The sequence below is a fragment of the Coturnix japonica genome, chromosome Z (assembly GCF_001577835.2).
Source record: "Coturnix japonica isolate 7356 chromosome Z, Coturnix japonica 2.1, whole genome shotgun sequence".
Classification (NCBI taxonomy): Eukaryota; Metazoa; Chordata; class Aves; order Galliformes; family Phasianidae; genus Coturnix; species Coturnix japonica.
The window spans coordinates 45695003-45747491 of NC_029547.1; the positions used below are offsets into that span (position 1 = coordinate 45695003).

At 37.8% G+C, this 52489-nt stretch overlaps 2 protein-coding genes across 5 annotated transcripts; both read left to right on the forward strand.

The window, feature by feature from the left end:
* Positions 1-12173: 12173 nt before the first annotated feature.
* RIOK2 (RIO kinase 2) lies at positions 12174-22986 on the forward strand. The gene is made up of 10 exons (XM_015849499.2): positions 12174-12303; positions 12702-12840; positions 13713-13829; positions 14800-14975; positions 15330-15418; positions 16677-16868; positions 17271-17363; positions 18442-18969; positions 19444-19537; positions 22669-22986. Exons 1-10 carry the CDS (start codon positions 12238-12240, stop codon positions 22828-22830), a joined length of 1656 nt encoding a protein of 551 aa, XP_015704985.1. The 5' UTR covers positions 12174-12237; the 3' UTR covers positions 22831-22986.
* A 2251-nt stretch (positions 22987-25237) lies between these two features.
* On the forward strand, positions 25238-51911 carry LIX1 (limb and CNS expressed 1). Of its 4 annotated transcripts, XM_015849501.2 has the most exons (7): positions 25242-25557; positions 34369-34532; positions 41737-41877; positions 44505-44600; positions 49351-49428; positions 50042-50373; positions 50474-51911. In XM_015849501.2, exons 1-6 carry the CDS (start codon positions 25476-25478, stop codon positions 50324-50326), a joined length of 846 nt encoding a protein of 281 aa, XP_015704987.1. In that variant the 5' UTR covers positions 25242-25475; the 3' UTR covers positions 50327-50373; positions 50474-51911. The 4 variants fall into 4 exon arrangements, with proteins under 4 accessions (XP_015704989.1, XP_015704988.1, XP_015704987.1 ...); XM_015849503.2 differs by having other exon boundaries at positions 25238-25557; positions 50066-51911; XM_015849502.2 differs by having other exon boundaries at positions 25238-25557; positions 49372-49428; positions 50042-51911.
* Positions 51912-52489: the final 578 nt, after the last annotated feature.

The following is a 52489-nucleotide window of genomic DNA, read 5'->3' on the forward strand; positions in this document are numbered from 1 at the left end:
GGTTGTGCTTTGCGTTTGCTTTTTCAGATGTATCTTGCAAACTGCTTTCAATTTAATAATGGAATTTCATTCATCTAAAATTAGTCAAAATGATACTCATTGACATTTTTTGTTGTTCTAATGAAAAAGTTGAAAAACACAAGTGTTTTGAGCCTTGTATTAAAATACTGAATTAAAGATGAAATCATGCTTAGTAATAACATCTAAAGAACTTAGTCTTGTTAGAGAATGGAGAGGATATCATTTAGATTCTTGTAAGCGTATTCTGAGTTCATGTATATTTTTAAAGCTCTTTTTGTAACATACAAAAACATTATTATACTGTATGACAATCCACAGTAGAAGGAAATCAGGATCTTCATCCAGTACGGCATTGTTTACCATAAAACAGAAGGCCTAACACTCTGTGCTGTGTTTATGAAGGAAGGCTTTGGCTGTGGGAATTCCCAGAGGCATGAGAGGTCCAGGGCTGCCCCGTGCTGGATACAGCTGTTGCCACCGCTGGCCACAGCTGAGCCCATGGGTTAAAATGGAGGTGCCACTATGAAAATGTCATTTTAAAAGTGTAAAAACACTGTGCAAGGGAGAAGAGGGAGAGGAAGATACATGTGAGAAACAGTTCTGTCAGATCTGAGACCACAGTGAGGAAGGATTAGAAGGAGGAGCTCTGGGTACCATAGCAGAGGTTTCCTGCAGATCAGTGAAGTAATCCTAGTAACTCACAGAGGACTCTGAAGAAAGGGGATATGAACTAAAGAGAGCTACTGCTATGTACACTGGAGTAAGTTTTTTTGGCAAGAACTGTGGCCCGTGGGGGACCCACACTGTTCATGAAAGACTGCACCCCCATTGAAAGGGTGGGAAGGTACCACGCTGGAGCAGGTGGAAAGGGTGAAGAGAAAGGAGACAAACTGCTGTGGAGACTACTGCCTCCATTGCCTTCCTCTTACACTGCTCAAGTACAGATTGTGTGGGAGTGAAGCTGAGCAAGGAAGAAAGAATAGAGCAAGGGGAAGCTGGTTTTAGTTTTTGTTTTGCCACTAACCATCCTACTTTATTTTTAATAGGCAATAAGCTAAACTAATTTTCTTGTAGTTGAGTATGTTTTGCCCATGCCAGAGATTGGTAGGATCTCTATATCCTTATACTAGCCCAGCAGATTTTCCATTCTGTGTTCTGCCACTCCTGGACAGCTAAGGAGAGGGAGAAAGAGAGTAGCTGGGTGGGCACCTAGTAATTGCCATGGTACACCCACCAAATTCATTCAGCTTTAGAATGTCCCAGGTAAGTACATTCACACTATTGACTAAACAAATTAAAAGAGAGAGAGAGAGAGAGAGAATGGAAGGAAGAAAATGGTTGAAAAAGGAGCAATTTTTTAAATTGCTTTATTGGTAAAAATGTATTGATAGAACATTTGAGATTCCCTCCATTCTACATCATTTCCATGATGTAGAATCATTTTATGATTCTACAATTTGGGTAACCCCTGGAGTCACTTCAGTATACAGATCCAAGTCTAATTCCAGGAAAACCATATGACAAAACAAGCTGTTTTTAACAATCTTGCATCACATGTAGAAATGTACCTGTCTCTAAAGGGAAGGAGGAAAAAAAAAAAAAAAGAATTAAGTGACTAAACCAGTAGTCATTATTTATTAATGGAAGAACCTCACACATACCCTGAATTAATCATATTGATCACAGTTTGCGTTTATAGTAAGGTTACATTTTTATAGACACAAAAATAAAAACATATTCTAAATGCTGAAAAATTGCCAGCCCAGAAGTGTAACTATTCTAAATTTCTTTATGAGTGTTATGTGAGAATAAAACATGTCATGGGTTTGAACTCTTTCTAGGGAGAACAGGTCTGTTGTTGTTGTTTTGGTTTTTTTTGAGCAGAATAATCAGTGTGTATTCCTATAGCTTCCTTTGAAATACAATTATTTCAACATTTTGTGAAGACTCAAATCTACTTCTCAGCACAAGCTAAATAGGCAATTCTTTGCCAGGATCCCTGTCCATTGTGCATTCATGAAAGCAAACATGAATGCCATTGATCCCAGCAGGAAGGCTTGCAGGCCTGACACATTCTGTGCCAAAGCAAGAGCTCTAATTAGTGATCGTTCCGGTTGGGCAGTAAAGGCCTTAACCTTCCTTGGGGAATAATGAGCCAGGCAATGTCTAAAGCCCCAAAGTAAGCTTTGGAGAACAGGGAGGGTGCAAAGAACTGTGTTAAATGCACTAAACTGACAGACACAGGTGACCGAACAGTGAACTGTGCACTTGGCGATGAACAGCCAAATGTCTACTATACACAAGCATCATCCGGTCTTTGGTTCCTCCTCTGTGCCTGAATTACTAAAAGAATTATAAGGATTATATTGGACAGTGCAGTTATTTAAAAGAAAGCAAAACATTTTTTTACTTTTTTTTTCTTTTTTCAGTAGCATTTGTTTTGAGTATCTTCAAACTTTACTGATTGTTTTTATACAAAAGACAGTGCCTGGTGACAATATACAACACTGAATTCTATCCTGCAGAATAATGATTAAAAAAAAAAAAACTCACCAGTTGTAACAGACTGAAAAATAGGCACCACGTGTAATTTTGATATTTTGAAACAGTTATCAAGAAAGTCACTTAGGTTAATTTCTACAGGAAATCTATCCAAAAGATAAACCTAAATGAAAGGCCATTAATTTAAAACATGGAAAACAAAAGACAGCACTTTCAGGATGTCCCATCTTTTCTACTCCAGTCAAACATAACACTAACCTACAGTCTAGCACTATCTGAAAAATTTGACAAGAATAGACATCTTGGTAGTAAAAAACGTATGAAGTAAAAATCTAGAAGTAAAAATACGGAGGGCTGTAATCTCCTACAAAGGAACGTTTCATTGGTTTGTTTTCTTCCACCTGATTGCCACTTGCTTTCTTTTGTCCATAACTATTTTTTAAGTGTTAAATATCAGGAGAAAAAAAAGGAAGAAAAGCAGAGTTTTAAAGCACAACATGAAATATCAGTAATAATCTAGAACATGAATATTTCTGTTAACTTACAACTCCAGTATCCAAAGAATACAGCAGAATCATAAAAAATTACTTAGAAGTGTGTCGTACTCTAAATGAAACCTTCCAGTCAAATTACACCCGAGTTTGTTCATATCAAGGCATACAGATAAATGTGACTGAATAGAACCATACTTAGGGGAGAAAGCAACAGCAAAAATTCTGTGGAGGAGGCAAGCAGTCTGACCAATTCAGTCGAACTCAACAGACAGTACATGAAACACATTATGTCTCTTTAGAAATACTGTCATGTTTATTGGCCATGACAGCAGCTCCTATAACTAAATCATACAAGATCAAGTTCAATAAAAATAAAAACTAAGAGGGTATAAAATATATCCTGTTGCACCTCAAAATGGCCCAGTTAAGAAACACAACCAACAGAGTGGATTAGGTAAATGTTTGTGGAAAACTTGTGCTCCTGATTTAAAAAGCAGCAGAAAAGTGTCTTAATACCCCCAGCCACCAAGTGATCCCAAGTGTACAGATCTCTACATGAACCTGTCTCTTCAAGACCGAAAGACTGGAGCAAGAGGGAGTGATAAGATAAAGGCCATGACCAACACAGAGTTACAGTTTCTCCTTGGCCTATTTCAAGAGAAGTTTATATTGACTATTAGAAAGAATTTCTTCACAGAAAGTGTGGTCATTCACTGAAACAGGCTGTTCAATGAAATGGTAGAGTCCCTATCCTTGGAAGGTCTGTAGACGCGACACTGAGGAACATGGTTTAGTGGTGGAACTCAGTAGGTTAGGTTGATGGTTGGACTTGGTGGTCTTGAATTCTTTCCAATCTAGATGATTCTCTGATTATGTTTACTTACAATCGTGAGCAGCAGGTATCTAAATTCGTAAATTAGCCCAGGCAGATGTAGACTTAAAATAGTGTCTAATGACTACAGATGTTGGCTTGAGGAAGTTTGTAGGTATCTGGCTTCCAAAAAGCTCTCTCACGTAAGTGCAGATACCACAAAAGCATTACTGAAGAAACACAGCACTGGAAACAATTCTTTAACTCTGAAAAATCCTATTTTCCTATTTTGTATTTTCAAGAGGAAAGAGAAGCACTGCCCTCTACAGGAAATTTCTTATTTTCTGGAAGTGTGTTACAGCAAAATCTCAAATTTTAAGATTTTTCTCCATTTCTTCTTCAGTTAATTATCATAAGAAATATGCAAATCTCCATTCAAGACCTTCCCATTTCCACAATTCTCTTTGTCACACAAAAAGAAGAGGAACATACAAATGAAAGTTTATTCTATCAAAAATTGCTAACTTCTCAAGTACAACATGTACTGTTTTATTGTTTTGCTTTTGTTTTGACAGGCTTTAACATAATGTATCACCCATAACAAAGTCAAAAGGTTCCCGAGAACTGGATAGAGGTAACAATTTCTTTCTGCATAAAATCTGAGAAGTTATTTATTATATGGGTAAAGGGGAAGTATGCAACACTGCAGTGCTTCATCACAATAATACTGTTACAGAATGAATCCAGGTCATAAACTAGGATCAAAAAATCACCTGTCCAGCCAGCAGACAGTCAGAAGTGAAAGGAAACAACATGGTTTCTAAAAACAAAACAAAACAAAGAAAAACAACAACAACAACAAATTTAAAAGCCCTCAAACTTAGTCCAGATGAAGCATGTTAGACAGCTTGGATGATTAAAACCAGCAGCTGCAATTAGTGCTCTGATGCACTGCATCTTTCTGCTTCAGTGCCTCTGTGTTTCTAACAGGGCTTTTCTGAATAGAACATGAAACATATTTTTTCTTTATAATCTTTTTGACCCAAGGATCTCAGGGCCCTGTGATACTAAGGCACAAAGCTGTAAATGTTTTTGTAACACGCTGCACACAGACATAATGTACACAGACATAAAGTAGTCTTCAGGAATCTCTGTATCATACTCTCACTGATAAAAGCTATTCTGACATCCTGTATAAACACAAAGAACAAAAGTGCATATGTAACCAAGTATCAGTGCAACAGTACAGGTCAGAAAAAGATCAGGTCAACAAAGCCAATTATCCTACTCAAATATACATTAAAAACAAACAAATTAACAACCACACCTCTCCCATCTAAGGGAAGAAATACAAATCTGTTCAAACCCAGTTTTGTTTTCAGCTAAGAACAACATAAAAAGTAACATAAATCTAAACAATTGACTAACAGAAATTTCAACACAGGTTTTCTCAGCTTGATAGCAAGTATTACAGGACTGTTCTAGAAATGCTTCCCATTAGACTATTTCTGCCTCATATAAGACCTCTGACATACAGGTTTAACATATACAGGGAGGAAGAAAAGCACACTAACCCATGATTCCAATCATAGATGTGTCTGTAAAGTACATATGCATTTTCTACTCAAACTTAGCAGTTCAGTAGGTAAACAGTAAGAGATCTGCAGTTTGTTGAATGACTTTTTTATTTCTCTTCCAAGAAAATGAGAAGAGGGAAATTATTTAGGCACAAATTGTAACCTGATCTGCAGTTCAGTAGTGAAGTGTACCACATCTCTAAAGAAGACAGTCAGCTACTAACTCATACTATAAATCTTACCCAGGAGTCTACTTAGAAAGGGTCACAATAAATTTTAAAAAGGTGGCAAAATAATTAAAAATTATATTGATATAAAAATAATCTTGTTATCAGAAGTGAAAATTTTTCAACCTTGAAAATTCAGACAATTTTTTAAAATATGAAAATCCTCCTGCATATAAGATCACTAGTTCTGTCAGTTTAATCATCAGCATATGGCTGCACACTTCTGACATAACCATCAGTAATTGGTAAATCAAAGCATGACAATTATTTACCAAGCTGCTCCTGATGTGGTTAAAGGAAGCCCTATATGCAAGCCATCAAATTCAAATATGTTAAATGTGTCAAAGTACTCCCACATTAGTTTGCTCAAATAACTTGAAGTAGAGAGCAACTAGTAGTTTGAAAGAAAACGTTTGCTATTTTAAACAAAAGTCCTTGCTGATTGCATTGTAGTTTAAAACAAACAAACAAACAAACAAACAAACACAACAAAAACAGGGTTCAAATTTTGCAGTCATGACCTTTGTGGACAATAACAAAACTTGCTATTCTGGAAAATATACTGCCCTCTACTGATCCATGTAAAATACAGCTAGTATTAGTAAAACATTAACGATCAGAGGAAAATTGCACCTTCCTCTGTTGAACTAGTAATGCAATTCCTTTCTCTACATAAACTTATTTTTCTGAAGGTCATAGAAATTGTCAATGGCTATAAAACTTCCAAATAAGAGGAGTAACTGTAAATAAATCAGAAGACACTTAAAGGAACCATTTGCAGGCAAATTTCCCTGGCTTCCACCTGCAATTTATTCTACTTTTTTGGCCCTTTCATAACAAAAAGGATTATGGTCAGTCAACAGCGCTAATTAAAATTAGTTAGCCAGTAATGCAAACTAGGGCACAGTCTTAATTCTCTTTTTTCTTCAAATAAACTAAGCAAGGTCATTTTTATTAGTAAGAGAGGTCAGTCTCTGAAGAGTTCTTTGAACCAGTGGCCAAGATGGATGAATGCCATCTAGTTCCAACCCACCTGCCATGGGCATTGTTGTCACCCACTGGATCAGGCTGACCTGAATTTCCTTCTAATATATAACCTAAATCTCCCCTCTTTTAATTTAAAACCATTTTCCCCTTGTCTTATCAGTATGTTCATGTAAAAATTTGGTCTCCTTCTTGTTGATATGGTTGGACTAGGTGACCTTGGAGGTCGTTTTTGGTGGTCTGTACCTGTCTGCTGAAGACCAGTGGCAACACTGGAACATTGTTTCCTTGATATCTGGAGCTGTCATGAATGCACAAAGCTAAAAATAATTCACCCTTGTCTAATAGTTCATCCAAATTTCCCTGAGCTACTCCAATCCCAGTGTGCTAATCTGCCTGCTGATTATTTTGATGTTCTTTAGTGGCTTAACTCTGGTGTATATGGGCATCTTCAAGACATATTTGTACAACTGTATTTTTCTTCCCAGGCAGCATCATCTTTCCGTAATGCAACTGCCAAGATGGGTTTTTCCTCTGTGCTGACAGTTGTTCTGCTTCTTTGTGAAATCAACAGGGTCTCCAGATCATTGAAATCTTCCATGCCAGAATCTTCTCAAATTAATTTTTGTTTTTCAGCTATGTAACTCAGTTATTTTCATGAATGCGATTAGCAAAAAATACAGTCTTGCTAGTCTTTAAACGCTATTGACAGCAATTCAACAGCCCACAGCCACTTCCATGTTTTGAAGACAGCTTATAAATGGGAGAATGGGAAGGAAAAATGGATTGGATGGAAACTCCAAAACGTGTAAATTTAATGTCTGGATACATTCAAATCAATCATGGCAGAGTGGCACCCACTGGTTTTTAAAAATGTCTATTTCTACAGTTTTAGCATAAGTGCCTTACAAAGTAACAGTCTGTAAGTACTCTCCCTTATCTCCATTTTGAAAGACTTCTGAATGGCTAAGTTGCTCATCAGTCAGTATCAGAGGCAGACAACCTTATAGTATTTGGGATGAAGATAATAAAAGAAAGAACCAAGGTTTAAGTCTGGGTGAGAGAAGGATACAAACAGAACAGGATGAAATACATACAGGACTGGGGGAGACACTAATGGTAGGAGGGAGATATATACATAGATGGATTGTCCACAAAGGATGAATGTCAGCCCCTACCAGGCCTGGACCTATACTGCCCACTTCTGGCATACTTTCCTTGCTCACCAAAAGGAACTGACTGTAACCTATTTGTGCTTCTGCCACTCTACTTTGTAATTCTGTAAGAATCCCTGGAGCCCATTATGAATAAAATCCCCCCTTTTTATTATTATTAGTTAAATTGATATTTAAACATTTAAACTCACTGTTTCCAGGAAACTGTGGATTCTTCTTTATTTTCAAGGTCCACAAAACTTTTTATTCCCAACTAAGTAATGATAGATATTCACTACTATATCAAACTTCAGTAAGTTCTATTCTAAATATGACAAAGTGACAGGAACTCAGGAAAGGAAGAAGTAAAAAGACAGAGCTAAGCAAAATAACTCACATTTTGAAAACTGTGATTTCTGGTGTCTGAGGTTTTCACAATCTCACACAAAGTGTAATACCAAAGAGCAGAAATGAAAAACAACTGAAGGCCCACACTATTCACTTACTACAAGTCAAAGGAAGATGAGTATACAATAGAAATAATATGAAATGAAACATGTAATCGAAATGAATGAAAAACATCCAAATACATCCATACAAACCAGAAACTCCTAAAATTTTGTTAAGATAAAGATGTACAAACTATTCTAGCCGCTCGTGACTTTAGGGATGCAAGTAAGCAATGCCCTCCCTTATTCCTCTACAGGAGCCCTCAATGCAAGTGACCTCCAAAGGTTTTTGAGATGCATTAGAACAGAATTGTACTCCAAACTAGGGTTTAAATTCTTAACTGAGCAGCAGTGTATTTGAATACAATTAATAGTTATAGCTTGGGCCTTGTACTTTGATGCAGCATATAGTTCAGCTGTAAAAACATCATCGAAAATATTCGTAGAACAAAAACTTCCACAGACAGTATTTTGAGAGAAAATAGTAAAAAAAAATAAAAATAAAAAAATAATAATTAAAAAAAAATAATTAGTTGAGCTAACAACAACAATTATGGGGAAAACTAACTGTGTTTGAGCCATTAAATCAAGCTTGAAGTATTTGCCTTTCACTTCATCTTTTAATTCAAGGCCTCCTAGCATTCTGAACATTCTGTACATTGTGAAAAGGGATGAAAACGAGAATGGCAGGTTATTTTTAAATAACAAAGGTAAAATAACAACAACAACAAAAATATTGTCAGTAAAACACCAAGGTAAACAAGAAGAACATCAACAAGATTAAAGTTGGGATCACAGCTCCACAAAATAAATTATTCTGTAACCACAGTCAGAACCCTTTTTGCCTCAAAGCTGGAGAAACAGTAACACTCAAAAGCTTTGGTCTCTGAATGCAACACACTATTATTGCAAAGCAATGTCAAGATTGTCCTTGCACTCACTATAAAAAACAAGAGGTTTTTCTTACACAATGCATTCTACAATACTGGATTAGAATGGAAAAGTTCCCATATTATCAACTCTGAAAGTATTCACTACCCTGATTCAACAGCCTTTCAGGAGATTGTGTTCAGTCAAATTAGGGAATGGACCCTGGGTAGACCTCACACGTATTGGACAAGCTACAACTCTAATGGAAAGCGAGCTGTTCGACCACCAACCAAGGTTCATGAAGTGACCAAACATTTCCTTGAGAAGTGCCAAATGTTGGTTTGAAATTCCAGGTATAAACATGTAGGTAGCATACAACCACCACTGTGGGCTCCTTCTGCACACAGCAATCCTTTTTTTTTTTTTCCTACAAATTCAGACACCTTAGCAGTATCCTAAACTAGCAACTGTAACATTACCGCAGCCTACTCCCTAAGGAGCCCTTACTAATTTTTATTTGAAATAAGATATCTGCAGCAACAAAATCACTAAGCATTCATATTTATCTTGAGAACAGTAGTTTCCTAAAACTGCAATGAAAGAGCCCACTGTATGAACAGCACTGCTCAAACCTTACATTCAACTAAAGCTTTGGGGGATTTATAAGACTATCCTTAGAAGGGAAGGTGCAGCATTTGTACACTGGGCATATACTCTACTATTCATTAGAAAAGCTTTACAAACACCAAGCTCTTTCTGTTCCCACATTGGTCATTCACATACACACACACACACACACACACACATAAAATGGGTGAAAGCTGTAGTTCTTAAAAATATAAAAAATATAATGTCCCTGTATATATTCTTTTCAATATTAGCCAGGACCTTAGAAGTATGCTTTTCAGTGAAATGTAATCCTATTTTTTTTTTAATTTATTTTTTTTTTTAAAGCTCTTTTTAACAGTTATTTAAGTGTTGAAGTTTATTTTGAAACTCCTTCCAGAGAAATTTCATGGTCAATCTTCTGACTTTATGATCAGAAGGAGTTTTATGAACATTATGAAAGATTCATTTTTCAATTGTTCTGCTGAAAACTTAACATCCTATAAGCTCAATTTTCAAGGTGCATGCATGCAAGTTCCTAATACAGTTGTATGGTACACAAATTATATTTTATTAAGAGCATAACTGAAGATCTACTGCAGTTAGAATCCTATCCAAGGCTGCAGAAGCTCATACCAGAGACAGACTCATGCTCCTACTAAGAGTCAATAATTAATTTCATTTTCAGACCTACTACAAGAGTATATTCAAACAGCCACACTCCTCCTCATTAGCTATTTGTGCAGTAGGTTAAAGTCCTCTTTTTTTTTTTTTTTTTTTTCCCACTGAGATACACCTTACTTGGATACTCACATGGTCATGTGTTCCCAGTGTTTCAAGCAGATTTTACTGAACTACCTCATCTTTTGAGGCTGCTTGCTCAAGATACACCAGAGAGCAATTATGGGTGCACCAAACTAAAGATAAAATCTAGCTAAAACAAACATATCAAATTTATGCATTTAAGTCAAGAGCATTACTCACATACATCAACCGGCAAATAACATTGCACCTCTTTTGCATCCCTTTTAATACTTTTTTGAATATGTACTGCAAAAACTGAGGAAACAAATTCAGTTAAACGACTCCTGGTTACATTTTGTTTTTACAAATCAATAGCTCAGAGCACTGAGATTGATTAGAACAATTAGATGTTCCACATACATATAATACTCCTCTTTATTCCTCCAAAAAACATGTATAGCAAGAGAACCTATACAGATCACAGAATCACAGAATCACAGAATTATCAAGGTTGGAAAAGACCTAGAAGATCATCCAGTCCAACCATTACCAATACTTCCCAGCTAAATCATATTCCTCAACTCAACATCCAAACGTTTCTTGAACACTCCCATGGTCGGCAACTCCACCACTTCCCTGGGCAGTGCATTCCAGTGCCTCATCACCCTTTCCAAGAAGTAATATTTCCTAATGTCCAGCCTGAATCCCCCTGGACTTGAATATCTCCAGAGAAGGAGACTCCACCACCTCCCTGGGCAGCCTGTTCCAGTGCTCCATCACCCTCACCTTAAACAAGTTCTTGAATGTAAAGTCTGTGACAAAAGATGTTGAATGATTCAAGCAGAACCACCCTAAGTAAATTGTTCTGTACCAGTCAACACAGGACAGAACAAAAGCTGATCAACAACAATTATTTAATAGAATCATAGAACAGACTGAGTTGGAAGGGAACCTTCCAGTTCATCTAGTCCAACCCCTATGCTGTGGGTAAGGACATCTTTCACTACATCGCTTTGCTCAAAACCCTGCCCAACTTGACTTCCAAAGGCCACAACTTCCCTGGGCAACCTATTGCAGTGTTTCACCACCCTCACTGTGAAAAAGTTCTTACGTATATCTAGTCTAAATGTACACTATTTTAGCTTAAAACCATTGCTTCTTACTCAGACACATTCCAATTAATAGACTTTCTTATAAAGCATTGTTATAAATTGAAAGGCAGAAATAATTTAATCACACACTCACTGATGTCCTTCTACAAAAACAATGGCAGGACAACAAATCTGTCATTGATTTTACAGAATAAACTATGCTCTCATCATTGCAAGGTAGTATACAATACAGAACAGTGCTACGTATGCAGTAGCATCATTTCCCGTTTAGTAAGCACGAGTTTAGACTGCCTGCTCTCCTTTGGAGTGTTTGGAGGGGGGAAATAATATTCCAGCCTTCCCAGCAAACAGTTTTTCTGTCATTTTGCCTTTTAAAAATCTTGATAAAATAATCTAGGATCCCAGCACGGGGCAGGAATGGTGTCTTTATGCGCTTTCATCTCTTTTAGCCCGAGTCCTCCTTAGGGCAACAAAAGCAGCCCACGGGATAAGCTGCCCTTCCCCACCCCAACAGCCGAACCCGGGATTCGAACCCGCGGCATTCAGCGCACCCCTGACTCACAGCCTCAGGCGGCTCGTGCGCATGCGTGTAGTCGGGATTGCGTTTTCGCTGGGGAAATCTGATTGCGCATGCGCAGCGGTGTGTGGGTCGTGTTGTGCGCGGACGGGGCTGAGCAGGAGCCGCCATGGGGAAACTGAACGTGGTGATGCTGCGGTACCTGACCAGGGAGCACTTCCGAGTCCTCACCGCGGTGAGCGGGGCAGGGGGGGGGCGTCTGGTCACAGGCTGCTCGACTGGCGGCTGTGAAGGTAATAGTGTGTATTAGGGGGAAGTTCTTCACTAGGGGAGTGGTTAGGCCCTGGAACAGGCTGCCCAGGGAGGTTGTGGATGCCCCGTCCTTGGAGGTGTTCAAGACCAGGTTGGACGGGGCCCTGGGCAACTGATCTAGTAAAGGCGTGTGTTTTGGTGGCCCTGCCAGGCAGGGGGGTTGGAACTACATGATCCTTGGGTCCCTTCCAGATTCTGTATACACATGAGCAGTTAAATAAGTTATTCACCTGAGAGAAGTGGTTTGGGCTCGAGGAGGATCTGATGTTATTCAGCTGTTGAACACTGGCTAACAGACCTGTTTTTCATTTGCCCTTTTAGGTGGAAATGGGAATGAAGAACCATGAAATAGTTCCTGCCAGCTTGATTGCTTCTATTGCAAGCCTGAAACATGGTGGCTGTAACAAAATTTTGAGAGAGCTGGCGAAACACAGGCTCCTGGCTTATGAACGAACCAAAAGTGAGTTTGGTTTATGTGTTGGGCTCCTTCTCTCACCTTCCTCATGCTGTAGTACCATTGCTTGGCACACATAGACATCTGGACCACTTGCTAACCTCATTTTCTGTGGGGTATAGCCTGGGAGCTTGGATTTGTTCAGCAATAAATGATATTGCTGTCTGCTCAACTGCTGATTCCAGTAGAGCTCATAGGCAGGAAAGAGGAAAGGAGAGCAGTTAAATCTCCTTGGCTCTATTACAAAATTGATGAAAATATGAAATACCTGTTGGTTAAGGTATTATTCCGGTGCATGCAGAAATCAACCCAAACGTGTTACGATTTTATCATAGTGCACAAACTGGAAAAGACAGTCATATCACCTGCACCTCAGTAGAAACAGTTACTGAAGTAGTTTTAGTCCTTCCCACATGTCAAGTAGCAAGCCCCTGCCCATCTCCTTCAACCTTGTAGTTGCATCCCACTTTTGAGTTTGCATGAAATTTCTTCCCTTTTTTTTTCTCCATTCTTCAGCATTTTAAGTGTTGATTTAGAGCCTCACAACAATCCTGAATCCCTACTACATCTCCTAGGTAATTATCTTCAAAAGTAATGCCATTTCTATGCCATTTGGAGTATCATAACTGCTTGTGCCATTGAGGAGTTGATAATACGGCTTTTAATCTTTTATACAGTTAGCTTTTCTAAGAGTTGCAGGAATTTAAATGTTCCATCAAATTTGGCTGATACTTGCCAAGAGGAAATGTAGTACTTGAGTGTTTTATACCATAAGCTGGAACAAGAAACTAGACTTAAAACTGGATTTTGTTGTTGTTTTTTTAAGGTACTGTGTCCGTAACAAGGAATGAAATGTTTTATAATTTGTTTTTATTTAGCGGTCCAGGGCTATCGGTTAACTAATGCAGGATATGATTACCTTGCCTTGAAAACTCTGTCTTCCCGGCAAGTCATCAGTTCTGTTGGAAACCAGATGGGTGTTGGCAAAGAATCAGGTAATTAAAAAAAACTATGTAATTTTTATTTGTTTATTTATTGAAGGAAGCATGTCAGTATTTTTGCTTGTATTTTGATAGGAACTTGGAAAATGTATCTCTGGATAGTCATAGCATTAAACTGTCACACACCAAGATCTGTGGCTCCTTTCATGAGGCTTTTGACTGCATCTGATTTATTTATCTTTTAATTAGTAAGAGCATTGTTCCAGTTTGACTATTTTGTCCAAATTTTGATTCATCGCTTAAAAAGGTATTTGCTGACAGATGCTAAATGTCTCGTACTTTGTGAATAATTTTGAACTATTTTATTAAAAAGGTAACTTCAATTTTTATGTTCCACCCATAAAATAAAATAACGTAAAATACAATCAAAACTATTGGATTGCTGTCTTGGTTTCACTTTCACGTAGGCTGTAATTTGGCACAGCCTGTCTCGCTCATCATTGAAGAAAGAGAGTTGTTGTAGACAAATGGTAGAAATGAAATATGAACTAGTTGTTAAAATCAAGAGGTTGGTCCCTTGGGATTTGCTTCCAGTCAGTGGAGAGTAGGCAGCTTTTCCAGCATGTTATTAAGAACACAGGAGCTTGACATACAACTGTGTTTCCTTGTTAGGGAAGTTTATAGTCCCACACTGTGCAGGTGGCCTGGAGAAATACCAGTCTATCCTGATTGTTGGATCCTGTAGTCAGAGAACTTGAATTGTCTCAGTTTTTCATGCCAGTTACTTTTACCTCTTGGTCTGAAAGATGTTTCAGATAACATCAGTATTTTTACTAATGGAGAACCATTATCTCTTCAACAAAAATTTTTTCCATCTTATGTCACTAACAGACAATACATAAATGTAGCTCTCTTTACTGTTGGACTAAGTGTGGTAGACCTTGCTATGCCAGAAATACTTTTTCATTATGGACTTGTCAGATACCAATTATTTCATAGATCTGTGTTGCTATTCCTCTTCTAGATATTTATATTGTTGCAAATGAAGATGAGCAACAGTTTGCAATGAAACTGCATAGGCTTGGAAGAACTTCTTTTCGCAGTCTGAAAAATAAACGTGACTACCATAAGCACAGGCATAAAATGTCATGGCTGTATTTATCCCGGCTAGCAGCAATGAAGGAGTTTGCCTACATGAAGGTAGGTGGCCATTTGCACAGTGTCAACAATTGGTGTAATAGACTGGAAGATACTTCTCATACTATCTTTTCATCACTTTGTATTTGTGGTACTGATAGAATTTATGCTTGTTTTCCTATCAGACTTAAATTATGCATTTCAAAGAACATCAATGCTGTACTTACTATGTAGCATCCAGTGATAAAATGAAGCTTTGCAACAAAAGTTGCATGAAACTGAAACAAGTTTTCCTAAAGGATTTCAGTTGATTGCTGATATATTTGGACAGATAACAAAGCTGACCAGTTATGTGCTTATGTTGGAGTTCAACATACATGTAATGTTTTATTTTTCTAATGTGTTGACTCTTTGCAGGCTTTGTATGACAGAAAATTTCCTGTTCCAAAACCTGTAGACTACAACAGACATGCAGTTATTATGGAGCTCCTTGATGGCTATCCTTTGTAAGTACTGAAGCTTGAATTCTCTGTTTCATAGAAACCCTAACAATTATAAGTTCAGTAAGGCAGCAGGGATTGCATTTTTCCTTATCATGTGAGTGAATTCTGACCACAGTAAAGCTGCTTAGCTTGCAGTGGCTACTGTCCTGGTTAGTTACAGCCTTACTTCTCTGACCAGTTTATCTGAATAAAAATGTATTGTTTATTCAGAGAAACTAGTGGAGTAGACTTAAAGTATGCATTACACTGAAAGAGCAGTGTGATGCAGATATTAGTCGTACAGCTGATTTCTATGCAGAAATTGCATATTCTGTTGTGTTCAGTACCGAGTTGCATATCCTCCGCATTCTGAGATCAAGTTCATGACGCATGCTGTGGCAATCTAGGTAAGATTACAGCTTTCCAATCCAGAGCTTGTGTTTAACAATAAAAGAGAGGGGGTAAGTGAGGGGAGTTGCTCTCTTTACTTGTATACTCTTTACTGTATCATGTATACTCTTTTTTTTTTTTTAATAAGAAGAATACTTGAATTATTTGAATCTTTTCAGAAATTTAAAAAAAAAAAAAAAAATCTGTATGTGAATGAATGGTTTGGTTTGGTTGCATAGCTGAATGTATTTGATGCTCTACAAAATGTAAAGTAGCATTTGTGCTTATCCAGAGATCTAAAGTTTAACAGGCTAGAACAAAACAGTCTATGTTTTGATATGGTAATGAATATCTAAAATAAATAGTTTAATCAAAAAGTGATTGTCTCAAAGTACAACAGTTGAACAGAAACATGGAATAAGTGCCTTTTAAGTAAGTGCCTTCAGTGTATTCTGAATCCCCTTTGTTTGTTAAATAATTCCACATCCATCCTTTAGACAGAGTGGTTTCATGTGGGCATCAGCGGTAGAGTTTTACCAAGCTCGCCCTGTTCTGCAGTTTTATCTGAAGGAGGTGCTGGATGAAAATTATTTCAAGTGAGCAACAGTCTCAGAAGATACCAGTTAATGTGACTTCCAAATTCAAAGAACAAGGGGTATTATATTTTATGATATAAGACCTGTCCCTCTAAAAAATATCACCAGTTAATATTTCTACCTGCACAAAAAAGTTCAGCAGCAGCATGTTTGAGGAGAGCATCACAATAAAGACCTCTGGAGTTCCTTTCTAACTTGAATTGTTCTGTCCTTTTGTGAGATTTAAGTGGTATAGCTTATCTGTATCTGTTAAGCAAGTCCTTCAGGGTTCAGAATATTTTATTTGAACTTTACAGGTGCCAGGTGCACCAAGTGGAAGATCCTGCCTCTGTCTACAGTGAATTAATGGATCTAATTGTAAAACTTGCCAATCACGGTTTGATTCATGGAGATTTCAATGAATTCAATCTCATACTGGATAATGATGACCATGTCACTATGATTGATTTTCCACAGATGATATCAACATCGCATCCAAACGCTGAATGGTAGGTTAAAAAGTTAATGGTGTTTTCAGAACAGGCAGGTTAAGTTCTGATGAAAGCAGTCAACTGTGCCTCTTTATGTTCGTAACCTGCTTCTCCTTCTACCGTTTTTATCATGTGTCCCAAATAACATTACAAGTACAGTTTGATTTATGAATGAGTGGAAATATCTAGGATAAATTTATAATTAATTGCTCCTCAAAGAGAGTGATTTATTTTGGTTAAGGAATACCTAGTAATAAACTGTATGCTATTCAGCTAATTAGCTTTTTCTCTAGGTCCCTAATAAGCCATTAACTTGCAAATAAAATGGGTAAAAAGCAAGTACACGATAAGATTTTGTCATTCCAATAGATTTAACGACTTCGATTCTTTTTTTTGTGTGTGTTTCTGTCTTTTTTACAGGTATTTTGATAGAGATGTTACCTGCATTAGGGAGTTCTTTAAGAAGCGCTTCAACTATGAGAGTGAGCTCTTCCCAGAATTCAAAGACATCAGGTAGAAAATGCCAGCTAAATCTGGGTTCCCCAGTCTTTGGTGTTTGTGTTAGCTTTATGAAAAGAGCTGATGCCTATTTGAGATGTTTACAGGAGAACTGGGAAGGGGAGAAAAGCCAAATTAAGCTATTTGAAATATTTTTGTTATTTTCACAGTAAGAAGGTTTCCTGCCTTCTTTGCTTTCAGTTACTAAAATGGTAACCAAAAGGTAACATGCCTTAAAATGGTTTGCTTTCTCCTCTGCCTTCCTGCTTGCAGCTGAGGGAAAAAGATCAATGCCAAACCTTTATCCAAATGGTAAATACACAGGAAATGTTACAGTGATGCAAAATCAGCTTCTCCCACTCTTAAAAGCCTTAACTGTTCTGACATATTGAGTATTAAAGTAGGTTTCAATTTTAAATTTAATTTTCAGAATGGTAGCAAACATGGTGACTTCCTCCTCAAATATTGTCTTTAAAGTTTAAACATAATGAAAAAAATCTACAGTGAGGGTGGTGAGGAACTGGTACAGGTTGATGTGATGGATACCCCATCTCTGGAGGCTTTCAACAGGAAGATGGATAAGGCCCTGGGCAGCCTGATCCAGCTGTGGTGTCTTTGTTCACTGCAGGGGAGCTGAACTAGACAGCTCTCAGAGGTCCCTTCCAACTTGAAGCATTGTATGAGTCTATGAAGTTTTATTCATAATACTGTTTGTTATTTTGAAAAGTAAACTAATTTTTTGTGTACTTTGAGAGTGAAGCTGTTGCAGTGGGTATGTTTTCATGTCATTCTGAGGATTGTACTTACATAACTGTGTCAGTGCACCCTTTACTTTACACACTTGTCATTTAAAACCAAATAATATTTACATTAAAATGAAATTATTTAGGTAAATAAATATTGATGCTCTGTGGCAGTTTGCTCCTGTTATGCCACATTCTGCTAAGTATTCAAAGCCCCACGTTGTCTCGTATGTTTCGACAGAGTACACACTTCTTTAATGTTGTGGTAGTTAGAATTTATTTTATGGCACATCCATAGCAGGATGATTTAACGTATTGAAAGAAAACCTACTTTTACTGCTCACTTTCAGGAGAGAGAGTTCTCTTGACATAGAGATTGCTGCCAGTGGATATACAAAAGAAATGCAAGAAGATGATGAACTACTTCACCCATCGGTCTCTGATGAGGATGATAATACAGCAGAGGTATCAGAATTTGAAGAATTTGCTGAGAGTAACCTCAGATTCTTCAAAAGTAATCAGGAAGATAATGCAGAATTAATACGTGAAGAGGATTCTGATAGCAGAACCTCTGAAGATGCAATGTATCGTAATGAAGAGGCTGATGCCACTGAAACTAGTGAAAATCTACAAAAATTGAGTTTGTCAGAGTTGAGTTCTGCCTTAGATGAGGTTGAAGGGCAACCTGTCCACTGCAAATCCAGTGAAGATGCAGAGAGTTGTGTAACTGTGTTTTCTGAGCATGAAAGGGTGCTTGAAGGTACCTCGGAAGATAAGGCAACTCAAGGAGAGTGCTGCATTGATAAGGACAACGAAGGTGATGAATGCCCTGATCTGGTTGACTTGTCAGCTTTAAACAGGAAGTTTAAGCCTTTCAGGTAAATAATGTTCTTTACTGTCTAAGTCTGTGTTTCCGGCACTGCATTCCTGTAAATGAAAATTTTTCAAGTACTTAAAATGCAACTGCTCTTCAGCCACCATAGCTCAAAGTGCAAACTAAACATTTAATTTATTCTTAAGATGGTGCATTGATATATTTCCTGATAACTGGTACTGTATGTGTAAGGCTTCATATGTATGATGCAGCAGTTGTCCTGTCCTGTAGTAGTAACAGGCTGCTTTATGTGTGTCCACTATCAAGTGCCTGTTGTGCAGTGGTTCTTCCTTCCTGTCATAAATGCTTGTGTTGAACTGTTAATGTTTCAAATAGAAATGTTCTGTAGTACTTAGATGCTTTGCTAGCAGTTTTCAAACTGTATCTCAAAAATATTATGGCTAAAATGTGACGATCACATACGCAATAGGGTGTTAATTTTGCTAGGTGGAATAAAACATTACCTTGCATATTTTAGAAATGAAGATAGCATGCCTCATATTGCTGAGAACAAGGCAAGAACAAGGACCACATCAGTCAGCAGTCTTGGGAGCTGTTCAACCATTCCACCGGTAATTATTACTGTTATTATTATGTTACTGTTATCTAATTAACTCTTAAATTTCATGTTGATTTTAGTATGTATTTCTAAAAATACCATTTGGAATTATTTGGTTTTCAGTGATTACTACCATGTGCATGTCAGTTACATGGTCATAGACAAATGGCACTGATAATTTTCTAATTGCTGACATGTGAATTATATCCGACACTTTACTCCATTTGTTGCTCTTTATTGTTACAAAATCTCTACGCTTGTGTAAGCGACTTTAATTTGACAGTAGCAAGTATAAGTCATATGATCTGTTCTTTCATTTCTTTTACTAAAAATGAACTCTGCTCCACAATTAATGTTACTGTATTTTAGAAGTGAATATTTAAGTGAAGATTTAACCTGCTCTGTTGAGAGATTTCTTCCTGTTTTTCTGAAACATTTATATTGACTCATTTTAGTAATGGTTTCTTCAATGATTTGAATTTAACTTCCAGCATCATATAAATCAGGAGGCTTTACAGCAGAATCTAACATCTTTTCTCCAACCACAGTCTGTGCATTAGTCAGTATGGCTACCTCTATTACATTTTAAGAAGTACATTTCCCTTTTGAAGGGAAAAAGGGACAGTTATATGTTTAAATAAACGTATCAAGAAATGGCATGCTTGGAAGTTGTCTCAAGACATTTGTACAGGACTTCACATTTGTTAGTCATTCAAATTCTTAGTGTAGAGAATGGCTTTGTATCTTCTTAAGGAGACAAAGAATTGGATTTGATTTGTGGAACTGGGTAAAGAAAAGCCAGGATGACCTACTAGGAGTTCTTTAATCTCTGGGGTGTGCAGTCTGATGTGTTTTTTCAGTTGTTGGATTTTTATGTATGTTTGGTTTTGCTTGTTTTTTTCCCCCTTAGTTTGCTAACTGAAGTATGCAGAATTGCTTTACATTTCTATAGGGGTTACTTGAAATTATTCTTCCGTTCACCATTAGGTGGTAGCAGTGGTCATGATGTAATTCTAGAAACCTGTCAGTGTTTGGAGGGTGTATGTTTATTCTGCACATAAAACTTGTTAGAAAATGTTCAAATGACATGGAAGTACCTAATATTCTCTTCTAAAAGAAACATAAAAGCACTTTGTCAGGAGAGGGCTTTCAAGAGGTGCAGCCATATAAACATCCTGTTTATCCAGTTTGCCAGTCATCCCATTTGTATGTTCATACTCTGAGTTAAATGATGTTTCTGCCTGTTGATAAGTCTTATTTGAAAGTTTGAATGCTAGAAGTAATTAGTAGAACTAAAGAGAGGGTATGTATATGAGCTATTTGTAACATAAGGACATGATTACAAAACTAAAGTGAACAAAGGCACTGCAGTAGGGCCCACTGTGACTGCTGCTAGTGCTTCTCTGTTGTTTATACAGCTTTCTCCATGGAGAAACATATTAAAACAGATTTTCATATTGAACACAGAGAAGGACATGCATAAGTAATAGTGGTAATAGTAGTAGGTATGGTCATAACTTGGAGTATGCCAAAGCAAAAGCAGTATGAGTTAAAGAAAATAAAGTATTCCAGACAAAACAAAGTGTCTGGCTGTGCTTGTAGAAATCTTCTAGGGACTTCTCCCATTTTATTAAAGGAAGAAATGTGAACTATCAGAAAAGTAGCAAAATGTAAATTTTTTTACTCTGAATTTTTTCTGGTTTTGATTATAGTTAAGTCTAGGATGATGGAAAGACAAATGGGACTTGCATGTTGAGGTTAAGCAGTAGAATTCTGCACGTTTACATTATGGTTATATATCAGAAATACCTGGTATTTGGTTTTTTTGCAAGATTTTGTGCTTGAGCTATGAATAAAATCGTTGCTTGCTTCAGTGGGAGAAGGAGAGAAGCTGCCTTTAAGGGCACTATCTGTAAAAAGCAGAGGATGGCATCTCTTTTGCTGACAGAAGGAAAACATTAGTGGACCAGTTTTAGCTAATTCTGTTAAATTTTCTTCAGGAACTTTTAAGAAATATTTTTAAAGAGAATAAACAGATAATTTCTAAAGAGCTCACTGTTAAATTCTGATGTGAAACAGACACAGCGTAAACAAGATTAATGTAATGTATTGCTTGTTGATAACAGTAGAGAGCAGCAAATTACTGAAAGCAAACTAAAACCACCTTAACCCCACTCAGCCAGCATATGTGAAGGTGCAGTGGGTGCTGCAGTCAGCCCATGACACTTCACTTCCCCTGGTCCTCTCTGGTCCCTCTGTGCTCCTGCCTCATGTGGGACCCCCTGAGCTGTCTCACAGGCTGCAGCTCTCCCAGCATCAGTCTGACACAGCTCTGTGCCTTCATGTTCTAAATGACAAATTTACAGCTGTAACTATTACATGATGGATTGATTTTTACTATGGATACCTTTTGCCATCACAATGCATAGTAGAACTCAGAATGAAAACAGGGGTAAATAGTATGACGTTTCTTAAAACTACTGTCGTTGTTCTTTTGTTGTTTGTCTTTTTTAATTGGTCTGTTGTAATTCAGGCACTTAACGCTGAGCTAGATAAAATGCTACTTATTAGCACTATCACTAAAAGAAAACAATAGCGCAGGTAATCTTATACCCCTTTAGATGCTGGAGCCGTGAACAGCGTAGCATCAAACTGGAGTCCAGGCCACACGCCCACCGTGTGGACCTTTTCTGTAGCAGAAGTTGTCCCCTTTCAGTCAATCAAACCATAGTCAGACTGTCTTATATGGAAACACCTCCGTTCATCATTTCTGCTGTCACAGAGAATAATGTTTTCATGAGAACTTCTTGCCACTTTATTAGGTAAAGGTGAAGTTACACAGCAGTCATAACTGCTGATACCAGCCAGGGGCTGCCTGCAGGCTGCTCTGTTACGAGGAGCTCGCTGAGATTGCCCTGAAGCACAGTGATCTATGCAGAACAGCATAAGGCTGAGGGCTGAAGGGGTCAGGCTTGAATACACTGAGTTTAACCCTGGCATGGATCACCGGCTTGTCACATAGTGGCCTCCATTCAGGATCCCTGCTGCATGTCCATGTTAGTAGTGAAAATACAGGATCGCTGTGCTGTGTCTTAGTATCAAATGCTTTTCAGACAGTTCTGTTAATGAATTCTTTCTTTGTAGGAACTGGTGAAAAAGAAGATAAAACGTCAGCTGACAAAACAACAAAAGTCTGCTCTGAGACAACGACTGCAGAAAGGAGAGGCAAATATTTATACCAAACAGCGTCGGGAAAATATGCATAACATTAAGTCAAGCTTGGATGCAGCCAGTTTTTGGGAATGATTTATTGAAACTACTGTAAACATCAAGAAACAAATAGTACATACAGTTGAAAGAATGTTATTAATAAGAAATATTCCTTTTATACAATGGAGCAACAGCTCTTCTGTACAACACTGTTTTTCTGGAAGCTAATAAATATCATTCTCATTCCTCTGGCTTTGAAGAATTTTCTTTTGTGCTTCAAGTTAAAACCACTGACTGTAATTTAGGTGTGATCTTTTAACTATAGAAATTTCCAACAGTATCTTGTTTGATTTTTCTGTGCTTATATAGGTTAAAAATCTTCCACTTGGGTTTTGGATGTACCTGTGCAGTTACCAATAAATTTAATTCCTTTAGTAACTCACATATAGCAGTGAGAACTGTGAACTTCTCTTTTCAAAACTACTACCATGTCCTCTATTATGTTACATCCCAGGGTTCTGAAGACCTAGAAGATCAAATGCTTTGATATATATCTGCACTCGAGATGTGAGGTGGAGCCTTCCTGCAAAAGGATAATGTGCAAACTGCACATCTTCTATTTGCCTGGGAGGTATCAGGAACTGGAATGATGCTTTAGATGTTATGCGCACACATCTGATGCTATCTGTTCTACTTTGCCCCTTATACCTGATAACTCAGGCTGTAGTAAGTTGAAGAACTACATGAGTTGTTCTGTCTTGAAGCATGCTCTTGATTTGAGAGCTTCTAGCTTTGGCCTTGCTGTTACAATACAAAAGCTAATATTGCCAGCATCTGAACGTGAAACCATGGCAGGCCTGTGATGAGATGCAAGAGATAAATGCTACCTGTAGCATCACAGCTGTGGGAAAGCCTGGTGACAGAAGGAAGTCCAATTAAATCTTGGATGTAAGTGATTGCAATCAAGATACACAAGCCTATTTCCTGATGCAGAGCTCATTTTTTCTGGAGCAGAAAAGAGACCTAAGTTAATTTAATTACATTTCCGTTTCAAGCATCAAGGGGGAAAAAACATCCTTTCATGTTTCCAGGCTGTTGCCTATTAAGAGGTTGTTTCAGTGACAACAGTATTTCAGTTGCAGCTCTTTGCCTAAGATGTGCAAGCATTTTTTGGCTTCTCAGTTTGAACTTTTTGCAATGAATGAGTTCTTCCTAGTGCACAACCTTAAGTCTGTGTTGGTAATGGGTTCCAAAAGTACACACAGGCTGTCCTGTTGGATTCAGCTCCACAGAATAGAAGGGTTGATGGAAATCTTTGCTGTTTATTTTCAAAGCATTCCTTTAAAACATCCATTAACCGTTTTAAAGGTGCTCTAATGGATGGCTGTAAGTTATCATTTCCATTTACTGGGGTTAGTGAGGGAGGAACAGCCTTGTGGTTACAGCTTGATATATTAAGCTTTTTTTTTTTTCCTCTTCCTCTTTTTTTTTTTTTTTTTTTTTTTTAAAGCAGCAGAATTCCAGAAATATCTGAAGCCATCGAAGGTCACGGCAACGTTTACACTCAGAGTGAACTTCAGAGTGCTATTAGAGTAGGCTTGAGGGAATGCAGTGGTTAGGACAATAGCGTTATTGACTGTCTGCAAGTTCGCTGTTCAGCAGCAGGGAACGTGCATGTGGGTTATAACAAAATCTGTTCAGTGTATTTGGGCAGTCATAATGCTGCTTCCTTATCTCATAAGCAAAAATTAAAAGTGAGGAGTGGATCTACGCTGTATAGTGTACTTGCTACATGCAATATGATAATGGAGGTACAAGTTTGTGTTGCAGTTTTCCATCCTAAAATAGATAAAAGTAATTGTTAGGGAACGTGGAAGGAAGGACTATAGAAATTAAATACTTTCTTATGGCATTTTTTCCAAACCAGGAGAACTTCACAGGAGCTGAAATAAAAGTGTTCTGTACCATCAGTGCAGCCCTGATTGGTGCAGCTCATGGCTGATACATAGCTGTGTGTGGCAGCACTGTGCGTCCTTCAAGCTTTTGCCATTGCATCTGTGCCTCTCCTGTCTGGAGTGCTCGTTGAGGCCATTGCACTTTTCTTTTGCTCGTTAGTAGTGTAACTCGCCGTGTATGGAGTGAGGAAAACAGATTCAAATTCAGTTACCCTAATACACCACAAGTTTAATTTCACTATTTCAGTTTATTTTCTTCTGGCTATTAATATCAAAGTCCCATTCCTGCTACAGGACCAAAGGAAGAAGATCATAGTTACTATGCGCTGCTTTAATTCCTCAGCAGAATTCTGCACACTGCTTCCAAAACGCTGCATGTGGAGCAGCTTTACAACTCAATGAAGCATCACATTTTCGATCTTATCCTACAATTTGAGAGCCTCGGGGAGTGAGGGGGTTTCCTCGTTCGCTCGACATAAACCCGACACGGTCCTTATCCTGGTGAGACACAGGTCTCTCCCTTCCCAGCCCGCCGGTGGTTGTGCTTCTCAGCATGGAGCCGCACACTGAACGTGCCAGCCGGCTTTGCAGCTCCTCAGCGCAGGGCACGGGGAGGTGGGCCCTTGGAGTGCCTTGGAGTTTGAGGCAGCGCCTGATTGGGAGACGAGGTGGAGATTCCTCAGGAGCCCGGTGCATCAATGAGCTGCTGCAGGAAGGCAGTGCAGGGCTCGGCGCACTCGGGCATGAGGACAGCTGGTGACCGCTGTCCGATAAAGCAGGACGGAGATGGACAGAACCCTGGAGTCTTTGCAGCTGGTGATTGCCCGAGTTCTGCCGCACAGAGACCCTGCCCTGGTATTTAAGGACTGTAAGTACCTGAAAACTGTCCGTCTTCCCTCACAGCGCGGTCCTTATAGCTGAGATTCTGAAAGAGAGAAGTAATAATTAATCTGTTTGTATCTGTGTGTGAATTGCCAGCTATAGCTGTTTTAACTCTGCCCATCACAGGCGGCATTGCTGGTTGCGTTTGGAATTTGCATTTCACAGAATTGATTCGGATCCTTTACATGGGATACTTAATTGCATCCCAGAAGCTACTCCCGGTGAAAATGTTACCTAATGACAGTCCTGGGAAGCTTTCTGTCAGCTCCCTTCCTCCAGCAGTTGGTCTGTCCTATTAAACCGCATTTCTTTTTAAGTCCTGGTTCCATAAAACTAAAAACTATCAAACAAACAAACAAAAAACAAATATCACAACAAATATCACAGTCATTCCACACAGATGCAATGCAAAAAGATGTTCTGCAGGCATATGGAATGTGAACTTTTTTAGTAGTTTCCGATTTGCTGAACTTTTCCAAAGCATCCCACAACTGCTGGCCTCGCTGTGCCTCCTCCCCCTCTTGGTTTACAAACTGTGTGAATGGGTTCTGACCTGCTTAGCAGTGAGTGCTGCACAGGAAATGGCTCTCTTGGCATTCTTTGAAACAAATGGGGCTGAATGTGACTCACATCGTGAAAATGCGACTGTTTAAGTTGTGCATTATGATTAGCACAGGGCTGCACGTGGAATGAAGTGCTGTTTAATTGGCAATTTCAGACAAGTTGGGGAATCAACTTTTTACTTGGGTAGGTAGTAATTGGGCAAAGGGGAATGGTTTTAAGCTCAAAGAGGGAAGGTGTAGGTTGGATGTCAGGGGGAAGTTCTGTACTATGAGAGTGGTGAGGTGCTAGAACAGTCTGCCCAGTGAGGTTGTGGATGCCCTGCCCTTGCAGGTGTTCAAAGCCAGGTTGGATGGGGCCTGGGCAGCCTGGTCTAGTAAATATGGAGGTTGGTGGCCCTGCTTGTGGCATCAATGGTGGAACCTGATGATCCTTGGAGACACTTCCATTCTATGGTTCTGTGATTCTATGAATCACTATGCAAAATGAAGTTGTTCTGTAGGTCCCTGGGAAGAGTAACTATAAGTACACCTTTTCTCCTACAACTGCAGCATAAGGAACCATCCCCAAACCTTAACATTCACCATCAGCTTCTCAGGCCCCCTCACGGGAGGTTTATGTGCTGCTGGGTAGGTCTGCATTATGGCTGTGGCTTCAGGACCTCAGAGTACAGTCTGTGAGAGTACACATGTCGCAGGAACAAAGAATTCAGTGGGGGGGTTGGTGGACTGCAGGAAAAAGAGCATTCCCTTTCACAAGATACCGCGGGTAAGCAGTTCCAGCAGATCTACCCACACAGCTTTTATTGAAAGTGCGTGTAGGGGCTGCTCGGACAGTGCACTGTGACCACCCACAAATCGGAGCCAGAGGGAGATGATTAAAGCAAAACAAAAGTGCAGGCAGTTCACAGTACTATTTTTCTTTAGATTTTCTGAGGTATGGAAAGAATTCTGAGAGCGTTCAAATGTAGGCATGATCTAGGAGAGCTGCTCCAAAAGTAATGCCTCCTATTTTATTGCATTGGTCACCAAGACCGGAGGTGGATATTGGTGGTGCGGCAGAAGAGGTTGAATCTTACCACCATTATTTCATTACATGTTGTTGCTGTGTGACTGATAGCAGCAGAGGAGCATTCTGACACAGTGGTGTCTGGCTTGGAAGCGTGCATGGAGCAAAAGTGCATCACTGAATTCCTCCTCCAGGGGGACACCCACTGACATTCATCAACACTCGCTGAACATTTCTGAAGTCCAAACAGTGGGTGTGAGCACAGTGAGGCAATGGGTGATGAATTTCAGTAGTGACAACACCCTTGCTGGTGCAGATCATTACAAGCAAGTTCAGCATGCAGGCTCCTGTTCACTGCTGATGGAAATGCAGAGCTAATGGTGGTGTCTACGCTGAAAAATAATGTTTTGTAACTGATTATTTGCTCCATCAAACAGTGTCATGCTCTTTGTGCCTACTGTATTTTCTGTGGATGTAAATATGAGGTATTACTTTCAGGACACCCAACTTAGATAGGTTTGAAGTTGCTGTGAGTGCATGCTGCCAGTTCTAGGGGGTGACAGACACAGTGTTTTCCATGTAAGCTGGATGAGAATTTACGTGTGTTCTCTTTATCCTGTCAAGTCTAAAAAAATTAAGTATGTCCATCTCTGACTTTAAATGGGATTTAAAGCAAGATAATTTCTCATGCTTCCCCATGAAAGCATGCTGTTAGAAACATGTTGCTTTCAGCTTTTACTGGATCAGGTAAGAATGAACAATCCAGCATCAACTTTGCTACAGCAGCACCTGCCTTTTTCACAGTGTGGTCTGACTCAGTATGTAAAGAGGACTGAGATTTTCTGGGAGAGGAGCAATGTGCATCCCAGAGCAAGTCTGCTGCTGCCTGCTCAAACAGCCCAGGAACTTCACTTATGCTGGCTTAAGGGTAGAGTATGAGGGATGCCCTGCAGAAGGCTTGCCCCAGCAGAGGTGCAGTGTTTGTACTGCTAGGTGCTGTTAGCAGGAGCGAGCACAGTGCAACAGGGCTCCTTCTGGGGCAGCCTCTACCACCAGCAGCAGAGATGAGATTTAAGGGAGATGCATGACCGGAGCTGGGTGCACTACTCTGTACTGCTGGTATATAAACCAGGGAGGTGTGTGTGTATCTAAAAAGGTGCTGGCCCTGGCTGCTGGGGAAGAATGAGGAACTGTTAGTATGTAATAAATTACTGTGTAATTAAATTCACTCTCATGTTCATACTCCTTCTCCATACATATTATGGATGTATTAGAATACACTGGTGTAATCTAACTTCAGTTTTCATGTTCCTTTTCATGGTGTTCTTTGCAAACCAAAGCGTCTTGCAGTTCATTTTGTTGATCCCAGGCCCTCTGAATTAAGACTAAGAATGGAGTCAAGGTGTTGATTGAGCAAGGAAGTTTTTTGTTGTTTTTTTTTTTTGTTTGTTTGTTTGTTTAATTAAAAGACAGGNGCTTGAAACAGTTTCCTTCAACTAAAATGTGTATTTCCATTGCATCACCAGCACTTAAATAAGTTTTATAGACCAAAGAAATGGGAAAAGCCCTTTACCTGATGTGGAATTGTTGAGTACAGCCACTGAGGAATATATTACAGAAGAAGTTTCCCGAATTAGGGACAGTTTGTTATTGAAATAATTTGTGGAAGGTCCAAATATACTTTAGAATCCAATTCTGTAGAATACTGTGCAAACTAGATTCTTTGCCTAAGAATGCTCAGTATAAATAAAGTACTATGCTATTCTTTGTTCCAAATTTGCTGAGATAACTGCATGGGGTGTATCTAGATGGCCTAATGTGGCAAATGCCCTGCTGAATTGCTCATCATCTGATGGCTGGGGCACTGCGACAGCAGCAGACTTTCCCTGCAGCTCTATGGTGACATCAAGCAGCCACATCTAGCTTACTGCAGTACTTGCGGTGCTACATCTGGGTCCTATCAATAGTTCTAGCTTGTCTCCCCTCCAAACATAGGCAAGCAAGAACAGCTGAAAGCATTTCATGTGTTATACAGCTGGAAGACCTTCTTTTTGATCCTTCCAGGAAGCAAGCTAAAAGACACCAGCTTGTTCTTTGCCTGGTGTTAGACTTGCAGTGTGATTTCTTGGCTGTGGAGGGTGGGGGGAAAGAGTTGCTCTTCTGACTGCCACTTGTGCCTTTCACTCCCTGGCATGGTCTGTGTGGGAGCCATCAGCCTTACCAGGCTTTCTGGATGAGTCATGCGAAAGATGGGAGAAGAGTCAGAAAGAGCGATGCCTTTGCATCACAAGCTAAGCCTCAAAAGTAAGGCAGTATACCTATAAAGACTTCAAGCAGCCATGTATCAGTTCCTCCATTTCATAAAGCATTTCCAAGTTTATCACCTTGTTTCAAGCCTAAATTTGTTGAATGCCAGTTGTAACCACTGTACTTTTTATGTTTGTTTCCACAACGAAACAGTGTTCTGTTATCAGCTAGAGGCTGTGATATAGCTTGGAAAAGGCTAAGTAATTCCACTGAGATTTTCTAATCACCTGGCTTGAATTCATGGCTCTTGGCTGAATTGATGGATAGTTGGTTTGTGAAACAACCTGGTGATTTCAGATCGGTTGAACATCAGTGCGTCTCCATGTTTTTACTGGCAGTGACAAGCTATGTTTCATGGCACATTTTACCAGTGAAGTTCTCAGGTCAGCAATAGACTGTAGATGTTTTAAGAGAAAAAATATGTTGAGGGTTGTGATCAGATCCCTGTGGGATATATAGGATCTCAGTAGAATCAGCCCAGCTCGCTTATCTCTTCATTACACGCCGAACTAGATTGTCAGTGAGTACTAAACTACCTCACCATGAAGTAAGCTTTTGAATCCAAGTGCAGTGTAGCCAAGGTCAGTCAGCTGACTTGGGCAATATTACGAGATTAAATTTTATCAAACAAACCATCTTTTCCTTTCTAGGTTCTTGTTATATTATTCCTGTGGAAACCAGTTATACTTCTGATTATCATGACAGGTTAACAGTTTTAAAGTTGTTAATAGCTATTTTATACGGAAAGTCTACCAGAAATTCTTTTCATTTTTCCCATGTAATGCTAAATAAGAATGCAGACCTTATACAAAGTTGCTTGGCAATAACGAACAGTTGTCTTCACACTATCCCATTGAAAATGTCTAATTTATCAAATCTCCTTATTCTGCCCCAGATGATAACATTTTACTCAGCTCATAACACTTCAGGGACTGGCACTTTGCCTCATCACAAAAGAGGCATCAATAAAACCTTTCCAGTTGCCACCCTTCCTTTTCTCTGGCTATATCTCATATGTCTGTGCCAAGGGGCTAAGCTAGCCACTTCTGAAGCAGCTAGTAAACCTACACCTTTCTCTGACCATCTTACCTCCAACACTCTCTTCTCCTATTTGACAGAACCTTAAAAATGACTCTTTTGAGGAGCCTGTCCATATGATTTATTTAATTTTGTTCTTTTCCCAAATCCCTGAAGTCTTCTAGGAACTGCCTGTAAGTGGTGGATTTAAAGTATTCATTGCCAGCGGATGAAATAAGATCTTTTCCTGAAACAATTTCTTGCTGTTTTTCTGTTGAGCTGTCCACAGCTAGGTCAGTCCACTCATCTAGCACAGAAGTCCCCCATGGACAAGGGAGAAGTTCCCTGAAAGTTCCTTGGCATATTGTTAGTGGCCCAGTACTTGCCACAGGATGATATTTTTGTAACAATATGCCTGGTTTCATTCTGTTTTAGTACGGATTTGGGGCTTGCTCTTTTCATACTACATCAACGCAGGATGGAATAGAAATAGAGAATAGGAATTACGGCATGGGAATCAGTATATCCTAATGAAATCACTGCTAACTTGGTAATACATAACAGCTGATAAATGCACAGCAACATAATGGAAAATCTAATTGATGTTGCTTAATCACATTTGCAACATTTTTTTTCCCCAAGGCTATATAATTATTAGTATGAAAATGTGCAAAATGAATCAAAAGAGAACCAACAAAACCTTCCGTCAAAAAACAGCTGGCTCCCACTTCAGTTGCTGACCTTTTTTCTCTAGATTTAAACAGTACTCTTTGCTAGCCTGAGCTCAATTTAACAGCTTCCCTAAGATGTGTGCATTAAGTTACAAGCCATAATAGGCTGCAGCTGCAGAAGGGTGCACTTGTAACTTATGAACTTTGTTTAAATGATATGATTTCACTGATTATGTGCCATAGCTTGATTTAAGACATGTAAGACAACTTTACTAGCCTCTCACTGAAGAATCTTCTTTAATAGATTTCATATTATGTATTTCTCTTATTCAGAAAGCTTGTATTTTTCCTTTGCATTCACATATTAAATTAAATCCACAAAGGCAGTTAAAAGGACTCTCAGAAGCAGCTGTTTTAAGTTTTAAATGACAAAGTAGGTGGTTATCTTGTGTGCATTCTTTATGTTCCACTCTCTCAGCAGCAGAACGTTGTCAAGTCTGTGACTCCATTCTGCATTAGTGGCAAAGGTGCTTGGCTCCTGCTCTCCCAGTCATGGCAGTGTGCTGTTTATTGTATGTTTGTTTGCCTTGGATGAAGGAAGTGCCTCATTAGTATTTTTAGCAGCAATTCATAGTAGATTGGGATCAATCCTTTTTTTTTTTTTTTTTCCCCATTCTGGCATTGGTTTGATGTAAACTGATGTAATTCAAGTCCAAAAGTTCTGTTTCCTACTTAATCAGGAATTTGACCCAAAAACTTCCATGAACTGAAGTAAGACATTTCCTACTCAGTGAGAAACAGACTGCAAAATACTGCCATGTTTTAAGGTATGTGTTATTATTTAATCCTCTTCCAAATCTGGCTCACATAAAGCAGTGTTTCTGAAAAGTGAAAAAAGCTCAGAGTTCATTTAGGGTAAATGCAACAGAACAACCCATGTATTTCTGCAGAACCAGAGCTTCCAAGTAGCCCATTTCAAAAAAAAACAAAACAGAAAAATACCAAACCTACCCTTCTAGTCTATGAAAACTTGAAGCAGACTATAGGACGGTGTCACCTGCCACAATGGTCAGCCCCTGGATGAGTGGTTTTCTAGCTGTTTAGAAAGCACATAAGAGAAAAAGAATGATCTTCTCACTTTGTTACTGGTCATTACAGTCAGCATCAAATAGACTGCTGTGAAACTCAGTAAATTAACAGATAGGAGAGAACTAAAGGAGGATATGTGAAATTCTTGTCCTTGAACCCAGTGATACATGTACTACTGTAAACCTCTAATTAAAAAAGATCAGGCATGTAGGAATAAAATGGATAAAACGTCATCTGTTTATACAGGGTTTGCCTTCAATTTGATCTGAACTGCTAACTAATTACAGCAACTGATAATGTACAAAGTAAGAGCTTTTAAAGCATCAAGGATTTAATCGTGAAAAAAAAGTTGGTTGTTGGCGCATATAAATACTGTAATCATTACCTTAAAAACTCAGTCATTTCTTAATTGTCTTTCAAAATTCAAGAGCCAATTACAGGAATGAGAACAATCTTTGAGAGTGAATTTTAAATCACTGTGTAGAGTTTCATTAAGCTTCCCAAGTAAAAGCAAATCTTGCTGTTTCATTTCTGTACTGCTACTGCTTTTGAACATTCTCACTGTTTTCTACAATACTTTATTAGACTCAAAGCCCACTGGATGCAAAATACAATGATCAAACAACATTCTGCCTGGAATCTTTAAAAATGAAGCATAAAAAGACACACTATTCCAGGAAAAATGGGTCCTGGGAAATCTTAATACATTAGTAATCATGGAATTATCTCAGAAGAGCAAGAGTACAATTAGTTGCACACTTGAATGCATGCACAAGACTTCTCACCTTCAATTACAGCAGATCTACATGATATATAATGAAAATACACAAATTCATACTTGTTAGGCATAAATCATAGAATCAATAAATAAATAAACCAAACCAAACAAATAAATAAAAACAAATATATTTTTAGTAGAACGCTATTAGAAACTCATAACATTTATCATGTATGAACACTCTAGGACAGTATATTTAGGCTTATATATATTTTAAAAATCTGAAATTGTTTTAATTATATATTTGAAATGGATATGCTGGTTTAACCACATGACAGTAAATACACTGATTAAAGCTACACAGCTGATTTAAATAAGCTGAACTGAATCAAAAGCATAAAGAATTCTGGCAAAAAAAAACAAAAAACAAAAAAAACCCACAAACGTGTGTAATGAGATTTTGGTATTGTGGCCACATTCCATAGTTACCTGATACAGCATCAGTGTTTTGAGGAGCTGGCTTTGGGCTGAAAAAAAAAAAAAAAACAGCAAAAAAGTGGTAGTTTGAGATGCTGCCAGTAGATATACATCTTCAGGTATTCCCATTACCAGTCTCACAGTTAAGTTCACTTCGTTTGACAGACATTAATTCTAATCAGAAGTATTACTTCTAATCTGCTGTTTCAGTGTTAATTTTATCAGTGTAACCTGTAATAAGGTTAGTAGTTGCTTAGTAGCCTTCTGGTAAAATACTGCTTTATCTGTACAGGTTATAACAGCAGAAAGCATTGCAAAAGGGTTTCAGCAAGGAGGGAAAGCCCCTCATTTCTGTTGGTGTACTGCAGTAAAAAGATGCACCTCTCTATAGTCCTTGAAAAGTTTTTTATTCTTAAGTTTGCAGAGGAGTGAAAACTTTCTGCCAAGCAAGAAATGAAGGCTGTCCATGTGCTGAGATACACTCATAAGTCTCATAGAGAACAGAAAGTAAATAAAGCTTTTGCTCTGAACTTTTAAAATTGCTCTAGAATTAACAACAGAAGAGAAAGAAGCATCATACGTTCAGTACAGTTCAGGAGACTGTCGCTGCTGCTGGCACAAAAGTGCCTAAAGTGCCTTCTGTTTCCATTGTGGACCGTTTTTACCACAGTTGTTTTCTCACAGGAAGCAGAAGCATGGCACTTATGGGTCATTCCTATCAAGAATGGCAAGCACATTAAAATCCTGGGACTTGGACTGAATGAAAATGGATCAATAATTCCTGGAACACATTGTCATGCCAGCAGGAACAACTTTAAAATCTTTTATATTAATAATGATTTATAAAGTTTCAAGTTCATATATCTTCATTTCTTGTGTAGCGTAGAAAACACTAAGGATCAAGGACTCGTGCTGCATCTTACATTCAGTTTTTTTTTCTCTTTGGCAGTGAATGTTGTAGCAATATTGCAAGAGTTCTGGGAAAGCAAACAGAAGAAGAAGGCCATACTTCCAAGTGAAGGCATCATTGTCTATGAGTCACTGAGCAGCCTGGGCCCACCATTTGTGAGTTACGTTACCTTGCCTGGAGGAAGTTGTTTCGGTAACTTTCAGGTAAGTGTCAGCTTCCAGTCTTTGCCAGGGAAGATTTCTTTTTCTGCAAAGAGTTTTGCTATAGAATATACACTGCAAACTACTTCTGTAACATTGCATTGCAGTTCCATAAATGACTTCTCCGGCCTAGCACTGTCTTATATCTCAGTGATTTCAGAGAGACAAACTACCTGAAAGAAAATAACACAATTCTGGGAATTAATTGGGCATGAAAAGATTTTACCAATCCCATTTCCATTTTCCAACATTATTACCAAAAAAACAAAAACAAAAAAAAAAAACAACCAAAAAACATTATGAGTGATCCATACATTTGTCAGCTAAATCCAAGACCAAGACTCACACTGTTTCTATCTCTCAGAAAACAATAAAATCTGATGTGAAGGAGAAATAGTTTTGTATTTTGATTTTTTATTCAATGTGAAGATACTTTCCACTGTGGCAGCATGTCCCCATAATATGAGCCATAAAGAACAGGGGTCAGAACTAGCCAGAGACACATCAGATTTCCCTTTCAATGAAAAAAAACCTTGCAACTAAATTTGGTGTCTCCAGAAGGAGGAATGTTGCCTTGTAAAGCACTCTATCCTCCATCTTCCTTTCAGTAAATAACAACGTCTTAAGCCTGAGCTCTATAGACACTGACATTTTGACTCATCTACTTAGGATGTGGGATTTGGACATACACAGAAGGTTTCTGAGCCACTTTAAAGATAAACCTTGAGATCTTCAACAACCAAATAACTGGGACAAAATCAGAATTATTTCTAGAATATCAGTTGCAATTTTAATTGACTCCTTCCAAACTCCCTCTCCTTTTTTTTTTTTTTTTTTTTTTTTTACTAGATGCATCCAGAATATATTTCTAGATATAGAAAAGGCAAGGAAGAAGTCACTAAAAACTAATTGCAAAGGCAATGCTGTTACTCTATGGCCAGCCTGTGCACAGATCCCTAATAACCTTCTGATGCCTACCACCAATCTGTCCTCTCTGCAAAGGCCAGTACTAAAGCAACTAAATACCACCACATGCTTGTTCATTGGTGCATAAAGTGCAGATGCAATCCATTAGGATCTAGAACCAGATATGTCTGCTGTTAATTGAAGTATTTTAACAAATTTGAATGACATGCACGTGTCTTTCAGATGATGGTACCTTAGCCTCTCTGCTGAACAGAACCAAATAACAGTGTGCAAACTGAATGTTGCATCGTGTGCTTTTGGGAATGTATTCTCAACTCATAGTGAAAACAAGCCATGTGCCATTGAATGTTCTTTCAGTTTGCAGTAGGAGAGTTAGGAGCTGAGGTGGGAAAGGAGATGAGCAAGATGCTATGATTTACAGCAGCTTTGACATTAGTTACATAGGGTAGCACAAGTGCTTTACCCAACAGAATGCTTTATTTTCTTAGCTTTAAAAAAACAATAAATCAGGCAATTTAGTTCAGCATTGCTCTCATCCCCCACCCCACAAAACAATCTAATTTTGCAGTCTCTGAATTTGTGGTGAATTCAGGTTAGGAATCTTTCTTTCATAACTATAGACTGAGATTCACATTTTTCATTTTCCTGTATTTCTGTAGCTGGCTCCTCTTCATCAGGAGTTTGAGGGCATAATGATATTTTTCCTGGATAACTTTCTAAAGCTTCTGAAATCTTACAGAGATGGACTAAAGATATTTAAGAAAGCACATTGCTCTTCAATGACTCCAGTGCTTCATCTTTCTTATGTGGTGTATCTCAAGATCATAAATAATGCTTTCAGCAATACATGTAGAACATAGTTTTGACGTGCAGTGGCAGAGAAAGACTGTGGAAAGCTTAATTAATATGCCTATTCATTTAAAAACTGCAGTTAGCTTATTTTTGAAGGTTTTGTTGTTGTTGTTGCTTTTGTGTGTTTGTTTGTTTTGAAGAGGGCCAGGATGAGGATCTTTGTGGTCTCTTGTGAACACTGGGCCTATTTTTCTTAGTGTTTCAATTCTCAGTATGAAACTGTTGGGAGCGCTGTTCATAGAGATGCTTTAAAACGTCCTAGAATTCCTGGAATGTTTCAAAAGCTTGTGATTACAAGCAAGATAATTTTGATACTGTTGTCTTTGAAACTATGACAAAAGAAAAAGAACTTCATTATTTTTACACATTTTTGTTTCCTGAATTTTTAAACTGCTTGCATGCCAGTGGTTTCACATGACATTTTATATTTTACCAACACTTTATCCACACAATCCCTCTTATTTATTTTTTTTCTTTTAACAGTGCCTTACAAATAATTGTGCATGTTTCCTTGCATTATAAAGTGCTGAGCCATATATTTCTCTTACATACATACATAGCTGCACTGTTGCATTCAGCTGGTAATAGGTTCAGGATCCTCTCACTGATAGAGAAGCAGAGCCAAGCGAGCTTGGCAGCACACTTCCCATGCCAACCTGCAGACAGACATTAAGAGATTGGTTCTGTTCATGCTTTCATGAAAACAGCATTACAAGAGTATATTAAGGAATTGCCAATGCCTTTGTTTATAGTTATAAAGGCTCTCAATGAACGCATTGCTTAAAACTTACTGAAGTTTTATTTATAACATCACTAAATAACAGTAAGTAACACAGCACAGTAAAAAACTACAAATGTCTCTGCTCAAGTCTTCTCATATATAATCCTTTATTCTGCCTAAAGAAAGGCAGGTATGTGTTACATACATATGACATTTCACAGTCCAAGAAATCTGTTAATTTACTTTTGTTCTGGGTACATAATACTGGGAATCACATGCCATGACTAACCCTGTAAACTGCAATAATTTTCAGTTATGCTAAAGGGACCAACATAAGGTCCATCTGATCAGCTTCTGTCTCCCCTCTTTCTGAACTCAGGCATCAAACATCTCATGGCTTTAGCAGATGTTTTTGCTTTTAATACCAAAAAGGAAATATGTCAAATACTTTGATTTTATAAATGCAGTGAAAAGCGCTTGCAAGTCAAACCTAGCTTTTATCTTTCCAAGTGAGATCATCTACAGCGATGAATTCTCCTGAACAGTTGGTTTGTAGCTGATAGAAGCACTGAAAAATCCCTGAACTGACAATTAAAATATCAAATTATTATTTGCTTATGTACTTGCTGGCGTTTCCATGTTACTATTAGTCAAAGTATGCTTTAGTAGAAAAGACAGTATCTCTTATTAGACAATGTAATATTGCCATGAGCAAAAACAATTATCAGATTTTGTGTGCATTTTTTTTCCTCACTCCAATGAAAGTTTAATTGATTAAATTAAACTACCTAATGAATCGTCACTATGTAGTGAATACTCTCTCCATTACACCATAAATTACCATGGTCACAAGAATATTAATACCACCAAAACTGCTATAATTTTTAAATTGTGCTACAGGTACCAATTTTGCTAGAAGTATAGAGAGCACAAGCATAGTATGTATAGTATATATAATGGAAATAGCCGTTATAGAAAAATACCTAGGACAACATTACCACCTTCTACTTCATTGTTTTGGGCTTTCCACAGAGTAGAACAAAAACATCTGTGATAAGGTCACACTAGGGATCACAGTTTTCAGCTTCACTACCAGGAGATTAACACCCCAAAAATGAAGCAAGCAAACAAACAACATCCCCCTGAAAAAGTACTTCTTTCATCAAAGGACAGATTATTTACTTCAATATCCAGCTCTAAATATCCAACACAAATTCTGTCTGACTCGCTGTCATGAGGCAGGGAACAATGGGAACATCACTTCTTGGTATAATGATGGAAGACAAAATAAAGCTGGGTAACAAAGAGGCTTGGTAATTACATAAAGCACTAGCTTCCCACCCTAGCTCCAGGTTACAGCCTTCTCTAAAATATACATTTATAAAAGTGAATAATGAATTATAAATATTTCCTCTTTTTCTTCATTCCATCTGATGTCATTGTCTTAAATTGTTAATGTCTTGTTAAGCATTTTCACAAGGGCCAGAAATCAACTGTTTGAAATCAACAAGTACTGTATTCCTGATCTTATGTGTTCAGTAGATGTTTTTGGATTTCATATACTTGTGTATAGGACAGTGAATACGGAGCAGGAGGAAGCAGTTAGATGGTCTCAAAAATGTAGCACTTGTATACCAGTCCAAAAGTCTTAGAATGGTTTGGATTGCTGGTTGAATATCATCAACTGACACCTTCAAGTGGCTGTTGATGGCTCAGGCTGCTTTCAAGCCATTCTCTGCAAGTAGAAACAGGTTATAATGAAACATCTGTGCATTTCTGATAGTTTCACCTGCTAAGAACAAAGAACTATCATCTTTAAGCTAAAGACCTAAAGCCTACTTTCCCTGTTTCCAACATGTCTGAAAAACCGGTAGGAACCTGTTTTGTTCTGTCTTGGTTCAGCACCTCCTCTTTCCTCTGGGGACCAAGAGTACAACTTTGTTATCCTTTTCCAGCTACAAACATCAAAACTGCTAAAACCCAGCATGCTGAAGAGTGGACATGGCAGTATTACACTATGTATTACACCACTACAATGCAGCAGACATTGCTCTCTGTACCAATCCCATCCAACAACTGTCAGAGGCCTCTTCTACGATTCCCAACACAAATTCAGCTTCAGATTTCTCTGTAAGCTAGAGACAAAGATCCTATGCTAATACCTTTGCCTTCTGAGAAACTATGTTAAGATTGTGTCATTTTAGTCACTCTTTCAGGATAAAGAGGAAAAAATAAAGGGGGAGGGAAAAAAAAAAAAACAAAACACAACAACAGAGAAAAGACATATGTCATCACTTTAAAATAAAATCTCCATTTTTGTTCAAGTTTTCATATCTTCCATTATATTTAGTTAAATGTTAAGGGTCTTTCCCTTCTTCCAGATTGGTAAATCTCTTGATCTTTCAAAACTAACCATTTGCTTATAAATACATAAAGACTCTTTGATCTGCTGCTTTGCTGGTATTACTTAAAAATGAATAGTTTTCTTTTATCTGTCATTTTTACTGGATTTCATCTGCACAAAGATGGTTTAAATCCAAATTATTTGGCTTGGTTTAGATTATAACATTTATTATTGAAAGCACATAGAAGTCCAAGTTCTTAGAATTTTACAAAACTAAATCACATGCAACTTGCAAAAGAACCTTTAAATGTAATTGGAAGAAAAATACACAGTGTTGAAACATTTGACCTGAGCAGCTTGAAAAGGATAGAAAAGGATTAGATATTTTACATGTTCATGAAGACCCCAGCTTCTGAGAGAGCATGGCAGGAAAAAACAGAAGAAAATACAAACTGAATTTCATCCTAAAAAACTTTTTTTTTTTTTTTTTTTTTTTTTTTTGTGTGTGAAGAAAAAAGAATATAGTTCAAAGTGGCTTTTTAAAAGGTAGGGTAAATTAGTCCTTATAATGAAAAAATGTTCTACATGTTCTAACATAATTCAGACTAATCATACTTCTTATCAAAATGCATAGAAACAACCTGGTGGAATTAAACCAGTTGTGCCAGATACTGAATACCTGTAGGCCTGGAGAAGGAAATAAAAGAGACCATGGAAGAATCTGTGGATGCTGCTGTAAATGAACACAGAAGATACGCATTTCACGGAACCATAGAATGATGGAGGTTAGAACGGACCTCAGGAGATCATTTTGTCATATCAGACGTTGCAAATTAAGATGGATGACAAGCTAATGTATGGGTTAAAGTTAGATAAAGTCCTCAAATACAGCACAGCTTACTCACCATGAAGAAAATTAGATGTTGAAATTCTAAAGGTGTTAACATTTCTTGCTATCTGAAACATACTCAGGCAGTTTTAAAAGCTGGTCTTCCTTTGTGTCTAGTAAAACTTCATTCAGCAAGACTGTATTAAGACAGAAGAAATCAAATTAAAATGACAGTTAAATGACAATTAGTTTTTTAGGAAGGCTAGGATTTTTTGTTATAATTATTGTAGTAAAATCTAATATTATTCTCATCCCATTCCCAATAAATTACTCTTGGAGTTCAGAGGCAGCATCTGGAAGAATGGACAAATCAAAGTTTGAGGTTGATTGCTTTTCATTGCAGCATCAGAGAAGAGCCACAGCTGATTCAGCAGCCGGTGCACAGACCATCTGCATTCTGCTCTCTATCTCGACTGCCTTGCTGTTAGCCAGATTTGAGATTTTCAAAAGAGTCTCACCCTTCAGTAAGGTTGGCATAAATCTTTTGAGGCATTTTTAAGCCTGTCTGAAAGCTTGGGATTCAGTTCATCTTCTAAGTTCATGTGGATTCAATTCACATAATCCATTCCCTGTTAGTTGCTGAAGCTCAGGCATGGCTGGTGCTTTAGTTTCTGTTTTTCAGTGTCTGTGGCATAAAACTTGGTTTTGTAAAAGCTGTGATAAAATTAAGATCTTGAGCTTGATGTGGGGACTGTGGGTGAGCCCCGGTGATGTGTGTAACACAGGAGGCAAGATGAGGTGAGGAAGTTTCCAGAGTTTAGACATAACTGGAAGCATAACATTTTGTCCACATCACCCCACAGAGCTCATGTTTAGGAATTCCCATTACCTCTGAAGTGGATAAAATCTTGATTTTATTAAAAATATGAGTGCATTGTTTGCATTTTGAGAGCTAAGAAATTCTCACGCTCCATTACAAAACCAGAGAAAGCAGTCTTGAACTGAAACTTCTGGGGGCCAAACTAAACACTGAGTTGTCCCTCTGTAAGCTGTGTGAGGACAGCATATGTCACCACTGGCAGCTCAGGCAGCTACACAGAAAGGCAGGGTGAACAACGAGGGTTGTCAACTCTTTTTTCAAGTTCCCCTTTTCTACTGTCCAGAGCCATTTCACTGCAAAATGTTTTGTAAGCTTAATTCACTCCCAACATGGTTGTTGCTAGGAAGTAGCAGGTTAATGTTTGCAGTAACTATTGAAATAACAAATTGAGGGTTAAAAAAATTAAAGAATGTTGATAAAATAAATTAATGTTTACTTAAACCAATTATTTTAATGAAGATTTCTGGCAAAGCCACTTCTCAATTGAAATGTTGGTTCTCAGAATTCAGATTTTATGATAAAAGCAATTATTAATAAGTTATATATTTTAACTCTGATTTACTTTGAGAGGCAACAAAAAAGCACACGTAAGAAACATAGTGGGAAATATAGGTTTCATCCTAGACCTGTAAAATTTTGTATGTTCTTTTACAGAGCTGTTTAAGCAGAGCAGAGGCAAGGCGAGATGCTGCAAAAGTGGCTCTGATCAACTCTCTCTTCAATGAACTGCCCTGCCGCAGAATCACAAAGGAATTCATCATGGAAAGTGTTCAGGAGGCTGTTTCCTCAACAAGTGTAAGTACAAAAAATCATGGGGGAGGTGTATGGTCTTGTAGGTAAAATCAAAGCTCCAGCCTGCCTACTATCTCTTCTCTGTCAGTGAGCAAACAGAACACATGTGAATGGTATTAATGAACTGAACACACATGATTATGGTTCTCTAGTAGTAGAGCTTTCACCAGCTGACAGAAGTCAAGGTCTTACTGTTTTTTTCACCTTTGCGGTAATAAAGATGATCAATTTTATGTTTAAAATGTTTATTTAGTACAATCGGATGAAAGCATCAGGTTTTTAAAGCTGTGTTAGTTCCTTAAAGGTCACTTGGGTTTGTTTGTTTGTTTTCAGAGTTTATATCTGGATAAAATATTTACAGTTCAGAACACTACTACTAGCAAATATTTTAGAGTGCTCCTTAGGAATGAAAGTGCTGATTTGCTAGGAGATATGTATTGTGAGTTAAGGAAACTTTCATTTCATTTCATTTCTGCTTGCAGGAAACATTTCTGATAATAAGTGTGGAAGATCTTTTTTCAAATTTGGAAATATCTCTATTTCCTTCTATTTTTTGAGATAACCTGTAGTGCTCACCTTCTGAGTGTACTCCCTCATGGATGTATTTGGGAAAGGATGTAGAAACAGATGAGTATAATGGGACCTGGTCTGTATCTGTTTTATAGACGAAAGAATTGTTTTCTTTTTCAGTACTGAGAATTTTATACATTATAGAGGGACAAAAATCCACAGAAGTTAGGAAAAATAGAACACGATTTATTCGTGTATGAAATTTAAAGGGAATTTTTGACGTAAGTAATTTATCAATTTTAAGGAAATTTTTGAGCTAAAAGATTATGTGCTTCACAGAGTTCTGCCTGGATTTCCTTAGGGATACTTAAAAGCCAGCATAAATATTTCAGCAGCAGTGTGTTAACGCTACAGCATTCAAAAGCCATAAATTTTATTTCTCTTCAGTGGAACCATATTGGGTAGAAATATGTTTAACTTTTCAAAGTTGCCTTTGAATACCTGGGGTTATGCAAAGGAATCTGTCCAAAATTATCTCACATTCCTTTTTCTAGGTTTCCCCCTTCAAAGGAGCTTACAGGCTGCCCAGGGAGGTTGTGGCTGCCCCATCCCAGGCTGGATGTGGCTCTGGGCAGCCTGGTCTGGTGGTTGAAGACCCTGCACATAGCAGGGGGGTTGAAACTGGGTGATCATTGTGGTTCTTTTCAACCCAGATCATTCTGTGATTCTGTGGTTCTATGAAAGGGGTGAAACTCAGCCCCTTCCTTTATCCGGATAATTGATGCAGCTTTTGAATTCTGCTGAAAAAGTGAATGTAAAACTATGGATCGTGTTATCAGCATGCTCATAGATACACCTTATTGAGTGTTCTCATTACTATGATACAATTTATGAGATGCAAAACCTGCACAGTCAGCATTTGTTGCAGTGGAAGTAAGTATTTCTTAAATACCTGGAACTAGACGGAACTGATTGAACTGAATGGGCGGTTTGTTGATTCATCTCTAACAATTATGACTTTAGATGGATGGACACCACACAGAGACCAGAGGTAGACTCTCCCATTAATAGTGCACTAGGACAGCAAAGATTAGCTAAAGAGAAGCGGGGCTTGACATGAAATTATTGAGTACTGCTGAACCACTAACTACTGTCAGTTTATTTTAGAAGTGCTCAGGGGGATGCTGCTCCAGTTCACAAGAAAAGCCAAGACCTGCTTCAAAACTCTAGGTAGTCATTATAGTCCCATTACAGTCAATTACATTGAAGCTGCCAAAGCAGGAGAGTATTATAGCTTTCTGACTAAGAAGAGATAAACAGGTCTGGGCAGAACAGTAACAATTTGTTTCCCCTTTTTGTCCACATCTCCTCCTTCCTCAGGAAGGAATTTCTTTCCATCCTTGCACCTGAGAGAAGATTTTTGTAGACCTCCAGAATGATCAGATAACATTCCCTACATAATTTTCCTTTTTTATAAGGAAATTGATGATTCCAGATTGCATTTTTCTGTGTCTTCCTTACAATAATTACATTATTTTATTTTTTATTGGCTTCTCCAGTGAATACAAATAATCAGTCTAGTGCCAGTGTGGAAAGTTAGAAAGGAAGGAACGCTTAAGAAGGTAATGTGAAAATCACACCGACAAGGAAGTACACCAGATAAACTGGCTAAAAATGTATCAGCTGGAGAGCAATTTGAGTGTTGGTAGGAGGTGCGTGGGGATGTTAGCTAAGGGAACCCTTTGAGTGCTAACTGCTTACTGCTAAGCAAATACTAAACCACTTCTAGTTAATCCCACGTGTTTTCTCCTTTCAGCAGTGTGTCACTAAGCACTTCAGCACTCTCATCTGTTGTCACTCTAGGAGGAGAAAGAAACCATGTTTACCACTTGTCAGATATTTCACATTCAGCTGGTACACAAAATGTTGATAAAATGATTAGTTTCCAAGGTAATTGTGATTTGCAGAAACAGGCTCCCAAATTGTTTGCTGGGGGAAGAAATGGAGGGGTATTAAAATGTCTTGGGTTAGCAGTATTAAGACATGTTATTAACTATAAAATATACAACCATAAATCAACTACTTCCATTCTAATCACATTCTTTTGTTTCTTCCCAAAGGGCAACCTAAAGGATGCTGATGACCCCAGCACTAGTATTGGAGCTTATCATTACATGCTAGAGTCAAACATTGGAAAGACAATGCTGGAATTTCAGGTATAAGAATAACAGTGCAGCTTCTACCTCGCTCACATCTGAGTGAAGCAACTTAATGACTAATTCCAGATAGAATTCACTGCATTTGAGGCATGCTGAGACCATACAGAATGAGAGAAAATTGGATTTAAATCAGGTCTTAATGTCTAAAGGTTAAATTCAGAACTGCACTACAATAAGTGCCAACAACAAATGTCTACAGTATTAGCAAAGAGTAGTGTCCTTTCCAGCTGATTGCATGCACTAAAATATCATCTGCACAGTGTTGTGCCTAAAATTTACATGTGATAAAATGGCCTTTTTGATTCCATATCCTAATAAAAAATATTGTCCTAAATCTACATTACTGGAGAAAATACTGTGAGCAATGGCCTTATACTGGGTTGATACATCCTCACAAGTGAGCACTTAACTTCCTGCAGTGTTATTCTAAATAAAATCTGAAAGTACTGTACTGAACATGGGTGAATGAGTTACCATGCACTGTCTGATGTAATATGTTGAAGGGCAAATATTCTTGTAATGCTGGTCATTTCAAAGGCATGGTGACCACTTCTGGCTGTCTGCCAGAGCCTTTCTAAAATTAATTCCAGTTGAAGGAAGTTCGATTCAACACTTCAGAGCACATATTCTGAACCACTAACAAAATCTCCAAGTAGATGCTTTATTACAGCCTCCTAATTATCAAATTATATGTAAAACCTTCATGCACAATCATTTAATCTAGACACCAAACCAGACCCACATATTTCTGAGTTTACTTTTCTTACATTTGATTAAGTGTGAACTGATTGATGTGATGTCATATAGACTTCAACTGCCTACAATATGCTCTGCAGCTTTGTTTTTTATTGATAAATAGCACAAGTTAAATGGGCATAAGTGCTGTGTGTTATGGGGACCATTCTGCTTCACCTTCTAAGTGCAATTAAGACACAGCTTTGTGTAAGTTTCAAATATGTGAAGGAAGGAACAAATTAAGGAAAATAGTGTGAATATTCCTAGAGCATGCCTGTTTTGAACTGCATGTTTCCAGCAGACTACATGTTTTGGGTGAGCTATAAGTAGCACCACACAGTGACATGTCTAATAAAGAGTGAGAAAAGTGTCAATAGGGAGAAGTTGCCCTATTAATGTCATAGGTAATGGTACTGCACTCAAGATGATAAACTTTCAAGAGGCTTTCTGGGGCCAAAGTTATATCATTCTGAAGTCTTATGCCTTCTCTCCCCAAGATGCACTTCATCCAGGGATGGAATTTCAGAAACGACTCTGAAAAACTCAGGCCTTGAGAAAGAATACTGAAACTGCAAAATACATTTGATAGATTAAGATGCTATGACCTACGAATAGAGATTTGTAAAATAAAATACATCTCTGAATCCAAATTCCAATATATCCCAATTAAAATTTAAAGCCCTTCTCTGTGCATTTGAGTAAAATGGGTAAGCCAAGATTACTTATCAAATAACCCACGTGTACCAATACAGATAGATGTCAAGCCACCCTAAGGCAAAGATTAATATTTTATATGGACAAGTTAAAAATCCAGTGGTAAATGAGAACTAATACAGCAGGTTTACACATTCAAGCAAATCAGAATGGAGAGTGAAGGAGTTCACGCTAATTCCCATGTATCACTATGTATCCAAGAAAATGTTCAGCTGTTTCAGAGTGTAGCTCGCGTGCTGTTGCGGAATGAAAGGAAGTACTGAAAAACAAAAGAAGTAAGGCAATTTCCAGTCTAAATTACAAAAAACACAGCATTGCATTGCAGGATTCATCTCCAGTAAGTGAAGAGGCATCAAAGGGAGACTGCATGTAAATTATTTATACAAAAGACATTACAAATTGCCGTATGATTAGTTACAGATTGCCATCTTCTGTCTTTTGAAATATAGGACATATAATTTTAAAATAAACAAAATGCTTAGTAGTTTCTTTTATAAATACTTTAAAATCAAGAGCCAATACACAGGAAGTCAAAATAAGACATTAGCTTCTGAAGCCAAGCAAAACCTACCACCAACTTTTTAGTCTGAAAGGACTCCAGACATGTAGCATAAACTCTGGGATTTCTTCCATCTATAAAGATCAGTCTTTGCAGGCTTTGGGGACTTTGAATTTTGGACTTGTATCTTGATTTATTTTGTTTTTGTTTCCTGAGGTAAAGAAAAGGGAATAAGTAAAGAGATACACATAAAGACCTGAATGTTTAGGTCAGATCTTGGGTTAAACAGTACTTGGGACATAATGAATTTTCTTGAACAAAATCTTTACATGTAGTAAAAAGGAAGTTCTTTTCATCTGTTGTGAGAAATAACTCAATTTTTCATAGACTGTATCTCTTGTGAAAAAGTTTTAATCCACAATTGCAATGGTGAGCATCCTGCAAGCCAGAGAGCCTGTTGTAAGAAAAACAAGCTCTTACATCTCCTAGATCTCAATACTGTGTTCATCCCCTGCTGGCAGGTTCACATTCTTCACACACACATCCCCTAGGCAGTTGACAAAGTCCATCTCTCTTTGTTTCTCCAAGGAAACAGAATTCATGAAATAGTGACCAGGACAGTATCTTCCACCATATGTCTTGCCAGATAAGTTTGTCTCTTCTTGCAGAGTTCTGGGTGCAGATGTATGTCTTACAGTCCTTACCTTTGGATCACCACACATCTGCTGCCCACAGTCTCCCCAGGTACACAAATTAACACACCAGCCAAACTCTCGTTTTATCTGTTCAGAATGTGCATACCCTATTCTTTAACCACAGATAGAAACTTATCTTGTATCACACACATTCTGAGGTATGTCCCTTTGGTACAACATTCTGCTACTTATGTAAAAACCAGGTGTCATTTCCCACGCCATCAAATTGTGATCCTTACTATGAAAGGAGTACAGCTGTATTCAAGACATATTAGGTCAACACCACCAGGTATACTGCTCCTGGTGTCTTGGTCTGAAATGTGAGACTGCGCAGAGTTAATATGTGCACTCTCACTTTCTTTACCAGGCCACTTCCTCCAACTACTAAATATGTCCATCTAAAATGTATTTAAAATTCACTGTAATACAAACACTCTCCTGCATAAACAAAATAATAATAATATAGCCAAGTTTATAAAAGGTTCAGGAAAAAGACTGAAATGCAGGATTAAGTGGGCAAGATACCAGACAAGAAAAATAATTTGTACAGCCCAAATAAAACTCTATGTTTTCTATCTAATGTAAGATAGATAATTTATCAGTTTTATCACTGAGCCCTTTTGTCCTGACCTCTGATTTGTCAGAAGACTGACAATCAGCAAGCTAGGTGGAAAAAATCCAGTTGCAAGCCAATGCTTTTGGTCACATCAAAAGCAGTAAGTGATCATGAACAAAAAGAGACCAAGATTCGTTCTTTATTCTGCCCAGCTTGTGTTTAGCATTTGAAAGAGAATCACTGGTGATGAAAATAATCCTTGTATGCTACTGAGTTTATCTTTTTCCTTCCCATCTCTAATTTAAATTGTAATGTGTTAAGCACTCTCAGTGACACTTACGCAGTGATTCAGTATTGGGGTAGGTATTAGGCCATGAGCAGTGGTCTGGATTGACACGTATTTATGTATTCTTCCTTAAGGTTTACTTTTCTGTCCCATTCCCCTACTTTCCATTAGCACCCACTGTAAATCCCCACAGGGTCTTGATATTATCAAAATGGGGCAATACTAGCAAGATGTTTGTTTTGGAACAAGTAATTTTAGCAGTATTAAATCTTTACAATGAGAAATCCAGTTCCATCTAACCCAGCTCTATTCAATACAGCAGATATAATAACAACTCTCTATGGGGTTCTAGTTCTGTTCTTCTGTGCAGCCTTGTTTAATAGCACCAGCTGATCCATTAAACTGCATCAACTAACGTTTGATTTGTGTGTTTACTGTGAAATAGCCATTTCATTTCACAAAAAGATCAAAATGCCTCACCTCATTTAAAGAAAAGTAATTACATTGATATCAGTTTTGTTTAAGGCCGCTGTATGTCTGCCATGAAATAAAAATCCCATTAGAAAAGTGATCAGTTAGATAAGGAATCATATTCTCATCCTTTATGTATGTGTGTGTATGTGTGTGTGTTTATTTGATATTTTTCTTTCTGTGATAGTCATCCATCTCAATTCAAAGTTTGGAAATTGCCCAAACTAACAGTACAGTGATTTGGGGCAAGGATCTAAGGTTAATTTTAAGTACCATTGTTACTCCACCTAATTAGATGTTATTTTGCAATGCATAGTGGGACTTGATACAATGGAAGTTAGAAAATAATTTAAACTACCTGACTTCAGTGTGCAGAAAATAGAAAATAAAACACTCAACCTGGTGATCAAAAGTTTGCCACATTTTTAATGCTGGTGTCTGATAGCTAAGTAGCTCTAAATGCACCAGCACTGTGACTATAAACAAGGTTGTAGAGGTCACCTAGAAGTAAAAGCTCCTATTGAGGGACCAGTATTTTATTTTACAGTACTCTATTTGCTTCAAAAGAGGAAATAGTAGCTTTTAGTTACCCAGCTGTAAACCTTTCATTATAACTCCTAATACAGTTTGGATTAATTTTCCTTTATGTCAACAACTTTCAACATCAAATCTGCTCCTATTTTTTTTTTCTTTTTTTTTTTTTTTCCTCTTAAATGAAGAGATGTGGGGTTTTTTTGGTTTTTTTGGTTTTTTTTTTTTTTAATATTTCAGTTTGTAATCAAATTTTGCAGGAGCTGATGATTGTCTTTCAGCTTCTGCATTGGAATGGAAGCCTTAAAGCCCTACGGGAAACAAAGTGCTCCAGGCAGGTAGGACAAGCCATTAAAAAATTGATTGAGTGGTTATGTGTGTGAGGTTAAAATATGCAAATTATTATTAGGAGTAGAATTTTTTTGTGAAGAAATGTCCTTTATTTTGATTTATACAGGACTTAGAAAAGATAAATTTTAAAATACTTTGGTATTTTCTGTATTTGTCCCTTGATATCACTGCAAGAAAACCTTGGACTGTTTCTTACTTTTATCTATCAACAGGCAGAAAATTCACTTGAGAAAAATAGTGACCCTATCGGGTTTTGTCTCCCATTTTGGGACAACACTTGGAAGTGCAACAGGCTGACAAATTTTGAAACATTTTTAACTTGTGAAGTTAAGTTGTGTACTGTGTTACAATCTACAGAAAAAAACTACAATATGAGCTTACAAAAGGGAAGAAAATAACTTTTGTTTTCTAAAGTGTTGCCTCTCTTCAAGAGAAATAAACATAGGTAGATTTAGTTCAATCTTTTATTGATCAACTTTTGAAACTTGGAACATTACAGAAGATTGCTGTGTAATTTTGCATAAAGCTAAATGATTCTCAGTGTTGTTTTTTAGATCTGTTGCTAAGTTCTGTGTCTGTTGTTATTTCCCTGAATAATAGGAAGTAATTTCCTACTACTCCCAGTGTTCCTTAGATGAAAAGATGAGAAGTCACATGGCCTTGGACTGGATTATGAAGGAGCAAGAATCTCCAGGAATTATTTCGCAAGAGCTTCAAGTGGCACTGAGGGAACTGGAAGAAGTCAGGAAAGCTGGACATGAACTGAGGTTCTACAAAGAAAAGAAAGAAATACTTAGCTTAGCACTGAGTCAGATCTACAGCAATAAAGTTACCACTTCCTCGTGGGACGATCAAATGAGCTTGGCCCTACATGGCTACCGCTAACTTTGAAGAAGGCATTTTAACATGCCAGTCTATGTTAAAAATACTGTGTAAGTTGTTAGCATTCTTTTTTATAGATGTTTTAATTTCTTTATCTAAAAGCACAGATGTCTTTTTTTTTTTTTTTTTTTTTTTAAATTTTTATTTCAGTGACTAGAAATATTCTTCAGTTCAAGCTAAAGTTGCCACGAAACATTTTGTGTAGCACTGGTACTAAGGTATGTGTAAACCTAAATGAAGACAAAGTGGAGAAAGCTTTTATGGTACTCTGAAGATTGAATTTGATGCGGTAACCTGGCTTTTGATTTGCACTTGAAGACTAAATCTTATTTGATGAAGACATAAAAATTGTCATCACAAACCTGCAGACTGTCAGCAGTAAAAGACAAAAAGGTTAGTTCTAAGCTGCACTGGTGCCTGGTTACTCCCAGACTTCTTCACAGCACGTGTTTCTTCCTATCAGGTGCTGTTGCTGAAGTTCATTCTGTTTTTCAAAGGATATAAAGAACCTTTCAAGCAAAAAACCAAACCAAATCAAAACAAACAAACAAACAAACAACAACAAAAAAAAAAACAACAAAAAAACAACGTGCATGATTAAACTAGTAATCCAGATTAAAGGTGTGCTTTACCTCTGCTGCAGTCAGCAAGATTTCCCAAATCTATGCAAACATAAAGATGAGCAGAAATTATTCACTGGCCATGCTCTGTCAAGTATGGCTAACAAATTCTGTGTAATAAAAGTCTTTTAGTTAGATTTTATGTACTTTTTCAAAGGGAATTTAATTGCTTGCACTTCAACAGATGCCTACTGAGGTTCAAGTTCTTTTCTTTCCCCATGCTCTTTGTCAGCACAATTCCACTACTAGAAGCCACTGTCCCTAGAGCAAAGTCAGTAGCATAAGCCTGCATGAGGCACACACTCATAATAACCAGCGTAACCATTTTAGCTGATGATGGCAGCAGGAAGGTGTTAAGCTACTAGTCAATGAACTTGGACACACTTCTCCATAGTTCTGTTTCCTCATAGTTTCTGCCAGAAGAATGGGCACCTAGCATAGCTGTAGTTGAAATCAACTCAGTAACCTCAGTAGTATCTCAGCATCAGTACAGTTTGCTTTAGACATAATGCATTTCTACATAAAAGAGACACACAGTTCAGTTGGAGGAGAAACAGGCCTGGGAGAGAGAATTCATTTTAATCCTTTGCAGAAGTGGGTTCCCAACAATGTCACATCTCAAATTAAAAAACAAAACAAAACAACAACAACAACAACAAAAAAAAAACCAGAAGAATAGGTCAGCAGTAATAATCGTGTCACAAAACCATGAACACCACTGCTAGAGGCAGTTCCCTGGTGTGGGGTCAACCTTACTGCAGAGACAGACAACTGTGACCTGTAAAGATTCTTTCACTGTATAAGGAAAGGTGTGGGATGGCTGTATGGTATAGATGCCTGGTACAGTGTCGTATGTAAAATGTTTAAAACAGTCGACTATAGAAAAAGTGCTGGAAAAACTTGGATTGCTTTGATTTTAGTTTGTTGATCAGATGAAGAAATAAATAATCGCACTCCTGTGACTGATACTGTTTGCAGCAATCAATCTTCGTTTTTTTTGTTTTGTTTTTTTTGTTTGTTTGTTTGTTTGTTTGTTTTTTTCTGTTAGATACTTCAGCTTCAAGGATTTAAGCAGAAATCAGTTCTTCAAAGCACAAAGAAAACTAAAGATCCCATCCTAGATCTCTGCATTCTTTGTGCTAATGGGAAGACACAAAAGAGAAATTAGCTTCAAAAGAACACATTTCACTTAGCATTAAGAAGTACTGCCCACTTACCTCTTCATACCTCACTCCCATCATTGTATTTTAACTTTACAAGCCTCCTTGTTTTCAGATACATGCTTCTGGGTTACATGCTTTCTATGCTGTTCCTCCCACTATGAGAAGGGGCTGAACCAATGTTGCCACTGCAGCAAAATACTTAATCACTTTCACATAGGAACTTTGTGTTGTAGACTTATCAGCCTTACTTGGATGCCTGTGCTGTTCATGTCTCCTGTTAAATGTTGAAATATATTATTGCCTACCCACAGCAGAGGCAGAGTCTGACTTCGTTGTTTATCTCCTCCTTAAATTTCAAACATCGCTTTGATGTTGGACACAAG

Excerpts from the sequence above, each read along its gene's own strand:
- RIOK2 (XM_015849499.2), top strand. The coding sequence starts at position 12,238 with ATGGGGAAACTGAACGTGGTGATGCTGCGGTACCTGACCAGGGAGCAC. Across the intron at positions 12,841-13,712 it reads GGCTTATGAACGAACCAAAA|CGGTCCAGGGCTATCGGTTA; the intron begins GTGAGTTTGGTT and ends GTTTTTATTTAG. Across the intron at positions 16,869-17,270 it reads TCGCATCCAAACGCTGAATG|GTATTTTGATAGAGATGTTA; the intron begins GTAGGTTAAAAA and ends TCTTTTTTACAG.
- LIX1 (XM_015849500.2), top strand. The coding sequence starts at position 25,476 with ATGGACAGAACCCTGGAGTCTTTGCAGCTGGTGATTGCCCGAGTTCTG. Across the intron at positions 41,878-44,504 it reads AGGCTGTTTCCTCAACAAGT|GGCAACCTAAAGGATGCTGA; the intron begins GTAAGTACAAAA and ends TTCTTCCCAAAG. Across the intron at positions 49,429-50,041 it reads AAACAAAGTGCTCCAGGCAG|GAAGTAATTTCCTACTACTC; the intron begins GTAGGACAAGCC and ends CCTGAATAATAG.